This window comes from Eptesicus fuscus, chromosome 15, assembly GCF_027574615.1.
Source record: "Eptesicus fuscus isolate TK198812 chromosome 15, DD_ASM_mEF_20220401, whole genome shotgun sequence".
Classification (NCBI taxonomy): domain Eukaryota; kingdom Metazoa; phylum Chordata; class Mammalia; order Chiroptera; family Vespertilionidae; genus Eptesicus; species Eptesicus fuscus.
The window spans coordinates 2,732,968-2,804,022 of NC_072487.1; the positions used below are offsets into that span (position 1 = coordinate 2,732,968).

General features: G+C 50.4%; 1 protein-coding gene, 1 long non-coding RNA gene and 1 other non-coding gene across 9 annotated transcripts; 2 read left to right on the top strand and 1 right to left on the bottom strand.

The window, feature by feature from the left end:
• The first annotated feature begins 5,969 nt into the window (after positions 1-5,969).
• LOC114228165 (U6 spliceosomal RNA) lies at positions 5,970-6,076 on the top strand. The gene has a single exon (XR_003614274.2). It is a non-coding gene; the product is annotated as a U6 spliceosomal RNA (small nuclear RNA).
• An 11,590-nt stretch (positions 6,077-17,666) lies between these two features.
• Positions 17,667-51,945, bottom strand: LOC114228160 (uncharacterized). 7 transcript variants are annotated; one of them, XR_008558398.1, is made up of 7 exons: positions 51,881-51,945; positions 51,424-51,616; positions 48,084-48,140; positions 47,291-47,492; positions 27,117-27,252; positions 26,449-26,517; positions 17,667-17,988 (listed from the first exon to the last, which is right to left on the bottom strand). It is a non-coding gene; the product is annotated as an uncharacterized LOC114228160 (long non-coding RNA). The 7 variants fall into 7 exon arrangements; XR_008558396.1 differs by lacking the exon at positions 17,667-17,988 and adding an exon at positions 22,780-23,397 and having other exon boundaries at positions 47,291-47,398; XR_008558394.1 differs by lacking the exon at positions 17,667-17,988 and adding an exon at positions 22,780-23,397.
• Positions 51,946-57,330: 5,385 nt separating this feature from the next.
• On the top strand, positions 57,331-66,877 carry LOC103300023 (NUT family member 2G-like). Its single transcript, XM_054727331.1, has 6 exons — positions 57,331-57,986; positions 63,673-63,801; positions 64,260-64,407; positions 64,865-65,125; positions 65,508-65,624; positions 66,143-66,877. The coding sequence occupies exons 1-6, from the start codon at positions 57,331-57,333 to the stop codon at positions 66,875-66,877; spliced, it is 2,046 nt and encodes a 681-aa protein (XP_054583306.1).
• The last annotated feature ends 4,178 nt before the right edge of the window (positions 66,878-71,055 follow it).

Consider the following 71,055-nt stretch of genomic DNA (forward strand, 5'->3'; position numbering starts at 1 on the left):
TTTTCCAATGTAAAGTGGTTGCGCTAATTTGCATTCCCACCAACATAACACAAGGGCTCCCTTTTCTCCACATCCTCACCAGCATTTGTTCCCTCTTGTCTTTTTGATGATGGGCATTCTAACAGACGGAAATGATGTCTCACTGTGGTTTGGGTTTGCATTTTCCGGATGACAAGTGACTTGAGCACCTTTCCAGGCACCTGTTGGCCATTTTTACGTCTTCTTTGGGAAAATGTCTATTCAGATCCTTTGCCCATTTTTAATTGGGTTATTTATTTATTTAATTATTGCTATTGAGTCGTACAAGTTTCTTTTATATTTTGGATAAAAGAAGGGTAACCCTTCTTAGATATGTGATTTGCAAATATTTTCTCCAATTTCATAAGCTGTCTTTCCATTTTGTTGATGGTTTCCTTTGCAGAACAGATGATTTTAATTTAATGGAGTCCCACTTTTTTCTCTTTAATTTTTACCCGAGGATATGTTTTTATTGATTAGACAGAGACAGTGATGTGAGAGAGAAATATTGATTGGTTGTCTCCCATACGTACCCCAATCAGAAACCTAGGTATATGCAGTGACTGGAATTGAACCCACAATCTTTTGGTGTACAGGATGACACTCTAACCAACTGAGCCACCCAGCCAGGGCCCACTTTTTTATACTTCATTTTTATTTTTACTTAATTATTTGCTGGAGTCCCACTTATTGACTTTTTCCTTTTGTTGTCTTTGCTTTGGGTGTCAAATCCAAAACATCATTGCTAAGACCGATGTCAGAGAGGTTACCACCTATGTTTTCTTCTAGGAATTTTATAGTTTCAGGTCTTACATTCAAGTCTTTAGTTAATTTTGAGTTGTTTTTTGTGTATGGCTTAAGATAGGGTTCCAGTTTCATTATTTTGCATATAGGTGTCCAGTTTCCCAACACCATTTACTGAAGAACCTGTTTTCCCCCATTGTATATTCTTGGCTCCTTTGTCATAAAATAATTGACCATATATACACATGGGTTTATTTCTGGATTCTCTATTCAGTTTGATTGATCTATGTATCTGGTTTTATGCCAATACCTTCCTGTTTTGATTGGTATAGCTTCTAATGTTGCTTTAAATCAGGAATTGTGATGCCTCGGCTTTGTTTTTGTGAAGATTGCTTTGACTATTCAGGTTCTTTTGTGTTTCCACACAGATTTTAGGATTATTTATTCCACTTCTGTGAAAAATGCCATTGAAATTTTGATAGGGATTGCATTGACCCTGTAGATTGCTTTAGGAAGTGTTGATATTTTACCAATATCAATTCTTCCAATCCATAAGCACAGAATATCTTTCATTTATTTGTGTCAATGTTTTGTCTTTTGGATATTTTAAATAGGTGTAATGGTAACACATTGTTTTAATTTATAATTTCCTAATGATACTGAACATATTTTTATATGCTTATTTGTCATATATATATCTTCTTTGATGAGGTTATTTTTGGACTTTTACCCATTTTTCAATTGGGTTGTGTGTGTTGTTATTCTGGGGTTTTAAATCTTCTTAGACCATGCCCTAACCGGTTTGGCTCAGTGGATAGAGCATCGGTCTGCGGACTGAAGGGTCCCAGGTTCGATTCCGGTCAAGGGCATGTACCTTGGTTGCGGGCACATCCCCAGTAGGGGAGTGTGCAGGAGGCAGTTGATCGATGTTTCTCTCTCATGGATGTTTCTAACTCTCTATCCCTCTCCCTTCCTCTCTGTAAAAAAAAAAATCAATAAAATATATTTAAAAACTAACTAAATAAATCTTCTTTGTACATTTTGTATGACAGTCTTTTGCCAGATGTGTCTTTTGCAAGTATTTCCCTCAGTTTGTGGCTTGTGATCTCATTCTCTTGACAATGTCATTTGCAGAACAGAAGTTTTAATTTAGTGAAGTCCAGCTTACCATGTTTTTTCGTGAATTGTGCCTTTAGTGTTGTACCTAAAATGTCATCTCCATACCCAAAGACATCTACATTTTCTCCTGTTATCTTCTAGGAAGTTTATACTTTGGAATTTTGCATGTTAATTTTTATGAAAGGAGTAAGATTATGTCCACATTTATTTTTGTACATGTGGATGACCAGTTATTCCAGCACCATTTGTGGGAAAGACAATCTTTTCTCTATGGTATTGTCTTTGCTCCTTTGTGAATGATTAGTTAACTATATTTATGTGGGTCTATTTCTGGATTCTCCATTCTGCTCCATTGCTCTATTTGAAATTAAAAACACATTTCCATTTACTTTTCTACCCTTCCAAAATGAAATATTAGGGATTAATCTAACACAAATATGTATAAGATCTATATGAAGAAACTACAAAATTCTGATAAAAGAAATCAAAGAACTAAATAAATGAAGAGATATTCCATATTCATGGATAAGAGGACTCAATATTGTCAAGATGTTGGTTCTTCCCAACTTGATCTACAGATTCAATCCAATCTCAATGAAAATCCCAGTAAGTTATTTGTGGATATCAACAATCTGATTTTAAAGTTTATATGAAAATTTAAAGACACAGAATAGCTAATTCAGTATTGAAGGACAAAAACAAAGTTGTATAACCAACTCTACCTGACTTCAAAACTTGCTATAATGTTTACAGAAATTCAGAAGGTGTGTGCTGGTGAAGTGTGGCCCACACTTCCAGGCCAGTGTTTGGCACACTCTCATTTCCAAATCCTGTACAGTCTTTAGTTTCTAGGGACCAGAATTAAAATATTCTTTTTTTTTTTTTAATATATCTTACTGATTTTTTACAGAGAGGAAGGGAGAGGGATAGAGAGTCAGAAACATCGATGAGAGAGAAACACCGATCAGCTGCCCCCTGCCCACCCCCCACTGGGGATGTGCCCGCAACCAAGGCACATGCCCCTGAGCGGAATCGAACCTGGGACCCCTCAGTCCGCAGGCCGACGCTCTATCCACTGAGCCAAACCGGCCTCGGCTAAAATATTCTTTTATATAAAAATAATTTTATGTTATGTAAAAAATTTAGTAAGCTGGACTTACGTTATTTTATGCAGGTTTTATGTTATGTATATTTTACAACAATTTTAAAAAGCAATTTTTTAAAATTAAAGGGATAAATAATGCATAATTAAAACTATTAGCAGAAAACATTGCTATTCGTCTAATAAACTGGGAAGACATAGCTGAGAGGATCAGCCCCAGGCCCTGCCTCTGGCGTGGCTGCAGCCTGAAGCCCATCTGGGTGGCTGACAGGTCCAAGGGCTCAGCTCACGCACCAGGAGTTCCCATGGTCTGTGCATTCAGTTTGGAATCTGTCCAGGGGGCCTTTAGCGATGGCAGCGTGTGGGCTCACAACACCCAATACAAGACCAATTGCATTTAAACTGGCCTCAAGACACAGGCCAAGTGATGGAGCTGAGGGTGGGTTTCTGGTGTGTGTGTCATTTGAAAGTTCACATGCCCTGCCCTGCCCTCGTGCACGGCCCTGCAGCAATCAGCATTTTGTGAGCTCAGGGCCCAGGGAGGGACGCCCAGTGGCCTGCGGGCGCTGGCAGCTGGCAGAGGTCTGCCCATCTTGAGAGAGGCACGTGCTGGTTTCTCACCAGCTGCTCCTGGAGACACATCTCTGAATAAATGTGTGTGTAGCTTCTTTGTCCCGCAGCGTTAGCTGAATCCCAGTGGGACCCTGGCACTCACTGGGCTGCATGCTTCCTTCCACGTGTGCCACAGTGGCCCTCGGCAGGCTGTGCCCAGCGAGACGTGGCACCGCTGGGCACCTGCACACGCAGAAGGAAACACCAGTTGTGATTTGCAGGATATGGAAGATCCTGGGTCTCAAACTCCCTTCGGCACTGACAAACTGTTCAGTACATCCCGGACCCCAAACTGCCTCCTCCTGACGTCTGTTCACCAACGCGGGGCCGGAGCCCTGAGCAGGACACCTGCCTGGGCCTCTTGCAGGGTCGGTGGGGCTGCTCCTTTTCAAGTCTGTCCATTCCTCACTGAACCGCGTTGTCCTCCAAACGGTCGCTAAACCCAGGCGCAACATTTAGTGAGGAAAGATTGGGACCAGGTGCGATAAGGACCTCGTGGGTGATGAAGTCCGTGGATGTGTCCTGGACACAGGGAGGGGTAGGCGCACGTGCCGGGGACTCGCGGGATGGTGGGGGAGAGCAGGGGATCGACCCCTGGACATTTATAACTAAACTAGAGGCCCCATGCACAAAATTCATGCACGGGGTGGGCCGTGGCGGGCCTGCACCCTCTCGCAATCCGGGACCCCTTGAGGGATGTCCGACTGCGGGATTGGTCCTAAACCAGCAGTCGGACATCCCTCTCACAATCCGGGACGCTGCATGCACCAGTGACCATACTTTTCATACGGGTGAAAGGCATCTTGCTGTTGTATGGGCAGCTACATTTTTTTGCCCTGATTATAAAAAGTAGTACATAACACGATCCTTCTGAGGCAGTAGTACCATTTTCCCCACCTTATGGGTGGAAAAACGAAAGCAGAGAGAAGTAATTGGCTTTGTCACACAGTTATAAGTGTCAGAATCAGGGCTGACCACAAAATGTGCAAGCCAGAGTCCATGCATGTCATCGCTGCTTCATCCTGTTTTCTCAGTGTTAGAGCAGCCTTGCCAGGTTTTAATTTTTAAATCTAAGAGACTGTTCCCAATGTATAGGGTAGGGTCCCTAGGCCTGGCCGGGATAAGGGCCGATCTGTGGGGCGCCTGGCGGGGCGATGGGGGGGCCCCCGCTGGCACTGGCCTTGCCTGGCGGCCTGGTGCCACCTGTTCACCGGCCCCCACCACTGATGCCGGTCGCCTCCCTCTGCTGGGCAACCAGCGGGCAGGGCGATTGGGGCCCCCACTGGCACCCGCCTGGGCTAGCCTGGGGCCTGCGGGGTGGGGGCAGCTCCTGCGTTGGGCGTGTGCCCCCTGGTGGTCAGTGGGCGTCATAGTGACCCGTCATTCTGCCATTCGGTCAATTTGCATATTAGGCTTCTATTATATAGAACGCTCCTTCTCCACCTCCACTTCCCTTCACCCCGAGGTCTATAGGGAAAAAAGATTATCTAGGTTGATCTAGGTAATACCTTGAGGGAAGGACACAGGTTTTTACTAAAAAACATGTTCAGAGACGTCAGGCCGTCCTTCCCTCTCGCATTCCCCTTTGGGAAGCACCATGGGCGTTACTCTGGTGGACGGCAGCCTCGGGCTGGCCAGCTGGACACTTTGGACAAGTGGGTGACACTTTCTGTGCTTCGTTTCCCACTCACTAATGCAAGCTGATGCGGTTGTCTCTCAGGTGAACCTGAGATTTGGAACTAATCACTTTTCTGACTCAGCTAATTTTCGTTGGATTTATTTAATTTAGTATCTGCTTCAGACCTGCCTCTGTGCCTGACGCTTCCATATCATCTTTTGAGATGAGTGAGTGCCAAAGCGTTAAAGAAGGAGAGGGCGCTATGTTCGCAGGCCCATGTGTGGTGCTTTGTTCTCCATCAGATGACACCACCCAGTCGCCGCGAATGAACTAGACGCCCTGCGACTGAGGTGCGCAGGAGGGATCCGTTACGTTCTGCCCATGGCGGCTCTGCTCACCTTCCAGTTACTCAAAGGAGCAGAAGCATTCTGAGGGTTTGCTGGGTGCCAACCACCACCCCTTAGGTTCTGTGCTCTGACCACGCTGTTCGGCCCTCCTGTTGTTTTAGACCTTGAACTGCCTTCGGGGCTGGGTCACTCCCCGCCTAGACCAGATGGTCTCTCAGCTTCTCCCTCTGAGCTTCTCACCGCACTGATGCCCATCCTGGGCATGCTGGTGCCGGCCCCGAGGCCCCACGCTCACAGTGGCCCCCAAAGTTGGTGCCCTTCCAGGTGCAACCGTCCACGCCCTCCCAGGCAGCCTTCTGCGCGGCCCTACGGTCCCTGCACAGATTCCAGCGCGGTCTTTACCATAAGTGTGCTCGCTTCGGCAGCACATACACTACAACTGGAACGAGACAGAGAAGATTAGCATGGCCCCTACACAAGGACCACATGCAAATTCGTGAAGCGTTCCATATTTAAAAAAAATAAGTCAGGCCCTAACCGGTTTGGCTCAGGGATAGAGCGTCGGCCTGTGGACTGAAAGGTCCCAAGTTCTATTCCAGTCAAGGGCATGTACCTTGGTTGCGGGCACATCCCCCGTAGGGGGTGTGCAGGAGGCAGCTAATGGATGTTTCTCTCTCATCGATGTTTCTAACTCTCTATCCCTCTCCCTTCCTCTCTGTAAAAAATCAATAAAATATATAAAAAAATAAGTCAGGAATCAAACAGAGATTCACTGAGAAGACAAGGAGCTTGGTGAGGACAGAAACCATGAGTTCTCGTCTTTGTTTCTCTGAGACCTAGAATAATATTGGCATATATGACATATTTGGTGGAAGGCAGGAAGGCAGGAAAGCAGGAAGGAGGGAGGGAGGGAGGGAGGGAAGGAGGGAGGGAGGGAGGGAGGGAGGGAGGGAGGGATGGGGTGGATGAGGAGAGGAGAATAGGTATAAAAAGGAAAATGGCAGATGGCATAGGAATGGGAAAAAATGTTAGTTCAAACCTAAAGCTACAGTTGACAAATTTCCATTGTCCCTCATAGATTTTGGAGCCATTCTTTTGGCCTATGTTCTAGATCCAAGTTTGAGGCCTCCAGTTCTTACCTAGATGCCAACCAAAGCAAGAAAAGCTACCAGTTCCATTGTTGGCCCAATTTAACAACAAGTGAGTCACAGGTCCTAAAGAGGAGCACAGCTCTCCGTAGTCTGAGAGCCACTCCAGGCTGGTAGGATTGACTATTGAACTTGTTTTTTTTTAAATCAGACCATTTCTTTAAAAAATATATATTGATTTGAGAGAGAGAGACAGTGATGTGTTGTTCCCCTTACCCATGCATTCACTGGTTGATTCTTGTATGTGCCCTGACCGGGGTCGGACCCACAACTTTGGTGTATGGGGACGATGCTCTAACCAACTCGGCTACCTGGCCAGGACCTATTGAACTTGGCTTTTTAAGTGAAATGATGCTGACCTGCTCCAGTATCTTCCAGATAAGCACAACTCGCTGAGACTATGCTTAGGAAGGAAAGAGAATTAGTGGCTTGTGCTCAAAGATTAAGGGCTCATTCTTGCAAATTAACTCTACTCAGGGATCAGGCTACACTAGGAAAATGCCTGGCAGTGCTGGCGTTACCCAGGAGGGCAGCCTCCTAATGGGTCATGGTCTACCTCTGTGCAGAGATGTGAGTGAGACAGCAATGCTGCCCTGTCCCCATTAGTCCTAATGGGTCAGCTCATGGCAGTGTGACATGTCACCTATGACCACAGAGGGGTAAACATGGTTCAGCAAGATTGGCTTGGCAACTTTATCGAAAACACCTTATGGTGCAATGTGGAGGCTCTGTCTGCCTCGTCCACCCTCAGGACGGGCAGCCACATAAACGGCCTAAGAGTGTAACACAAGCATGTCAAACTCCCAGCCTGCTGGCCGCATGCGGCCCACAACAAATATTTTTGCGGCCCAGCCAATATAACGGTATGTAAGAAACATTTTAATAAAAATTTCAGAACTTAATTTTTACAATACCCTATTATACATAATCCTATATAATAAAAGCCTAATATGCTAAGTGTCTGACCATTCATTCGACCAGTTGCTATGACATGCACTGATCACCAGGGGGCAGACCCTCCAACCGGTAGGTTAGGTTGCTGCTGGGGTCCTGCCGACCAGGTCTGGGCTAGACAGGCCAGACACACCCTCCCGCCGTCCTTCCCTGGCCCTGATCGTGCACCTGTGGGGTCCCTCGGCCTGACCTGCACCCTCTCGCAATCCGGGACCCCTCGGGGGATGTCGGAGAGCCACTTTCAGCCCGATCCCCGCAGGCCAGGCCGAGGGACCCCACCGGTGCATAAACCCATGCACCGGGCCTCTAGTTATTAATAACGAACTGCATCGTTCACTAATGGCTGATCACTATAATCGTGATGCATTCATTTCCCTCACGCACAGGCGCACCATTTCTCTCCATTAATACTGGCAGTGAATATTTTGGTAGCCGATGGCCACGTCATTAGTCTTGGACTGACTTGTTTGGTGTGCACAGCAGGAAATATTTTGCTTTCGGAGAACAAGAAAAATAGGTTTATTTGCGTTACGCTTATTAATTTGTGAAGTTATTCAGTGTCTGGTAAGTTTATGTTCAAGAAAAAATATTAATTTTTATTAAAATGTCCTATTATTTTATGTTAACGATTACTGATTTATTTCAGCCCTTTGTATTCAGCATGTCTCTATCAAAATAAATCTACGTTTCTTTGAAAATGGAAGCTTTTGTTTTTTTGCGGCCCACATAAACTTAAACCTGATTTATCTGGCCCGTGTTAGCCTTTGAGTTTGACATGCGTGGTGTAATGGCTGAAATGAACTAGAGCAAGAGGGTGGTGAGAGAGGGGAGGTGGGGTTTGAAGCAGGGGAGAGCCCTGTGTGAGGGCCATTTGAAAAGTGGAGCAAAGGGCATTATCCAATCTGAATCTTGCTGTACGAGCCGATGAGGCAAGGCCCTGGCACTGCCACGTCTCCTCTCCTCAGCTCTGACCCAGTTCCCGGCACCCTCGTTTCTGTCTGGGCACCAGTCCCGTGGCCCACGTGGCACAACCTGTTCCTAGCTGCCATTCAGCTCCCCACTGGGATAGAGCAGGTAGTGAAAGAGTCAAGGGGTCACCTACTCAATGCAGAATCGTCTAGAATCTTCTAGGCTCAGATGAGTGAAGTGGTGAAAGAGGAAAATGTCATTGCGGCAGGAAAGATCTCCAGATGGGACTCTTTCCTTCTGTTCCCTCAACACCCATGGCGTAAGTGACCACATGACACCAGTCCCTCTGGGATGGCCTTGAACAAACACGACCTTAGACGCATGAACCCAGAACACTCATGTGATCAGCTTTTACCACAAGGGTTTCCACAAGTCCCAATACTAAAATAAAATAGAACCATAAGCTGTTAAATTTGTATAAATCTAACGGGAATGCAATATATAAAACTGAGGCTTCAGCCCAGGTTTCAGCCATGGGCATGTTGCCCTCATGACGACAAGCAAGACTCCCTTCCATTGTAACCAGGACGCACCAGAGCATGAAGGGAAAGGCAACGGCAACGAAAGGAGAAGTGATCATCAATGCCAGGTGCGTAACTAGTGATCACCAAATGGTAAGTCTGTTATCAGTGCTGTTATCATTATCAGTAGCACCCGGGCACCCAATAGGGAGGCGTGCTGGCTCGTGTGATGTATTAGTGAGCTCAGGACGCCAGAACGGAGCAGCACAGACTAGGCAGCTGAACAACAGGAACGCTCTTACCGCAGTTCTGGAGCTGGACTCCAAGGTCGAGGTCCAGTAACGCAGGTTCATTCCAAGGCCTCTTCTGTGGGCATGTAGAAGGCGGGCATCTCACGGAGCCTTTTTGTGCATGTGGAGCGGGTGGGGGGGGGGGGGGACTCCCTGGTGTGTCTCTTCTCATGAGGACCCCAGCAGTATTGTGCCCCTATGAGCTCATTTAACCTTACTTACATCTGTAAAGACCCGTCTTCACATACAGTCACATTGGGGTTGGGCTTCCGCATATGGATGGGGACACAAACATTCAGTCCACACACCTGGGCACAGCCCGTGAGCGCTGCTCAGAGGTTATCTGATGATGGACATCCGAGTGGTGACATCTCATTCACACCTTATCCCTGGGACTCAAGCCAACTAGCATGAATCATCAAAGGAAATCTGTCTTCTTTGGTAAAATCTTAGGATATGATAGGATTCTTGGAAGACAATGAACTAGAATTTGATCCCAAACCACTTTTGACAAGGCAGACTGAAGGAGATCTGCTCTGGCTCTTCCTATAAATTTACCTCAGGGGTTCAGGCCTGTCTGCTTGAAAACATTTCACCCTGCTTCTTGGTCATCAGGGTCACATTTTTCTGAAAGTAGATACCCAGAGAGAGACATTCTGTCCTTTAACTGCATTTTGTTTGTTTTTGTTTGTTTTGTTTTGTTGTGTAAGTACTGGGTCTGCCAGGCCTTCCAGCACTGAAACCCTGCGCTGGGCTCTGCCCATGTGGCAACCACTGTACACTCCCTGAACAGGGAAGGAGGCAGCTTGCTCAACTTCCCTCCCAACCTGGAAAAGAGTTTATTTTTTAAGAAATATGGGTTTTATTGATTTTAGATACAGAGGAGGGGAGAGGGAGAAAGAGAAAGAAACATGGATGTGAGAAACATCCATCAACTGTCTCCTTCTGGGGGTCAAACCCAGAACCAGGGCATGTGCCCTGACTGGGAATCAAACGGGCGACCTGTCAACGTGAGACAGCACTCAACTACTGAGCCACATGGCCAGGGCCCAGCCGGGAGACATTGAAATCAGCGCTCGCCCCCGCAGGGTGGAGAACTGGGAGCCTGTGGCACTCCGAGCCTGTCCTCCCAGCCCTGTTCTGAACAGAGAGTGACAAGGCTATTGACGATAGCCTTTCTAGAAATCATGTCCTGGGATGCGATCCAAGAAGGACCTGCAGTACACGCTTCAGCGCGGCGCATTCCTGGGCCTTGAGCCGTTTCGAAACCACCGTGTAACCTTGTGTGTTCTTCGGGCGATTTCCATGACCTGGTCAGGGGTGCAGTGAGCAGCTGCGATACGATACTGGATGTGTTCTTCCTCCAAGGAGGTTTTGTTTCCAGATTACTTTGCACGCCCACCGTGAAAGCCTGCTCTGCGGTCCTTCCTGGATCATCCTCACACCCCGCTGCTAGCTGGCACCTCTGATGTCCCCAACCACCTACACTGTTGAAACTTGCAAAAATTCACAAACACATAGAAAGAAACAAAATTACTGGGAGGTAATCAAAAGGTTCAAACTTTCATAAAGCTGCATAGCATAACTGCTTTTATTTCATTTATTATAAAAATGTCCACCGTTAAGCATGCATCATTTGGGTCAATGTATTGAAAAAACACATTGTCAGCAGATCTTTAGCAATTTGCAAAGAATCCTGCTGTTGATTTTCTTAAACACTCACCAGATTACTAGCAGTATTATGATCAAGTGTCGTGCCAGGAAACGGAAACAAGGCCCCCCTGACAGGGGACGGGCAGAGCGGGCTGCGCCGGTGCCGTGAGCCTGGTCTCAGAGCCACTGGAACAGCGGGCAGACGCCGAGGCCGGCGGCCCCTCCCCGTAGGGAGCACCACTGGACACGTCGTTTAACGGGAGATCTTTTCATTCTGACTCCTGACGAGGAGAGACAGACCCCGAGCTGCAGGCTGCGCCCGTGCAGGAAGCCGCCTGTCTGTGTGACACTGGGACCTACGAGGCACTCAGGCTGGAAAAGGCCAGTCCGGGCCTGCAGTAGGTGGGCTCAGACCCGCTGCGCATCTGCTGAGCAGCGCTTGCCTGTCAGGAGGGGCCGCAGCAGAAGGCGGGCGGGGTGTGCCCGGAGGACACAGCCTTCTCCCAGCTGCTGGTGAGGTGGGGGCGGCGCTCAGCTGCCGGGGCAGAGCAACCGATTTCTCCTTGTTATCAAACATATGGAACGCGTTTGGCTATAGAGTCTTTATTTTTTAAAACTCCCAGTACATCCTCTGAACTAGGGTCCCCAGCAGCACACGGTGACTTCCCGGCTGGTACCTGAAATCCTAACATGATAGTAAATCCTCAGTGAGCAGAAAAGCCCGAGACCTGAATTCATCTGTGGTATTTTTTTAACTTGTTAACTTTTTAAAATTAATTTTAGAAAGAGCAATGGAGAGAGAGAGAGAGAGAGAGAGAGAGAGAGAGAGAGAGAGAGAGACATCGACAGGTTGCCTCCTGTACATGCCCCCAACCAGGGACCAAACCCACAACCAGGGTATGTGCCCTGACCAGGAAGTGAAACCACCACCTTTTGGGGTGCAGGCGATGCTCCAACCAACGGAGCCACCCGGCCAGGCCAACTTGCTAAACGTTTAAAGGTGTAGAGGCACTAAACACTGGAGGCTTATTCTCATAGAGGGTGACTATAGCTCTTAGACATTTAAGTTGTTCACCCACATGTTCAGCGGACATGACAGAGGACCTCGCCGATATAAGCCTTGATGAGGCACTGGCCATGCCAGCAGCTGCTGGGCTCCGAGGGGCAGGTGCCAGGAAGGCAGCCGCCACCCGCGCAGCCCGGTGCCAGCACAGCGCCCGCGGCATCGGGAGGGCGATGTGCTGGTCACAGACGTCCCACAGCCCGCAGGGTGCTCATTTGCTTGGCTCCCTACATCCGTCCCATCCTCCAAACTGGTTTAATCCAACAGGGACACCCATTCTTCCCCTCATGCTCTGGCCGAGGAATAGGCACCTGACCCACTGCTTTACCATCCGATTGGGGAGATGTTCCCTGGGCGAATTTCTGGGTGAGAATCCAGAAGAATCCTAGATTCTCCTCACTCTGGACTAGCATCCTGAGTAGAATTAACTGAGTAAACTGGCACAGACCTTTGGGGAAAGATAGCACAGAAGTCAGCAAACTTCGTCTGTAAGGTCAAGAGTGACCCTGATGACCAAGAAGCAAGGGCAGAATGCTTCCGGGCGACAGGCCTGACCCCCTGGGCTGTGTTTATAGAATAAAGAGCCGGAGCAGCTCGCCTGCAGCCCGCTTCCTGGGAGGAGGGGAGAGCATGGACGGGTAAAGGTGTCTGGACACAGGTCCTGAGTTGATGCCAATAACCAACATCTGAAGCGTCACTGGCTATGGGAAGCCTCACAGCTGGATCCCAAGGACGGGCACAGCCGCGAGCAAGGCAGCCTCCTCCCGGCAGTGCAACCGGGAGGCGTGAGGGGCGTCAGCCACACTCCCGGCAGCTGGAGGGGGCGGGCTCCGTCCTGAAAGGCAGTGTCCGGTGGCAACTCGATGGTCCACTCCACTCCAGGTCCCTCGCTCGTCAGAGGAAGTTGTGGCAGGGAGGCGTGCCTCCCCCTGGAAAGGGCGTGTCTGGACGTGGGCAGAGCCACAGGACACGCTGCTGCGAGGGGAGCTGCTGCGGAGCCTGCGGACGAGGCCCTGCGCCCTGGGACCTCGCTGAGCTGCGCGTCAGCCTTGCCGTAGCCGCAGGCCTGCTCCAGTCACTTTGAACTGGTTTCCTATTTCTCGTAGAGGCTTGCATTGTCACCACTATATCCAGTTTCAAAGCGAATTTATGGCAAGTTCAAGTGATGGATAGAGGAAATAGAAGAGGGAATAAGTAAGATTGATTGATTTTTTCCTGAACATGTCTTGCTTTTCAAAAAAAATAAAGACTATAATGAAATGGAGAGCAATATTATTGAAATATATTAGTGTTCGTTTCTCTTTTGCATGTTTGTACTGACCTCGCTCTTACTCTGCCAAAGACATTCATTGCCTTCCGGGTCTTTAGGTTCTCTGCTAGTAAAAAGGAAGAAGGATGCAACATTACATTCTGACATCCAGAGAAAGATTTTCAAATCTGAAGCAAGACATTTGTTTCATAAGCCATGAATTTTCATTATTTTTTCTTAAGTTTCCATTAGGAGCCAGACCTGGGCAATGTGACATTCAAGGTTTGCAGTAGCCAAACTAAGGATAGGACACAAAACAAAATCCCCCGTCAGGCCTCAGTGGAGAGAGAGAGAGAGAGAGAGAGCAGCGAGCAGACAAACTGTCCGCCATTCCTCCGGAGGTACTCAGGGGTGTGAGGAGGGATGGTAAGTAGCTGAGAGAGAAAACTCAAATCAGAGACATCTGCCTTCGAAAGCCAGGGCCCTCGGTTAGCCAGGCACTGGTGCGGCGCGGAAGAGCACCGCAATGGTGGAGGGGTGTGGGTAGATGGATGAGCCCAAGGCAGTGTTTCTGTCTCCCTGTGTGTCCTCAAAGGGACCCGAGGTTCCCACATGCTCTGGCGAGGAGATACAGCTGGGCTCGGGGAGGCTGTGGGCCTCAGACCCAGAGCTCAGCCAGCCAAGGATACCTGTTCCTGGAACCGAGGACCCCATGGGCATGTGGATACAACACCTCAGGGAGCCAGACGCGGCCAGAGCCCATGGATGAGGAGAAGAAAGCAGATGGGAGTTCAAGGACACCAGGTCTAAAGTCCTGCCTCCCCTTCCACTCAGAGGCCTCAAAATGTATGTGCCTCATGTCATACCGGAGAGAAAAAGGGAGAGGAGGGAAAATATGGAAGGTGAAGCTCTCTTTCAAAAAAGACTCTACCATCAAAACAACACAGCTGAAATCTAAAGAGACAGTGATCGTTTATATTTGCATTGTAACAGGCAAGTACTCTACACAAGGTGCGCACCCCGCTCACCCCTCCTCACCCCTCAGGCCGTGCATGTCTGGACGTGGGCAGAGCCCTGCGGGCATGTCAGGGGGCACCGTGGGCACCAGGAGGCAGGCGGAAGGGCCAGGAACCCAGCAGCCCTCAGCAAGGGCAGTGGGAGTCAGTGTGTTACCAGCACAGCCCTCCCTCGGGTGGGTACTTCTCAGCAAGCGTCCGACATGGGGCCCTGAGCTCCCCGGTGGAGCTGAGCCCGGCACCCACTATGGTTCCTGTGTCTGGAACACGCGCTCGCTGGCAGCCCGGCCTCTCAAATAACTACTTGCTCTCACACTTCTCCTCCCAGGGGACCTAAACTGAGACCTCTCCGCTGCCTGTGCGACGGCGGCGTGAGGCCGGGGGCACGCTGCCAGATGAGGAGCTGTGTTGGCTGTGAGCACTCAAGGCGATGAGAGAGACTTCTCAGCGTTAGAATCGTGGCCACTGAAAGCCACTGTTCCATTCTGGAAGCACTAATCGTTGAGGCAGCAAATGCGGGTTCAGTTAAGATGTGGTACCAGGAATCCTCTCGGCCAGCGTGGGCTGCTCTGTGGAACCAGGAGCGGCCTACACAGAAGCCTCTGGAGCGCGCTGGGACGGGAGCCGGTCCTCTTCCCCACCACTGTCTGAACCGACCGCGTGAGTCATCGCCTCTTCCTCGCCCTCTCACCTCTGGTAAGATGCCAACAAGATGTCCATCTCAAACGCCAAAACTAAGGAGAGAAGGAAAGTACGAGTACTGAAGGTCTTCGACTCATAACAGAACCACGCAGCACACAGCCAGTCATCAAAGACCTGCCTGGCAGCAAACTCTCTCCCCGAGGCAGCTGCGAGCGCCAACGATGAACTGGGTGCAACTCAGCAGGCGCTCTGATGGGCGCTCCCAGCAGAGCGAGGCCTGCCATCGGGACTTAAAACAGCCGCGGAAGCGAGCCGCAGGCGCTGTGTCCGGTGACGCTGCAGGTCAGCATCCAGACTCCGTGGCAGCGACAGCGTCTCTCCTGGCTGGGTGAGCAGGCTGAGGCTTGCCTGCAGGGCATACTCCTTGGGGGAGTGGCTCGATGAGGCACTGTCACTATGGGACACAGCCAGCACCCAAGGGCGTGCAGAAACCAGCGGTGACTCCCCACGTGGCTCAGAACCGGCACACCGGCACTCCCTCTGCCCACAGTTCATGGCCAAAGCCCAGGCCTGCCAACGCTCAAGTCCCCGAGATAGGATTGTGAACTCCACACCCAGTGTGCCGGAAGGGCAGGGGTCGGTGTGCAACAAGCCAGCCACTCCAGGAGTGAAGGGGGAAGCGCACTCCAGACAGAGGCAGCAGTGACACGCTCCTACCCTCAGTGCCCAGGTCAGGTCCTCAGGAAAAGCACAGGACGCACGCGCCAGCAACACAGCCATCCTGTAGCCTCCTGCACGCCTGCGGCCACATCAGGAGACCCAAGACGGCTTCTAACGATTAGCTTCAAAGGCTGCCCGGGTCCACAGAGGCAGGAGCATGCGCCCACCCTGCCCGCCTGGTGACGGGAGGAGGGGATTTCCAGCTCAGGGGCCTTGAGGAATCCAGCATTTCCAAGGTGGCCACTGCGACACCGTAAGAATGTGTGTTTGGTTGTTGTCCTCAGTTCCTGGCTCCTAAACCCTCGGGACCTGCCTCGTCCTAACAGTGTCTTCTCTTGGTGAATGAGATAACTGGGTTCAGGGGCCCATAGGTAGTTTCAGCTTGGGGAGTGGCTGCCAGAAAGATCCAGACAAGATTAGAAGGTTGGAACTTCCAGCCCCACCCCCTGACCTCCCACCGGGAGGGACATGAGGGCGGAGATTGAGTTAATCACCAATGGCCGATTATAGTACTTAATCAATCATGCCTACATGATGAAGCTCCATAAAAAAGTTTAAAAAACCCTAAAGGACAGGATTTGTCCAGCTGCCAGGCTGGTGACCGCAGGGAGCACTGGGCGGTGGTGCCCTGGGGGGCGGGGGGCAGTGAGTGTCCCCATCGCCCTGCAGCTCCCTTCCCTCTGGCTCTCTGTGGTGTGTGTCCTTTACAAAGAACCACTAACAGCAAGTAAAGCACTTTCCTGAGTCTGCAAGCCATTCCAGCGAATCACCAAGCCTGAGGGGGCCTACAGGAAGCCCAGTGCAGGTGACGGCCTGGGACTGGTGGCTGGCATCTGAAGGGGCAGTCTGGGGGGCTGAGCCCTTAACTGTGGGGTCTATACCAACTCTTGCCAGTGAGTGTCAGAATGGAATGGAGTCCTTGGTACCAGCTGCATCTGCAGACAAGTGGAGAATTGCGTGTGTGGTGTGGGGCAAACCCCACAGCTGTGAGAGCGCGGGGAGAGAAGCTCAGAGCCTCTTCATGAGGGGGAAGGCTCGTGTGATGGGGCAGCGAGGCAGGGGCCCTGCGATGAGGGGCTCGTGGTGGCCGGCCTTCTTGTTTTCCACCCAAGGGAATGGCAGCAGCGGAACAGAAGGTGGGACATGGCCACGGGGGCATGTAGCCGGGCTGTGACCTGAACACTTCAGTGGAAGGAGGTTTTGCTGGAATCTTAGGGTCTGAAATTTCAGTGTCGAGTCCCCTCCCCCTGTGTACCTACAGCCGCCTCCCTGGAGGCAGAGGCTCAGATCGCAGGACTGAAGGGGAGAGTCAGCGCCTCAGGGGGCAGGATCGCGCCCTCCTTCTCTGATGGCAGAATGGCCGCTCTGGCAGGGCCATGCCTTTGGCACCTGTGACTCTGAAGACCAGACCACTCAACTCCTAGCTGGTGCTCTCACAGCAGAACCCGATTTCCCAAAGGAATTTCATGCCGGACCTTCAAACAGACAGCATTCCGCATTTCCATTTGGAGAGCGTTGGACAGGCTGAAGCCCTGGCTGCCCCTCCCAGGAGGCGATGGTGCGGACCCCACAGAGCCCCAGGCGGGGCCTGCAGTGGGCGGGTGGCTGACGCCTGCTGACCCGGTCCTGCGGGGCTCGGACGACAAAGGGAGAGACGCTGGGCTGAGGGGACGCTCTCAGTTCGGGATCTCCCTGCGCCTGTGCCAGGTGGCTGGTTAACTAACCTCATGTCCAAACACCGTGGTCCGTGCTGATTCTGCCCAGAGCTCTCAAATTCTAGGGCGTCTAATTAGCATACAATCTGATTAACATAGTTTAATTTCCCCCAGCTAGCAAGGGTTTCATGAGGAGGAGGAGCAATCTTGCTAGTTACGTATTACAAATCTTAGTTTACAACATAAAATGAGTTTATGTAAAATATTCGTTATTACGGAACAGGAAAACTGAACACAGTTCTTTTGATTCACAGGCGTGAATTCCCTCAACATGCACAGAACCAAACAACATAAAACAGGACAAACGCAGGGCTGGCAGGTGCCGAGGGTCCGCCCACCCCGGTGAAGAGACAGGGAGGAGTGGACATAGTCACGAAGGCTAAGGGGACATTGCTCACGGCAGTGGACACAGGAGCAGGTTCTAAGACTGGGCTCCAGGTGGCTTTGAATATCCGACTGGGCTTGTGTTACTTCAACGTGTTCCTCTGTTGTCCAAGGCGAATCAGTAAGATTTGGAACATGGCGGACCCAAGTGAGGCTTCTAGAATCTGGGAGGAGAGAATTTGTAAGGAGGGATGATTGCCCCTAGGGTTCTCCAGGCCAGAAAACACCCCGTCCCGTGGGGCTCTCCTCCCTGGTCTGGCCAGTGAATGCCGACGCCAGGAGTCCTGTCATCTGCCCTGGGTGTGCCCCTGGGTGTGCCCCATCCGGGACGAGTGGTAGAAGCAGCAGCACAGAAGCCAGTGTGGGGCCAGCAGGGCCAGGCCTGGGAAGGGACCGGAGCACAGGTCCCGTGAGCCTGCTCTGTCCGCTGCCGTGTGATGTCAGCAGCAACGAAGCCACCTGCGAGCAGGCAGCCTCATGCTCGAGGCCACAGCTGCAGGTCAACGGGGCCTGTCGCCCTATCTATACTGGGCCTGGAGGTGCTCCCTACCCCCAAAAGGGATGTGAGGTGGCTTACCAACAGGACAGCATTCCAGGGACAAGAAAGTAGAATAATCATCATAAATGCAGCCGGAGGTGAGCAGGCAGGGGTGCGAGGGGAGGAGGCAGGTTTGAAGCCTCAGAAGAGCTGAGCACAGGCGAGGAACTCAGGGTCCCGTGGATCCCCCGCCGCCATCCAACACCCGGGAACCACTCGCCGGGTGTGTGGGGCGGGAGCCACAAGTTACTCAGCTGTGGCGTCTTCCTGTAGAATTTGAACTTCTGAAGTGCATTCGGAAGTGTGTGTTCACATGCACTTTTGTTTTCTAACCAGAGATTTGAAAGCTCATCCGATGCGCTATTAAAGCCTGCTCACCTGTAGCACCATTGCTGATGGTCTGGGAAGCCGTGGGCAAACGGAACCGCGGCCAGGTGCCATCAGACCTGGAGTTGGTGCAGCTGCCAAACACCTCTGCGGCTCCGTGTCTGGGCTGAGTGTGCCGAGGGCGCTCTCGTGTTGGGCCTGGAGGCAGACACTGTGCCCGCTGCCACTGCACAGATGAGGGAGCGGAGGTGAGTTTCCCAGCAATGCAATGGGCAGTGGCCATGCTCATTCCCAGCGGCCAGGCTCGAACGCAGCGGTGTCACTACCGAACCATCCAGCCCACCCACTGTGCACAGGGACCACGTCCAGATGTGCACACAGGGGTCTCGGGAGGTCCTACTGTTTCTTACTCGGAAACCGAAAGGCAAGATGGGCTACTTACTGCCGGGGACACTGTCTTCCGCATGCTGGTGTGTGCGGGATCTGCCCAATACTGTGAGCGAAATGGGCTTTATGCGGTAATTTTATAGCAGCTGGACTATCTTTGACATTTCTTAAAAATCATGATCAAGGAAAGCCGCATTCCCAGCACAGCTCGTTAAAGGAAATAGCCATGCCATAGCTCTGCCACTTCCTTGCAGCCTGACTCTGGGCCCGCTACGTGGGTTTTCTGTTCTTTTTCCTAATATCGTATTATTATTACTTCACTGCTGGGTGCATATAATTTCCACTGTCAAACAAAAAAACCTACTCACTTCATTTTTTAAAATATATTTTTTATTGATTTCAGAGAGAAAGGGAGAGGGAGACAGAGGCAGAAACATCAATGGTGAGAGAATATCATTGATTGGCTGCCTCATGCATGTGTCCTGACTGGGAATTGAACTGTGACCTCCTGGTTCATAGGTCAATGCTCAACCACTTAGCCTCACCGTCACACACTACTCACTTCATTTTATTAAACATATAAAACTCAGAAACCAAGCTAGTTGTTAAAAATGGAAAGATAGTCCTAGCCGGTTTGGCTCAGAGTGTTGGCCTATGGACTGAAGGGTCCCAAGTTCAACTCCGGTCAAGGGCACATGCCTGGGTTTCGGGCTCCATCCCCAGTGCGGGGGCGTGCAGGAGGCAGCCAATCAATGATTCTCTCTCATCATTGATGTTTCTATCTCTCCCTCTCCTTCCTCTCTAAAATCAATAAAAAATATTTTTAAAAGATGTAAAGATAAATGTAAACCCCTTTTCATAGAAAAATAACTTGTGTGTAAAATCCTACACTAAAAGCAGGAAGGCAAAGTATGCAGCTCATCATCAGAGTCCCCCTCATACTCAGTGAGGTCTAGTCCAGCCATACAAGATTGGAGACTGCATTCTATACCCTCAGTGAGCGCCAAGAAGCACACGGCATATCAATATCATGATAAATTCTGAAAAAATAATGAAAGTCAACACCCAATCTCACTTTTTAAAAACACGCATGAATTATGCTCATCGGGACCCTCCCTAAACAGCAAGATGAAGCTGTTGAGCTTTGGGTGCGGTCGAGGCGCTGGGACGTCAGGGAGAAGGAAGCCGCTGCGGGAGGTCCAGGCCGGCTCCGGAGGAGGCGAGAAACAATCAACGTCCTGTACTGGCAAATTACACAGTATTTCCATGCATGCACCCTACTGACTTACAAACACCCCAAACCCGGTGGCTTGGAAAGGCACCGCTGTACCTACCGCTCCTGCTTCAGTGGCCGCCTGGGCCCCGGGTCTTGTCCCGCGTGTGGCCACTGGCGCCCGGTGCCCGGCTCCCTGGGATTGGCTGGCGGCAGGCGAGCTACGCTGGTATTGTCCCCCCAGTTGCTCATGGGGTGATTAGAAGTAGTCCCATCCCACAGACCCTCCTGCCTTACTGTCCCTACCCACAGACTGCGGAAGGATGCTGAGCGCGTCCCTGTTCCCGCTGGCCTCTGGAAGCTTCTGAGCTCCAAGTGCCTAGAGCAGCCTCTGGGGGAGGGAGGCGCTGCGGCCCAGTCCAGTGCCCCCGGGGTGTCCTCCTCAGTCCCTGGGCCTCCACTCCTTCCCAGGCAGGGCAAGCAGTGAGTGACCGGTCCAGTCTGCTAAGCGGGCTCTTCAGCACTCACCACGCAGCACGCAGCTAAGCCGCCCTCTATGCGCTCCCCACAGCCCAGCCAGGGTGCTCTTAGTGACCCTAGCCTCTGCCCTGAGAGGAGTTAACACCCCAAAATGTATAGAATCGTTATCTGTAGGTTGGGAGATTATATGTCAATTATGCATATTCTTAATTACTCTTCTGTGTTTGCCTGGTTTTCTACGAGTCGGTGGCGTTTTTAGATTTGAAAAAGAAAAACATATTTCGACATTGCCCAAGTGCATGAAGCCACAAGCAGGCACGGGCGCCTGGTCACGGGCACCTGCGACAGTGGGAGAATCGGGCTCCGCGTGGGTAGCCGTTCACCAGGCGCTGCCCTTCCGCTCCTAGGACCCCCGGGCCTGCGGACTGACTGGGGTGAGCAGCGGTGCCGTCCTTCCCCAGAGGCTCTCGCAGAGGGGAAGCTGCCTGTTTTCCTGGGGCGCATTGGTGAGGCGATGCTCCCTGTTGGTGTTAAGCCAGCACCCGCTGTACAAAGCTCAGCAGAAAAGCACGTTTCTGTTGCCACTCACGTTCTGTTTTCCAAACGCTGCCAACGGCGAGTAAACACACGTACTCACCCAGAGCCTCAGACCGCGGCTGTGCGCTTCCGGGACGCCGCCGCTGGCGCACGGCCTGGCTGCTCTGACGTTTGGGTCTCCAGGCTGAGGCAAGGGGCGCAAATCCTTTTGATCCTTCTCGTTGGCACGTGAGGCCCTCAGCAAAGACAGATTCTGCTGCCCTCCAGGCGAGGATAAGGTTTCAAACGCTCCAAGCCCTTCATAGATGGAAACAGCCGCCGAAAACGAAGCAGCTGGCCCGATAAATCCGGGCTTCGGTTTGGGTCTTAAGCACAGCACCTGTTGCCAGCAGGCAGGTGCCCGGGCCTGCAGCTGAGGGTGCTCTTATGTAGCCGGCTGGTATCACAGGCACAAGGGATACAGCCTGACACGTGAGGACAGAGGGATAAATGAATTTGTTTCAGCTCTGCCGCTGCAGCAGGAGACCCGCACAATGTAACAGGACCGAGCAGTAAGTAACGAGAGATGTAAGAGAAGAACACGCATCTGCCTGGGTCAGCCAGACTCCGGGCATCTCTCCACGGGGTTTCTATGGTAACAATGTTCACCGTGCGTGCCCACCAGTTAGTGATTCAGTCTCCAGACCGCACCCTCACAGGCTGCAGGCCCGCCCCTGCTCCCCACTTCCCTGGGGCATTGGGACCACAGCAGAAGGGGCCCAGAGTGAAACAGCTGAGCCTCAGGGCACTTGGCAGCGGCACCCCTCGCAGCCAGGAGCCCGCGGAGTGGAAGGGACAGGCAGCAGGGGCGCCGGGCGCGGGCAGGGCTTGTGGGGGACCCATTCACAAGACGTTCAGCTTGCCCGGATCTGGGTGGTATTTTTACCCTCCCCCACTGCTGGGATGTTAGTTAGGTTCCTCTCCTAATGAAAACGTTTTACTAAAGACTTGCTTTCGAAACAGAGCCTTGGGGCCACTCGGAGCCTGCAGCAGGCAAGCCCAGGCAGCGCGGAAGGGAGGGAGCCTCTGTGCGGGGCGCGGGCTCCATCAGCGTCGCCGGCTGCCTGCTACGCGAGGGCAGAGCGCTGGGCTCAGGGAGCAGGGGGGCCCTGCAGGCCATGGCCCCGCAGCCACCCCAGCGGCTCTGGAACGCCAACAGGAAGGACAGCATGCAGCATGGCAGGGCGTGGCTCTGCTGCCGCCCCCACCCCCGCCCTGGGCCCACTCCTCTGGAGTCTGTGTGGTCAGAGAAGGGTGCCCTGACAGGGAGGGCAGCCTGGCCCTTCGTACAGCCCTATTCTTGTTACTGTTACTGTTTTTTCACTAAAGGTAACAATGTAAGGGCCCTGTCCTTCATGAAAAGTCGCTCCCTATTCCCTGTGTATCTTAAGTCCCATATAGAAAAATGAGATCTTTCATTATGTCTTTGAGCCTTGATTTTTAGTTTACTTTGGCAATGTCAAACTCAAGCCAGACCCAGCAGGCCACCCGCCAGAACACTGGGGGCTCCATTCTGGTGCTGCAACGGAGTAGCAGGGGTCACCCCCCCCCGCCCCCCGCCATAGCGGGCGGCGCTAACGGGAGCGGGCACACGGGAGGAGGTGTGCCTGGCACTGTTTGCTCTCTGAAGGTCAGGCTGTGCGGGGAGGAGGCAGGCCAGCTGGCATCGCTGGGCTCTCCTTGCTGGTCTGAGCACACGAGTTCCAGGAAGCGGCTTCGAGCTTTGGCCGGTGACTGTTCATTATGTCACTTGGGGGTCAAGGGTTTCTGTTGCAGGGAGTCCTACCAGTTCCTGATATTTACAGAAATAGGCCTTCAAATATTGACTGAAGGAGTAACGTGGGAAAGTGATGTCAACCCGGTGGGACTGAAAGACAACACATAATATCGATGGGATCAAAGGCTGCGGAGGGCGCAGTCTGTTTCCCATGAGGATTCTTAGACTCGGCTAGGAATCTGCTGTCGGCTTTTCCCTTCCACACAGAACACCTCACGTTCCGGAAGTCAGCGTAGGCGACAGCTACTGTGCTTCGAGAGTGCGACCTATAAATCCTAACACACGTTAACGGCTGTGGCATATAAAAAGTAAGAAATGACTTTTTCTGGGAAAGAAAATTAAGAACCATTATTTATTTATTCTTCATCATTTTACAGAGATTTTTATGTAAAGTTACTAGAGAAGGTAATGTAGGCACAACATGTAGGGACATAGGAGGCACTTGATAAAAAACAGCTTCCTGATCGCACTTTTAAAACCAAACCAATAGCTGGCTGGTGTGGCTCAGTGGTTGAGCGTCAACCCATGAACCAGGTGGTCATGGTTCGATTTCTGGTCAACACACATTTTCTCTCATCATTGATGTTTCTCTCTCTCTCTCTCTCTCTCTCTCTCTCTCTCTCTCTCTTTTCCTTCCTTTCTGAAATCAATAAAAATATATTTTAAATAAATAAATAAAATACCAAACCAATCCAAACAAAAATCTGGCCAAAATGATGATGAAACAGCAGAAAAAAATTTACCTTCAGAATTACAGATGAACTAAACCATCCAAAAGAAAAAAAAGCAAAGAAATGAACTTGTAAATACTAGTAGTGTGGCCTTATTGGAACAAGGATGTGAGTCACTCAGCCTCAGTCAGAGCAGCACTTACTGCCCCTGGCAAGTCCCCTGAGGAGCCGGTGCCACACCTGCCAGCCTCTGTAAGGAACAAGCAGCAGGAGGTACACGTGCTGACACAGGTGGTGGACCCGAGGCCCCGGTGCGCAGCACAGCTCTGCCTTTGCCACCGCCACCGCCATCGCCATTGACACTGCCATCGCCACCGCCACCGCCACCGCCACCACCATCGCCACCGCCATCACCATCGCCACCGCCATCACCATCGCCACCGCAACCGCCATCGCCACCACCACGCCATTGCCATCGCCACCGCCACCGCAACCGCCATTGCCACCACCATCGCCACCGCCATCGCCACCACAACCGCCATCGCCACTGCCACCGCCATTGCCACCACCACCGCCATTGCCACCGCCATCACCACGGCCAGGGCCAAGCAGCACTGGGACCTGGGAGGACGGCCAGGCCCTGGGCAGCGCCTCCTGGGAGTGAGCACCGGCTGCTCGGCCTGCTCCCACCTTCTCCTCTGGGGACCTAACACGACCCCTGGATCGGTCCTCACTGAGTCCCCAGTGACTCTCAGCCTGTTCTCAACCATTTCCACTTTCTGGGCAAGAAAGCAGCACTGTTTTCTCAGCCCCCAGCTCGGCTGGCCCCAGGCCTAGAAAGGGAGCACGCTCCTGAGGAGGGCCTGCTGCAGGCGGAGTCTGGTGTGCACTTCCTCGGGAGGACGGGTGGGGGGACCAGGGACCTCAGCCCCCGTGAGGAGTTCTGTGGGGCCCAGCTTGCTCCCCTGCACACTCAGGACCCGAGACCCACTGTCAGGAGGGAAGTCCCCACCCGATTGTGGGCTGGGCTCTGCCGGGCAGCACCGCTCCCTTCGGAGGGGGCGGGGGAGCACTGGGATCAGTCCTGGCCTGGGAAGCACTGCCAGGCCTCGCAGCCTCCGTCACAGAGGGCAGCTGGGCACAGCCTGGCAAGGCCCAGCCACAAAGCCTGGGACAAACCGTTTGCCAATGCAGATGGTTATATTTATGTGTATACATAAACAATGTGCACGCACAGATAAATATACACACATGTACACACACACCAGTATTCCTATCTAATAATAGAGTAATATGCAAATTAGGCGTCACTCCGTGACAAAATGGCGGCCCCCATACCCACAAGATGGCGGTGCCCAGTCCCCTCAGCCGCGCTGCTGGAGTGTCTGGCCTGTCCCACCAGCAAACAGAGCACTGAGAGCAGGGCATGGCGGCTTCCTTAGTGCTGCGGCAGCGGGAAGCCGCCAGGCCCTGCACGCTCGGAGCCAGTGGAGGAGCAGGGCCTGGGGTCTTCCCGATGGTCGCCGCGGCGATCAGGCGATCGGGAGGACGCCAGGCCCTGCGCACACGGAGCCAGCGGAGGAGCAGGGCCTGGGGTCTTCCCGATGGTCGCCGCGGCGATCAGGCGATCGGGAGGACGCCAGGCCCTGCGCACACGGAGCTGGCGGAGGAGCAGGGCCTGGGGTCTTCCTGATGGTCACCACAGCAATCGGGAGGATGCCAGGCCCTGTGCACATGGAGCCGGTGGGCGATAGGGAAGACTCCAGTGCCAGCAGAGCAGGGCATGGTGGCTTCCTGATCTCTGCAGCCGGGAAGCCGCCAGGCCCTGCATGCCGGGCATGGCGGCTTCCTTAGTGGGGCAGTGGCAGGGAAGTCCCCAGACATGGCAGACAGAGCCCAGACAGCAGGGCTTGGGGGCTTCCTTAGTGGGCAGTGGGGGTGGGAACACCCCCAGGCCCCGCAGACAGAGCCTGGACAACAGGGCATGGGGGCTTCCTTAGTGTGTCCGTGTCTGGGAAGCCCCTAGGCCCAGCAGACAGAGCACAATGCAGGGCATTGGAGCTTCCTTCACATGGCACATGGCGGCAGCAGGCAGAGAGCGACAGCAGGGCATGGGGGCTTCATCTCCATGGCTGCAGGGAAACCTCCAGACCCCGCAGAGAGCAGAGAACCATGGGGAGTGGGCCTAAGCCATCAGTAGGATATCCTCTGAGAGCTCCTGGATTGTAGAGGGTGCAGGTTGGGCTGAGGGACCCCCCGTGCACGAATTTCATGCACCAGGCCTCTAGTATACATATATTTATGTATGTAAGCGTATATTTAATGTTTCTTTGTTAAACATACCTCATACCACAAGTACAGAAAGTGCACAAAGCAAACACGAAACTTAATGAGACAAACTTGCTGCTCCCCCACGGCCTTCCCAGACACCGGCCTGCCCCCAACCACCCTCTCCAGAGGAGCCCAGGCTGGCTGGCTGGTCACTACTTCTTCACTTCTCCGTGTCGGATCATTACCCTGGCCCGGGGGCGTTCCTACACAGTGGAATTTAGTGTTACCCTTTTTTCCAGTTATGCCTTAAAAGTCCGAAAGCTCCCACCCAGATATGGATATATATATGTAAACATGCATGTGTACACACAAGGGTATACTTACAAATGCCTTAACATGTTCAGAAAAATATCCAGGTGTTCCCTCTGCCTATCACGTCAGTGCACTGCACCCCTGGATGCCGTTAATGGGAGAAGCAATGGACAAGTATAAATTAATACCATCGTGTACAAAAATGAAACTGCCATGAAGGCTCAAGTCGGAGCCCCCGAGAAGAGTTCCTGGAATGAGCATGAGGCCACCCCCAAGCCACTGGCCACCCACTGCTGCTGGCTCTGGTGCAGTTTACCCAGGGACCCAGGAAATGGCCATGCGCCCGGCAGCTCGAGCTGGCATGGGCCAGGGGCTGGAGCCATTGCCAAATGCTCATGGATTTGGGGACGAGCTGTTAGGCATGGCCATTATTAAAAATTAAAATGTAGCCCTAGCCGGTTTGGCTCAGTGGATAGAGCGTCAGCCTGCGGACTCAAGGGTCCCAGGTTCAATTCTGGTCAAGGGCACATGCCCAGGTTGCGGGCTCAATCCCCAGTGGGGGGCGTGCCGGAGGCAGCCAATCAATGATTCCCTTTCATCATTGATGTTTCTCTCTCTCTCTTCCTCTCTAAAATCAATAAAAATATATTTTAAAAAATCAAAATGTATACACCTGCAATTAAATACATTATATTAAAATCCAAGGTAATAAGTGCTCACCCGTCATCGCCCCACCTCACCTGCTGGGCTGCTGTGTGTGTCTGTCCGCGGCATTGTCCGGGGGCACACTTTACGACGGTGGGCACTGCAGGCCTCTGCCAACTTCTTGCTTGGACACATCAGGCTGGGAGCGAGAACTCAGCCACGATGGATCATCTACAGCATGGAAACTGGTAAACGCCACAAACTAGGTGCCCACCCCCACACACATGCCCACTGGTCTGCCTCCCAACCCCTAAATATTGAGAACTGGAACCCAAGTATCTTTCAAGGCAGCCTTCCCAGCTTGAGACCACAGGTGGCCCCCACTTTAGTGTGTCTCCCCTGTAGGGAGGGGAGGTGGTGGGCAGGCCCAAAGCTGGACATGAGATGTGGCCAGACCTATCGAGGGCCGCTGGGGGCCGAGGTGGCCACTGAGCGGGCCAGAGAGGCAGCTGCTCACCCCCAGGCTCCTGCACACTCTCTGCCCTTCAAAATAGCTACTCCCTCTGGAATCAAGGGTGGGTCTGCCCAGCCCCAGGGCTCTCAACCAGTATGTGTCTGCTGTGGCCACACGTGGTCTAAGCATCATTCAGGTGGGGTGCCCGGTGCCAGGATTATATCAGGCAACTGCCTCCTGCTTATTGGTCTTCTGGTCTCTCCTGGATGTAATATTGTGGTGGAATAAGAAATAAGAGTAAGAGTGCCTGGGTATCGAGCTATGCAACAATGGCCGATGATTTAAGCCACCATGTCTACATGATAGAACCTCCAGAAGACCCCACTGCAGGGCTCAGAGCTGTGGTGGTGAGCACTGCCGTGTGCTGGGAGGGGTGCGCCCAGACCGAACCTGGAGCCCCACCCAGGACCTTCCCCTAGGGTCTCTTCTTCCATCCGCAGCTCCAAGTTGTATCCTACGTAATAAACCAGTGGTAGTAGGAAAGCACATTTCTGAGTTTGGTGCGTAGTTCTTGTGAATTACTGAGCCAGGGTGCCGGTCTTGGGAGCCTCTGAAAGTATGGCTGGTTGATCAGAGGTGGCGGCCCTGATCCGTGCCTGGCATCTGAAGAAAGCAGTCTCAGGCCCTGATCCCTGGGCTGCAGAGCCTGTGCCAACTTGTTAGTGTCAGGATGGAATCGAATCACGGGACACACCGCGGGGTTGGAGAATTGAGAGCTGTTGTCCAGAATGGCACCAAAAGAGCACAAAGGCAGGGGAGCGCTGTGTCCTAAGAATGCCGTGTTCACTGTTATGCTTTAGCCCTGCACTCATGGGACCCACATGTCCTCTGCGAGACTCTGCAAGGCAGCCCCCACCCAGGCCCCGAAACGTTCCCTCCCCTCCATCACTGCCGAGGGCCTCTGAAGGCCCAGAGAGCTGCAGCCCACCTTCTGTGCCCCCCACCTGTGTCCCACCACATCTCCAGGTCCCCAGGCCCCTGTCCTCATGGTACCCAGGCCCCAGGCTTAGCACATTTTCTGCAGCTTCTACCCAGCAGCCTTCCCTTCCATCTCTGCCCCGGGTCAACGCCCACCAAGTTTGTCCTGACCACAGGCGGGTCCAGGCAGAAAGGAAAACCCAAGCCTGAATTTGACCTGGGGGAGAGCCAGGGGCACCCCTGCAGACAGCTCCCCTGGAGGGAGAGGCTCTGCCCCACCCCGCAGATCGGCTCAGCAGCTTCTGCAGTCGCAGCCAGTGCTTCTGGACACACTGTGCCGCCCTCACCCACCCTGGGCAGGGACCTGGGTTTGTGGGAGAAGCGGGAAGTCTCCTGGAGAGAAGAACACAGCGGAGCGGTGGGGGAAGGAGATGGGCAGCAGGGCAGGACCGCCCTGGATTCCCGCCGGAGGATGCCGTCAGGACCAAGGCTGAGCTCAGGCTCCTGGGCGGCCTGTGATCCCCGATTCTCATTAGAGAAACAGAGCGACCCTTCTCATGATGAGAGAGGAGAACCCCAGAGACAACTTTGTAGATGTGTGAGCACAGATTACAGAGGAAGGCTGAGGGCTTCCCACGACCCCACCGGGGGCCCCGCCCCGCCCTGCCCTGTGTGGGGGACCCTGGGGAGCTGGGAGAGGACACTGGGAATGAAAAGAAAAAAACAACTAAGAAGGAAACCCAGGCTGGGAGAGGAGGGTGTGCGCAGAGGAGGACCTGGCCTCGTGGAGGGAGGAGCGGGGAAGGGCTGCGCCTGCAGGTGAGACGTCTCTGAAGAGGGGGAAAGATTTCAAATGAGTCCTCCCCGGCGGTCTCCTCTTACCCAGGGAGAAGGCATGAAGACATGTTTTCAACCCAGAAAAGGGGACTTTTACAGACAGAAATAGAGCAAAGTAATCCCTGGAAGGCCCAGTCACCTCCTCAGAACGTCTCAGAAACAGCTTGTTTTTGTCTGCCACGCAGAGCTGCCCTGCAGGCCTGTCCCCTGCATGTTCTGTTCCTTTCACTTTGGAACAAACAAATGGCGTACCCGTGGCTGGCTGTGTTTGTGAGCGCTGTTGCCAGGTCCAAATGGAGTGGCTGCCACAGCTCCCGGGTGCTCGGCACTGACTCTGGACACTGATTACGTGCTCAAGGGCATGCTGACCCCTCCAGGCTCCCACCCCTCAGCCTGGGAGGCAAATGCTCTGCTCGGGCGGCCCAGGGAAGGCTGAAGAGGGCCAGGCTCCTCGGGAAGGGTGAGGCCCGGGCCGGGTGGGCAGGATTCGGGCAGGCTGCACACCTGGAGCCAGATGCAGGCAGCAGGCCTTGCCCCCGGGAGAGGGAGTCTGCCTCCCCACACCCCATGCCTCCTCCCCAAGCCAGCAGCCCTTGTCCTGGGACTCTTCCCTGCAGAGCCCCAGGCGAGACTCCCAGGCAGCGAGGAGGTGCCCTGCTCAAGTCACCTGTTCCCACAGGGCACCTACAGAGGCTGGCCACCCGTCCCAGCCCTGTGTCCCTTCTCTGCCCATGGGAAGCCCAGCACCTCTACCCACAGCTCTACAGGGACCATGTGGGGTGCAGGGTGGCACCCCCGTGAATAAGAGGGTATTGCTGCTAGAGGAAGGGGAGAGGTGCTGAGACCACACACACATTCATACACACGCATTCACACACACAACACACACTCACATTTATGCACACATTCACTCACAATACTCATGTTTCCACACACACTAACACTCATACACATACATTCACACACACTCACATACAATACTCATGCTTATATACACACTCACATACAATATGCACAGACTCATTCATGCACATGCATTCACACACACAACACACACTCATACACACATAATACACAGCACACATTTATACACAATACTCACATTTATACACACGCTCACATACAATACACACCACCATTTATATACCCTCATTCTCACATAGTACACACTCATACATTCATACACACACATTCACACTCACATACTTACAGTACATACACTCACATTCATACACACTCACATACAATATATACACTCACACATTCACTGGTACCCTCACACACACACACGTACCCTCACTCACACACACATGTACACACACCTATACACTCACACACACACGCCTACACATACATATATGCGCACGCGCACACACACACGCGTGTACACACACGCTCGCACGCGCGCGCGTACACACACACACTCTGACACGGCCCAGGTGCAGGCTCGTGAGGGGAAGCGTGCCCCTCACGGAGGCTGTGTGCAGCTGGCTCAGCGGCCCTAGAGGGGTGCTGCCTACTCGCAGTCTTGAGGACAGAGGAGCTGCTTGTTCCTAGCACAGGAGAGCAGACGAGAGCAGGATGGTACTGCTTTGTCTCAGGAGACGGGAGGGGCCACACAGATGGCTACCTTGGCCTACGGATGGGTGAAGTAGCCTTGAGCAGCCCTGTTTTCTGAATGGGGATTGTCTCAGGCCTGCTTCCCCTTGAAGCAAACCCTGGGACAGGGTGTGAACGTGAGTCCTTAATGGAGGAGGCCCGGGGATGCAGGCTAGTGACGAGGACGGACAGAGGCTGGGATGGGGAGAAGTGGGAGCGGCTTGTTCAATTGTCCTGGTTTTGTGAACTGGTGGATAGGCCAGCTCTTATTAAAATTAAATTTTACCCACACGCAATTAGGTCAATTACATGAAAGCAAAGGCACTGCTATCGCACCGGCTCCTGGCTCTGTGGTGTGTCTCCACCAGCCACGCTGAAGGTCACAGCCTCCCCACAGTGCTGGCGAGCAGCAGGGCCACGGAAGTGGAAGACCGGCCCTGCCATGTGGAATCAGCCAGAGGGGGCGCACTGCATCCTGAAAACATGCAAATGTTGTAAGGCAGGCCTTGGAGCTATTGGAGAGCTGGTTGGAGAGCTGGCCGTCAGCACCTGCCTGGTGGGAAGGCATGCTGTTGAGCAGGTAACTGTGAGGATCCCTGGGTTGCAATCCCACTGGGGAACCCTCTAGAACATTTGCTGAGTCAGGGCATTTGTCCACCAGCTCCCACCAGTCATTGGCTAAAACTGGTGCCCAGGACAGTGTGGGTGCTAACTTCCTGGTACCTCCACCTTCCCCACACACAGGCCAAACTGGCTCCATCATTGGAGAAACTCGGGGGAGACAGGCTGTGGACACTGGCAGTCCCCTGCGACCTTGTATGGCAGATGCACAGTGTGCCCACAGCAGCATCACCATGGCACGCTTAGCTCTGACCACACCTCGCCAACCGCTGGCCACAGCGCCGCCCTTTTCCTGAGGGAACGTGTTAGATTTTTATCAGGACTGACAAGACACGTTACATCAGACTCCACTTCATCCCTGATTTCACTTCGCAAGAGGTCCTTTAACTGTTTGTGTACAATGTCTATCTATAATAATAAAAGCGAATAAATTCAGAAGGAATCCAGATGTCCTTCCTTCTGAATTTTATGCATCGGGCCTCTAATGTTTTATATAAACACTATTGGCTCGGTGCACGAAATTCGTGCACTTGGAGGGGGTCCCTCAGCCTGGCCTGTGCCCTCTCACAGTCTGGGAGCTCTCAGGGGATGTCTGACTGACGGCTTAGGCTCATCTAAGCCGTCATTCGGACATCCTTAGCGCTGCTGTGGAGGCAGGAGAGGCTCCCACCACCACCACTGCGCTCGCCAGCCGTAAGCCCAGCTTCTGGCTGAGTGGCACTCCCCTTGTGGGGTGCACTGACCACCAGGGGGCAGCTCCTGCATTGAGTGTCTGCCCTCTGATGGTCAGTGTGTGTCATAGCGACTGGTCATTCCACCGTTTGGTCGATTTGCATATTAGCCTTTTATTATATAAGATGCTGGCACACAATAATAATTTCAACCTATTGAAGTGAAAGGCAATGTGTGCCCTGTGGTCCCAGGAAAGGCTGGCTCATGCTGTGCAGGTGGGATGCAAGGAACTGAGCTCAGAATTCACCAAGTGGTTTCAGATCACAGTAGACCTGAGCCCAGAAAAGCCTCTTCTTCATGACTTTTAACATGGCCTAACACAGCACATGCCCAGGCCAGAGGCAGCAGGCAGCACAGGAGCTGTGGGACCAGCACTCTCCCGGCGGCTCCTGCCCCTTCCCGGCCTGCCTCACGTCTTCTCAGGACGTCTCCAGACACAGGAGCCCAGCCTCCAGCCCTGCACCTGAATGAGAACTCAGACTGTTTGTGAGATCGAGTGTGCTCTCTGAATGTACATTTTCATCCAAAAGCACAAGATTAAGATAATGTAGAGACTCTCCATTTTCTGGCAGCTCCACCGTGAATTGTGTTAGCAAGCTTATTCCACTGACTAATTTTTTTTGTAAAGAAATAGCCCTGACCCTGGCCCATGTAGCTCAGTGGTAGAGTGTCACCCATGCACAGAGGGTCTTGGGTTTGATTCCCAATCAAGGGCACATACCTGGGCTGCAGGTTCATTCCCTGACCCCAGTTGGAGCACGTGCAGAAGGCAACCAATGAATGTGTCTCTCTCACATCTGTGTTCCTCTCTCTCTGTTTCTCTCTCTCTCTCTATGCTCCCCTTTCTATTCCCCCCCTCCCTTCCACTCTCCCTAAAAATCACCGGAAAATAATCCTCAGGTGGAGTGAAGAAATAGCCCTGGCTGGTGTGCCTCAGTTGCTTGTGCATTGTCCCATGTACCAAAAGGTTGCAGGTTCAATTCCTGGTGAGTGCACATGCCCAGGTTGCAGGCTAGGTCCCCAGTAGGGGGCATGCAGGAGGCAGCGGATATGTGTTTCAATCTCACAGGAATGTTTCTCTCTCTCTCCCCCCCGCTTTCTCTCTAAAAATCAATAAAAAGGAGTCTTACCAAAAGAAATAAATACAGTAGCCTGGGAAGAAATGAAAGAATGAGGCTGACTCAGGGTTGCAGGTTCAATTCCTGGTGAGTGCACATGCCCAGGTTGCAGGCTAGGTCCCCAGTAGGGGGCATGCAGGAGGCAGCAGATACGTATTTCAATCTCACAGGAATGTTTCTCTCTCTCTCCCCCCCGCTTTCTCTCTAAAAATCAATAAAAAGGAGTCTTACCAAAATAAATAAATACAGTAGCCTGGGAAGAAATGAAAGAATGAGGCTGACTCAGGGGATCCCCACTTGGGTTTTCTTTCGATGTAACTGTAGGTAGCACATCTATATATATAAAAGCCCAGCAACCCTTATGGCAGAACTACCAGAATGACTGGTTGCTATGATGTGCACTGACCACCAGGGGGCAGAAGCTCAATGCACCGAGTTCATAGGTGGCGAGTGCAGTGGCTGTGGCGGGAGCCTCTCCTGCCTCCGTGGCCGCACTAAGGAGTGGTGAGCCAGGCAGTAAGGAGTGAACAGGCAGGCAGTAATGAGCAGTGAGCCAAGTGGCAAGGAGCAAGGGGTCCCAGATTGCGAGAGGGTGCAGGCTGGGCTGAGGGACCCCCGCCCCACACATGAATTTTATGCATCAGGCCTCTAGTCTATATATATAAAAAGTCCAGCACTGGAACAGCGGAACGACCAAACAGCTGGAACGACCGGTGGCTATGACGTGCACCATGGCAGCCAACCGACCTGATCCGGGCCCTGATAGCACCCCCCACCCAGCCAGCCTGGCCCCCAACATCCCAATCAGGGGCGGGGCCAGCCGGCCAACCTCCCACAGCCCCTTCCCCCTACCAGCCCAGCCCAACAGACTCCCATTGAGGTATGCCAGCCAGACCCCACCCGTGCATGAATTCGTGCACCACGCCTCTAGTAGAGAATTAAGGCCTTTGGATAGACTTGCCTGGGGAAATATGTGGTTCAAGTTTCTTGTTTTCCAGACTTAGTGCTGGCTCTCTGGGCAGGCGAGGAGTCAGAAGGGTGCAGAGCAGTTGGTGAATGCCTGGAGCCCAGCTCCCAACTCAGTAACAGGCTGCCCTGAAACTATCACCAGAGGCTGCAAACCCAAACAGACCTGACCTCCCTGACCCGCTCCAGGCCAGTGCAGTGCTGGGCGAGAGTGCCGGGAGCAGGCGGCCTGTGTGATGGTCACTTCCACGAGGTCACACACTCCCAGATAGTCACCATTCCCATCCCGGCAACAGCAAGCCAGCCACGTGGCTCCCCCCACAAGCATGGCCTCAGTCTGCCTGGGACCTTGACTTTGCAGATGGGAAGGCAGGGCAGCTTTCTCTGCTGGGATGATTCGAAGCTGGGGCTGATGCACCGCATGCTTAGACTCCACAGAGGAAAACAGTATTTGGGGAGAAAAAATCATTCTTAATTTCAAAGGAGAAGCCGTTGTTAGATTTTTATCAGGGCTGACAGACACGTGTTACATCAGACTCCACTTCATCCCCGATTTCAGTTCGCAAGAGGTCCTACAAGCGTTTATGTATGATGTCTATGTTTTATATAAATATGCTGGCGTGCAATCAATGATAATTTCAACCTATTGATGTGAAAGGCAAACAGTCACTAGCACAGGCCATTTGCTCCGAACCCTGGCCGTGAGCCAGGCTCTGGTGCCCAGCAGAGAAGGCACCTGCCCCGTGGGTGCTGATTCCGTTTCTTCCCACAGTGAGATCAAATCCCTTCCAGTTCAAACCTCTTTGGTTTTCTACTTCACCTTCATTCTGTCTTTTGTTTTTCCATGTTCTAAGCTTTTAGCCCTTATCACTGTATTTTGTTGCTACAAGAACAGGTTGACTCATGGGATGTTGATGTGGAAATACATGGAAATCTGAAGGAGGTCTCGGAGCCTAATCCACATGCTGTACTTCTCCGTTTCTGAATCCAGGGGAAGTGCTGCCTCTCCCAGGAAAGGCTCACGCATCGCAACAGGACAGTCAGAAATCCCTCCGAGGGTGAGCAGCGCCCGCCCCCAGACCCCCCAGCCAGGGAAGAACCCCTGCCCCTCAAGGGTGCTAATGGGGGCCTTCCAGGAGGAAGGGAAAGGGAGAACTTGAAGGCATGGAGCTGCCCTGAGAGGAAATCCCCAGAATTTAGGGGGGCTGTGTGACAGGGGGCTCTCAGGAGCTGTGGAGGTCAGTGCTACAGTCCTTTGGAACCCAAGGGGACTGGTAGGAGAAGACAGGCACCCATGCGGACTGGATTGGGCTGCTGGACTACAAACCGGGCTCATGGCCTCAGTGCCAGTCCAGGCCTGGAGCTCTGGGGTCATTTCTGCCTCCCTCCAGATGGGCATCCAAGTGAGCCAACTATCAGAAGCATTCACCGTATTTTCTGGGCAGAACAAGAAGCCGGAGACGTGCAAGAGCCCCTGAACACTGCTGACATCATATTCGTCCCAGTCAGCTTGGTGGCACTTGAAATGCATTTTCATTGGCTTAGAAAAATAACGTGACATTTCTTGTACTTGAACGTGGTGCCATGTATCAGCTAGCATCAGATCAAGTGCACAAAACAGAAGTCGTATGTCAGCAGTTAAGGAAGACAGGGATTATTTTTAACTTGCATAAACAAATCCAAAGAAGACAGCCACAGGCTCCTTCTAGTTCCATTTCACTGCTCGGTGAGTGACTTCCCACTGCAAGGCCACCTACTGGCCCAACACGACTGCTGGAGCACACCCATCGGGCAGTGTTCCAGGCAGGGAGAAGGACAAAGGCGAAAGGCGAAAAGAGGGAGTCTGCTCTCCTTCCTTCTCTTGAGGTGCTTTCCTGGAAGTCCCAGAAACATCTGCTGCTTCAATCAGGAGCCAGAATTCAGGCAGGATCCCACTGCAGGCTAAGAAATGTGGGTTTTAGAGCTATGGCCCACTCATCTCACTAGCAATCAAGGCCCTCATCACTTGGGATATCCCCAGGCTTCAGGAGCTGAATGCTAAGATCCAGGACAGAGGTCAATTAAATATTTATTACTATGCCTCAAGCGCCTAAACCCCAAAACTGTTTTTTTTCCCCCCAGAAAAACTGGAAAATGTGAATATTTATGCTTAATAAGCTATTTTAGCTAACTTTTCTTTCTCTTTGTGTTGATTTTATTTAAAATGTCCCCCATCATTGTCTTCATGTTCAGTCAACTTCAGAAAGCCACTAAGATTTATCTAGCCCATGAGTGAGGACCTGCAATACATTTAAAAAATTTAAGTTATAATAGCGATTTTCAACTGGTGTGCCACAAAAAAATTTTAAAACAAGTAATACCTATTTAGTCAGGGGCACTGACCTATTTTCTCTTAGACTCAAAAGTATAAAAATGACAATAATCGACACAATAGCCATCTGGTGTGAATGAATCAAAATTATACTATTTTTTGTCAGATCGTCAAAAATTCATCAAGTAATTGATGCAAACAAATGTAAAGCTGCAAAGAGGACAAGTGGCAGGAACTGGAGAAATATTCTTCGTTACCAACCTGGAGTGGGTTGTGAGGGCTGACCTCAGTCAAGAGTGGGAGAAGGCAGCTCCAGCATAGCGTGGGGCGCCATTCAAACTGTGCTTCTTGAAGGGCACCTGGGGCGACTTAAAATGAATCCACCCCTGGCCCCACCCCAGGGATCCTGACAGCATAGGTGTGAGGTGAGGCATGGGCTCCCCTGACAATTTCAACATGCAGCCCAGTTTGGTCAACTGCACTGGCTGAAGGAAGGGAGTAATCACCAGGGTAGATGGAGCAAGGATGATGCAGGGTCCTGGCGACCAAGAACAGAGGCCGCCTGTTTTCCCACTCAGGACAGGAAAAGCGGACATGATCATAAGCATTTTCCAAGATCCAGAGTCTTCTGAGGTCAGGACTGCAGGTGGGAGGCTGCAGCAAGAGTTGCTGGAGTTTACACTCTCCTAACAATGTGAGCAGCCAACGACTTAGCCAATGTGAGCTAAGGAGGGTCTCCCTCTGAGCTTGTGCCCTTTCTCACTCCAGATCTGTGCATTCAGGAAAGTGCAGGGTACACAGGAAAATCTTGGCATTCCTTGTGGGGGGGGGGGGTTACTTTGCAAAGGAGGGCAGCCTGGTTCAGGGGGTCTGCGGGGTGGGCGCTATTTTAAGTCCAGCAGGCATTAGAAACAGGTTACCAGAGAGCACTCATGGAGCCCTCCGGGCAGCTGCTGTCTTGGTTATCATCCACTAGTCTCACTGGCCTGTTCTAACTGCTCCTAAATTGTCACCTGGCTCCTCTTTACACACATACACTGGCGTCTACTGCCACAGTCACACTACCGGCTCCTCCTAGAACATCTGGTTTCTGCAACCCACTCTTAGAAACATCTGCATCCTTGTTGTCAAAGAAGATCCTGCCCCATGACCTGCAGGACATTCTGCACAACAGTCCAGCTGCTGAGCTTGGGAGAGGCTGGTGGGCCTGCCTGCCACACCCTCCTCCTTGACTCCTCTCTCTAAGGCCAGCCCCACAGCTCGCTTGGCTCTCAGACTGCCTGCCCCATCCTGCAGATCCCTGCCACTTCCCAACCATGTGCTGTCCTCCCTTCCTTTCCTGCTCTCCCCCTTCAGTGCCCCCCCCCCACCCCCCGCCACTCTGCATCACTCAATCACTCACTTCTGGGTATCTGTGTACAATGGCTTGGCTTTTACTGTCTTCCCTCCAAGGAGTTCGAGGATTTCCTTCACAACCAGGCGTATCCCGCTTGGTGTTATCTCTAACTCTTCAGTCATTTCAGCATCTGCTTCCTGCTTTCTCTGGGGCCAAATACCTTTATTTTTCTTTTATTTTGAAGTGTCTGGCTCCTGACCCTTGGTTTGCTAGAAAGCTGACTTCCAGGCGACTGGGGAAATGATAATAATAACTCCACTGTATCTGGCCTCTTGCTCTTAGAAGCTCATATGCATTCCATACGTGTGAGCTCATTAACCTCCCAGCATCTCGGCAAACCAAGGGAGTGACAGGTGTTTACAGGCAGGGAGCGCACTGGCCTTGAGTAACCTCTGCACAATCACGGGGTGAGTCACAAGGACTTAAATAGAAGCTGCCTAAGTTGCAATTCAGTTCTTTTTCCACTCGGTCCATCGGCAAAGAGTTTCTGCTTTATTGTTTCACTGACAAGTGATATGTACACCACCCAGACAGGCATGTTTCAAAATCCCCAGCGCTCGCTCACTGGCACCAGGATAAAATCAGCACTGTTTTGCCTGATATACGGGGTTCCCCTTGTGGTAGCTGCTTCAGCCATGGCAGACCTGCCCACTTCCATCAGCCCTTCGCCCCTCCTTTGAACTCTACTCCTGCTGAACTGCTTGGCATTCTGGGGGCTGCTGCTGCCCCTGTGAGGGCCACCCCTGGCTGGGAAGCACAGAGCTTCGCCCTTTCTTCCAACATCAGCTCAAATGCTGAGTAGAGCCATTCTCTTCCAGGCTCATTCTCCTTTTCTCCTTAGATCTTCACGCGTGATCCCCAGGAAGGCGAGATCCTTTTATTATTTTATTATAACCCTTTCTTTCCATGGTTTTATTGTTTGATTCTAATTTTTTCTTTCCATGTTTTATTACTTGATTGTAACTCTTCCCATCAGGCAGAGGGCAGGGGACATGCATTCCGGCTGGAGCAGTGTTCAGCCGTAGCTGTGCTCCCCAGTACCCAATCTCGCTGCTGCAAACCACGTTTGATTTTACTCCTGATGTGAGTCAGGGATTTGGGAAGAGAGGGCCTCTTATAGAGCCAAAGTAAGATGTGCCCTCAGAGCTGTCTGGGCTGGCCCTTAGTGATGGCTCACTCACATGGCCAGCAGGTGACGCTGGCTGCTCAGTGACAGCTGAGTGGGCTGTCAACTATACTGTGTACTCATGGCCCCTGGCACAGTGGTCGCGAAATAATCAAACCTCCCATATGGAGACTGGCTCCTATAGACCTAGGATCCTGAAGAACCAGGCAAGAGGCCTGGCTTTGCCAACTCGCCACAGAAGTCACTCAGTCTCGCTCCCACCGCACTCTGCTGGTCACAGTGAGTCATGGGCCAGCCCAGGTCCCAGGTCGGGAATCTGCCTGGACCTCTGCGTGAGGGAGCGTCAGGCTTGCCCTGCAGAAGAGTACGTGATCAGGAGCTGTCCTTGCATCTTGTTGAATAACACAGCAGGTGGCACCACTTAAGAGAAACGGAAGGGCCATAAGTGAAGCCGGCCTCTCCCCTTGGCACTCTGCGACAGTGACTTCTCCAGTGGTTACAGAGGCCCCAGGCGTTTGTACAGCATTCCCAATGCTTGCGGCCTGAACCACCAGCAGTAGCTCCAGAGCACTTGTTTAGAAAGGGATCTCAGTGCCCCATTCTAGACTCAACAACTGGAGTCGGAAGGTAGCACCGATGTGTATATTTCAAACCAGTCCCCACCTAGGACAACTGCAATGTGCTTACGGAGAGTGGAGAACAGTGCAGCGCAGGGTATTATTAGTTATGTCGGGTACAAGTTCCTCCGGAACTGAGTGATTTAAAGCAACCGCCACTGATGATCTCCTGGTGCCCATGGGGCAGGAATCAGGCATGGCTCCGCTGGTGTCTCTGAGGTGCTGGCCAGGGCTGTCGGCATCCCAAGGCTTGCTTTGGAAAGGCTCACTCCTGTGGCTGCTGGCAGGCCCTTAGGGTCTTTCTGGCTGGTGACAAGAGATGTTAGCTCCTTGCCACATGGGCTTCTCACAGCATGGCCGTTTGCTTCGGTGCAGCCAGCAGGCTGTGAAGCTGAGAGAGCGAGCAAAAGGAATGAACTGTGTCTCTACAGCCTCATCTCGGAAGTGACATCCATCCCATCACTTTCGCCAATTCTATTTGCTTGAAGCAAGCCGCAGTTCCCACCACACTCAAGGGGAGGGGATTACCCAGGAGAGTGAATACCAGGAGGTGAGGATTACTGGGCAAACAATTTGAGAAATAACTTTCCCTTGCCCTGCCCGTGTCCTTGATGCACACACACTCCATGTCTCTGCCCAGAATTCCTCTTCCGAGTCTTCCTGCTGACCACTGTGGAAGACTATTCCGCTGGACTCCCCTACCCTGATTAATGTGTCCCCCCCACATAAAACTCACTTAATCTCTTCACCCGTCTGGGCCCGGTCTGCTGTGATGGCAGGGCCTATAGATTTCCCCCTCTGTGTGCCCTGAGTGCCTAATGTGCTAAGAGCAGTAAAGGAAAAGGAGATAACAAGGAGGGTAAATAGGTCTCTTTTTGCATAACCCACTGGGTAGACACCACTTGCTGAAGCAGAGAATGGAGGAGAATTTTAGGTTTTAGGGGACAGATCAGAACTTGGCCTTTTAGCATATTGTGTTAAAGGAATCTTTGAGATAACTATGTAGTGATCCCAAGTCAGCCCTGACCTTTCTGAATTTGAAACTCTGAGGATCAGTCCAGCATGGTGATATCGATGTGTGTATAGTTAGTAAATCAATGCTAACTGAAGCCAAGACAGCATACAAATACCTACAAGTAACCAAAACCTCAACCAAAATGATGCTGACAATAAAAATATCTATGGCCTCACATAACAAGAAAAGTAGAGAAATGCCCATATTCAATGGTAGGACTGGGAGGATGAACCTGCAAAGGTATTAAGGTGCAGCTGATGAGTGGAAGGAACCAGGAGAAGGTGTGACTGAAGCTGAGGTAGACAGGATCCACAGATGACGCTGCGCATCTGTGCAGAATGCCGCTGAAAAGCACAGCAGGCGGAGATGGGAGGCCATTAGCTAGCTACCTGAGCCAGAGATGCCTGGATGGTGAGGGAAGGGCAGAAGCTGGATGAGAAAGGCGAGAGGTGACTGGGAGGTAAAAAAATGAAGACAAAATATCAGCAGCTCCTGTGAGAAATGCCTATAAATGCAAAGTAGGAAAAAGTAGCTGTAGCGTGTTACGTTTTGCTCATGTTTTTGTTTTGTAACAGAAACTTAAAAGCTTTTGATCAAGATGGCGGAGTCAGTGAATGCTGTGTTCGCCTCCTCCCACCACCACATCAAAATGACAACCAACTTACAGAATCACCCCCTGGAGACCTGCCTGAAGTCTAGTGAACAGAAGCCCTGGAACTAAGGGAGAAGAAAGAAGCCATGTCAGGACTGGGAGGAGGGGTGGAGAAACGAAGCCGGCTGGCCTACTCCCATGAGTGCTAGTGAAGAATTGGGGGATACCTCTACTGCAGAGGCCCGCCGGCCCCACACCAGGTCCCTCCGCCAGGAGCATCCGGGCCAGGAAGAAGAGTCCCCACCCCACCTGGCTGTGAACATCAGTCAGAATTCCGTCCTGGGGAGACGCAGGGCTGCTGGAATACCAGGTGTTTCTGTAGGGTCACACACAGACTTACAAACGCTCGCCCTCCGCTCCAGAGGAGGGACAGCAGACCAAAAGGCAAAGGGAACCCAGCGGGGGGAACTACATTGTGTGGCTTCAGGGCAACAGCTAGAGGGACAGCCACCACAGTTCCAGTGTTGTGCCCTCCCCCCACACAGCCTATAGGCACAGGTGGCACAAACGTGAATCTGTACAAACTGGCAAACACTGCTCGCCGTACACTGGCCACTCCTTGAAGCCCTGCCACACCCAAGTTATGCACTGCCACCAGCTGCTCCTCACAGGCAGCCAGCCTTGGCCTGTGCTGCAGACTTTCCTAAAAACTCTCAAAAAGTCCCCCAGACCCAGGCAGGCAGTGACTGGCCTTGGTGTGCCTGTGCCTCTTGCAGAGAGGCCCCAAGCCCAGCGTGATGGCAGCCGGCATCAATTCCAGCATGGCCTCTACCATGGGCCTCTGGGCTCAGCATGGGCAGCCACCAACCATAGATCACTTCATAGCTCCTACCACGAGCCAGGCACAGACAGCAGCTGGCCTTGGTCATCACCAGAGCCTGTCCTAAGAGGCCCCAGAACCAACACACCCAGTGGCTGGCTTCGGACCACACCAAAGCATCACCCAATTACTTCCACCAATGACACACCCACAGGAGTTCATCACCACGCCACCAGTATTATGAGAAGTTTTAAAGACACTTCCTTGAGAAGGGGGGGGGGGGGGGGAGAGAACATAAATATGAATAATAAAATGACAATAACTACATACCTATCAATAATTACTTTAAATGTAAGTGTATTAAATGTTCCAATTAAAAAACATAGGGTAGCCGAAACCGGTTTGGCTCAGTGGATAAAGCGTCGGTCTGCGGACTGAAAGGTCCCAGGTTCGATTCCGGTCAAGGGCATGTACCTTGGTTGTGGGCACATCCCCAGTAGGAGGTGTGCAAGAGGCAGCTGGTCGATGTTTCTCTCTCATCGATGTTTCTGGCTCTCTATCCCTCTCCCTTCCTCTCTGTAAAAAAAAAATCAATAAAATATATTTGAAAAAATAAATAAATAAAAATAAATAAATAAAAAACATAGGGTAGTTAAATGGATAAGAAAACAAGAAACATATATATGCTGCCTATAAGAGACCCACTTCAGATCAAAAGACACACAGATTGAAAATAAAGGGATGGGAAGAGTTATTTCCTGCAAATACAATGAAAAAAAAAAAAATCTAGGGTAGCAATACTTATATCCGACAAAATAGACTTTAACCTTTTGCACTCGGATGTCGAGTGTGACTCGACACAGTTAGCATCGGTAGCAGCTCGTATGTTGAGCCACACTCGCCATGTAGTTTCACCGTGGCGGGGAAGGAGGATTTTTGTCTATTTTTCCAGTATCTTTTCTTGTTTTCATTAGCATAAAAGGACAAGTAAAATGTAAATGCCGTCTCAACTGCTGCCACCACCTAAGCTTATCTTTTGCATAGGCAGCGATCTTGAGTAGGAGGGTCCAAGGCATGAGTCGTTGCATCATGCCTTTTTGAGCTTGCATCATCTTCCCTCGGTAAAGAACCTTATCTTTTCGTCTCCTAGGTTTGTTTAGGTTTCTATCAGCATATCACAGATGTTGTCATGACACAGGGTTTAGTTGGATGATTGGTTTGCCCCCTAGCAGTCGCACGTTCTGAGTGAATTTCCCCTCCTCAGGATGGATAAGTTTTCCAAAGACATAGAAAGCAGCGATGATGAATTTTACTTTGAAAACGAAGAAAAAAGTGAAAAATGTAATAGTGACGAAAGTGAGTTCTCCGAGGATGCGAGTGGAGATGATGAACAAATTGCTGGTCCTAGTGGAACTATAGAAAGGAAAAAGTCCCTTATTTTGCCCAAAGATCTGGCTGAAAGTACTGACAGTGACAGTGACACTGAATTCATAAAGGCAAAACGAAGACGCACAATTGTTTATTCGAGTGAGAGTGATGGAGATATAGGTGATATCATTGAGAAATCGGGTATAAGACCCAGTGAAAGTTACGTTTCTAGAGGAAAACAGGAAAAAGGAAAGTGGACATCTACATCTGTGAATGACAAAGAGCCTAGCAGAATCCCTTTCTCCACTGGTCAGTTACATGTTGGACCTCAAGTTCCTTCTGGATGTACCACACCAATATACTTTTTTCAGTTGTTTTTTACTAAGATGTTGATAAAAAATATAACGGATGAGACAAACGAGTATGCTAGGCATAAAATTAGCCAGAAAGAACTATTCCAGCGATTCACTTGAAATAATTGGAAAGATGTGACAATAGAGGAAATGAAGGCTTTTCTTGGTGTAATACTAAATATGGGTGTATTGAATCACCCCAACTTGCAGAGTTATTGGCCCATGGATTTTGAGTCTCATATACCATTTTTTTATCTGTTTTCAAAAGAGAAAGGTTCTTGCAATTATTTTGGATGTTACACTTGAAAAACGACCAAAAGTCAAGTAAAGATTTGAGAACAAGAACCGAGAAGGTAAACTGCTTCTTGTCATACCTTGAAATGAAATTTAGGGAGAGATTCTGTCCTGGAAGAGAGATTGCTGTTGATGAGGCTGTTGTTGGTTTCAAGGGAAAGATACACTTCATCACATATAATCCTAAAAAGCCAACAAACTGGGGTATTCGTTTATCTGTCCTCTCAGATTCAAAATGTGGTTACGTACATTCATTTGTCCCTTATTATGGAGGAATAGCATCTAAAATGTTGGTGAGACTTGATCCCCTTTTACTAGCAGAAGAGTTTTAGAGCTTCATGAAAGATTGAAGAACTCAGTACCTGGTTCTCAAGGTTATCATTTCTTCACTGACAGGTATTACACTAGTGTCACTCTTGCAAAGGAATTGTTCAAGGTAAAAACACACTTGACAGGGACAATAATGCCCAATAGGAAAGATAATCCACCTGTTATCAAACATCCAAAGCTAATGAAAGGAGAGATAGTGGCTTTCAGGGATGAAAATGTAATGCTTCTTGTGTGGAAAGACAAGAGGATAGTCACAATGCTCAGTACATGGGACACTTCAGAGACTGAGTCTGTGGAAAGGAGAGTGAGTGGTGGTGGGAAGGAAATAGTTCTCAAACCCAAGGTCGTGACCAACTATACAAAGTTTATGGGGGCTGTTGATATAGCTGATCACTACACAGGCACATACTGTTTTATGAGGAAGACTCTAAAATGGTGGCGTAAATTGTTTTTCTGGGGGCTTGAGGTCAGTGTTGTAAATTCCTATATATTGTACAAATAATGCCAAAAAAGAAAAGTGAAAAACCGATAACGCATGTGAAATTTATTAGGAAACTAGTACATGATCTTGTTGGAGAATTCAGAGATGGTACACTAACTTCCAGGGGTAGATTATTATCCACTAACTTAGAGCAACGTTTAGATGGAAAGCTCCATATAATCACACCTCACCCTAACAAAAAACACAAAGATTGTGTTGTTTGTTCTAACAAAAAATCCAAGGAGGAAGAAGAGAGACGATTTATATTTGAGAAACATGTGAATGTAAACCAGGTCTTCATGTGGGTGAATGTTTCAAAAAAAATCACACCATGAAAAATTATAGAGATTAAAATTACTCTTTGAATGTATCAATAACTTGAAATATAAAAAAATCCAAATAAATAAGTTTGTATGAAAAGAAACTCCAGTTTTTTATTCTACTGCCACGCTTTGTAAAATCTGGGGTATTTAAAAAATTAAATCCCGAGTAGAATAAAGGAATCGAGAAAAAAGCAAGCGAGTGCAAAGGGTTAAAATAAAGGCCACCACAGACAAAGAAGCACTGGAAACTCCACTTCCGGGTATTTATCCAAAGAAACCCAAAACACCAACTCAAAAAGGCATGCGCATCCCTAAGTTCACTGCAGCATTGTTTACAATAGCCAAGACATGGAGGCAACCTCAGGGTCCATCAATAGACAAATGGGTAAAGAAAATGTGGTAACTACAGACAGTGAAATATCAACATCACTGAGCCGGAAAAAAAAGGGACAACATAAATGGGCATGATGTTAAGTGAAATAAGTCAGACAGAGAACAATACCTTATGATTTCACTTATACGTGGAATTTAAAAAGCAAAGGAAACAAACAAAAGAAACAAACTGCTAGATGAGAGAACATTTTGGTGGCTGCCAGGTTGCGGGATGAGTGAAACGGGGGAAGGGATTAAAAGTTCAAATTGCCAGTTATAGAAACAGTCACAGGATTGTAGAGAACAGCGTAGGGAATATGGGCAATAATATTGTAAGAACTATAAATAGTGTCAGATTATATAAACGTCTAATCACCATGTTGTACACCTGAAACTAATATAACATTGAATGTCAACTGTGACTGAAAAAAATTTTAATTATTTAGATTTAAAAAAAGCAGAGGATTCCTTCTGTCCATGAAGTGAAGGGGGAATGCAGGGTACATTCTAAAAAAATATCAGCCTAAGAATAAGCGGCTCTGTCCAACCTCAGCCATTCCAGCAATTTCCATTCATTTCACCTGGTAGGATATTTTCTTTTCTTTGTTTTAATATGTTTTTGTTGATTTTAGAGAGAGAGGAATAGAGAGGGAGAGATAAAAACACCAATGAGAGAGAAATTGGCTGCCTCCTACATGCCTCCTACTGAGGATCTAGCCTGCAACCCGGGCATGTGCCCTGACCAGGAATCATCAAATCGATGACCACTTTTCATGGTTGATGCTCAACCACTGAGCAATGTTGGTCAGGCCTGGTGGGATATTTCAGTGCTGATTCAAGATACTAAAATATTCCTGTTCTTCCCCACTAAAATTTGGGGTCCGTGACTTCCTGTTTCAAAAGCAAAAAAAGCAAATAAAAAAATAAGCCCCAAACAACTTTACCTTGTATACATACTACTAGAAGCCCGATGCACGAAGATTCGTGCTAGAATGGGCTTTCCTTTCCCTGGCTGCGGCACCGCCTTTCCACTCCGGCCCATCCCCTTTCCGCTCAGGCCCCAGAGCCGCCTCTTTCCGCTCTGGGAGCTGCCTCCTTCCACTCTGGCCCCTCCTTCCCACGCTGCCAGAGGCCCTGAAAGACCCGGAGTGGGACAGAACGCCTGCACCCCGCCCCCTTTTCACTCAGCGGCTGAGTATGCAAATTAACCACCATCTTTGTTGTGTTAATTTGCATATCACTCCTGATTGGCTGGTGGCATAGTGGAGGTACAGTCAATTTACATGTTTGTCTATTATTAGGTAAGATACATTTTTATTGTTATTTAAAATATAAAGCTTTTTAAAATATAAAAGCAGGCACAGCCCATTCCACCAACAACACACAATATGATCAGTGCAACACACTGTCATTTTATTGGGGCAGTTAGTTAGAAAGGGGCAGTGACAGCCACTAGGAATCTGCTTGTACTAAGAGAAGCAGTTGTTGGGGCATTCAAGCAAGTGAGGCTGGCACGTTCTGTTGGAGGATTCACCATGAGCAAGAAAAGGCCAGGAAGAGACTCACCATAAGGAAGGCCCAGAAATCCGCGGTGGAACTAAGGGAGCCAGGAGGCAGCTGTGGGGTCAGCTGGTAGCTATGTTGATCACGTGGTTCCTTCTGGTGAGTGTGCAGCTAAACATGGAATAGAGCAAAGAGAGTCATGCCATCCTCTCAGTAAAATGTGAGGCGGAGATGAGCTTCATGTCAGTGCCAGAAGCATCTGAGCCTACAGAAAACAAAGGAGAGCATGTCTAAAGGGTTTGGGAATGTCAGAGCCATATCTCATCAGAGTCACACCCCCCAGTCTCTCCAGGTCTTAACCCCCAGTCCTTCACAGGCCCAATGCCTCCCCACCTCCATCCCTGCCACTTCACTGACCCCTAAAGTACTTCCAATACCTAAGGATTGAGGTTTCCATGGAGGTAGGTGGGTTGAGAACTAGTGACACACCTAGTTGAGATACCACCATGGGGCAGATGGACGCAGGGACACAAGGCTCTGTAGACTTTCACCACTTGGACCTCAGGTGAAGGGTGTCCTTCACAACAAGCCATACCCCAGAAGGGCCACGATGCCTGTAGCTGGCCAGCTGATTCTTAAGGAGTCTGCCTGGGGTACACTGGCCATCTGACCTCCTGTCTAGGAGGCCCCAAGACTTCCTGACTGCTCCGTGTCACACCAATAACACACCTCGGAAGGTTCTGCTCTGCCTGACTATCTGTCTACCAGGCCCACTCATCTGGGTCCCCGATGTCAGGACCATTCAAATGCTAAAGAAGTGTCTACCTGCCTAAAGGACAGACACCCCTGAACCCACCTGCATGAAGAGGCAATTCATTTGTGGCAATTCTTTGGCCGTAAGGAATGGACCAACCTGATTAAGAGCAATGCAACGATTCAGAATAACCAGGGTCCATGCACACATACAAGGCCCACAGCCCCAGATGCCTCACTTACAATTCACAAAGAGCCTCCCATTCATATGCCCACTGTTGCCTGAATAGTCATGCTTCACACACACACACACACACACACACACACACACACACGTAGGGTGCTGGTGAATGCTGATCACTCAGGGGGTGCAGGAAAGACTGCATTTGTGGTGAATATCTGGTACAAATATTCCCAGCATGACTAATTTCAAGCTACCTACCTGATGAACAAAGAGCCCAGGAGAGACATGCACATCAACTATCTCAAGCTAGCATGAGCCAGTTCCAGCGCACTCCATCCTTTTTCATACCTACTTACACACTGAGTAGGACCCTCAACTCCCACCCCAGACGTATAAACAAAAACTAACTTACATATAGGTACATTTCTACCCCCACCTTCACTGAATATACAGATAGTCCACCTCTTACTACCTAAATTGTTAAAAACCCTAATCCCCTGAATATTCATATTCTAGTCCCACAACTATATATATACAACATGGGCCTGAATAAAAACATGGGCAATCAACATACCACCCAGATGTACACTGAATACCTACACACGCAGACTCTCATGTACCACACCAAAAAAAATCTATATGCAATCTCACAGTCTTAAAATACACTCCATGATTCCTGAACACACACACACACACACACACATACACACTCACACAACCTACACAGTCTCTTTGTTTTCAAACACGCAAAGTGAACTCTCACATTCCCTAGAATATACAGCCCATCCATAAACTCCAGGAACTCAAATACATACACAGTCACAAACAACCTCTACATATCAAATACATATAAGTCCACCTCACACACACTGAAAGGACACATACAAGCAACACCACCAAATTCTGCAAGCATTACATTCTGGAACAGATGTAAGAGGACCCTAAGCCTCCTGACACACTCACAAATCCCAAATACAGAGACTTCAAACCACTCATGAATATCCACCCCACACACTCAGATAGATACATGCAAAACACAAAAGCACTGACAATCCCTTAACTCTCACTAATGTGCATACACAACTCTCACACACCTATGGAAACACACACACATGCAAATATTCCCAATCCCTGAATATACAGACCCCTCAAACACTATACATTATGCCACCTCTCCAGGAAACAACCTCGTCACCTTCCTCTTCAATATATAAAAGGACACCATAGATATGTATGGTCTGTGACTATTTTCAGGCCTGGTGCGTGTTGTGTATGCTGGTGTCAGGCAGTGTTTGTACAATTTGATGTGGTGTTTGTATGACTTTGTATTCTGCGAGGTGGAAGAGTTCATTCTGTGTGGGAATTTGGGAGTGTGGGGTTATGTATATGTAGGTAGTGTGGCATTACATGTGTATCTGGGACATAAGATATAGGGACATATGTTGGCATATTTGTAGTGTACTGGGTATTTGTGAAGAAACACCAGCACTTTTCCCTCACCTTGACTATACAAACAGACCACTGCTTACTACCTACAACCAAACCCATGTAGAAACACTCTAGAATTCTCCAAAGAAATATACTTTAAAAACACCTAACAACCCCATAACCTATGAGCAAACTGACAATTTATACACCTGGTGACAGATATACACACACACCAGTATACATGTGCAAGACACAGAAATATCTCCAGAAAACCATATAAGAACTCCCAAATACCAAATTACCCCTAGCTAATGAGTCAGCTCTCACATCCACAAATACTACAAATAACCATATTACACACCTCTGATATATAGACACAATCCTCCCACTCCACTGTATAAGCACAGAAACCCCACTCTCCGTCAAATGCACACATACTCGGTACCCAAAATATGTAAGCCTTAGAGCCCCTACTGAAAAATACAAACACGTAGCTCCAGCAAATATCCTTCCCAACGGCCATGGCCCTGGAATACACACGTAAACTCCACACACACATTCTCCACAAGCCCCAAATAGACCGACGAACACCCAGTACACTGCAAATATGCAAACCCATCTCCCTATACGTATGTCCCAAGTACACTTCATGCCACACTACCTGCGTATACATAACCCCACACTCCCAAATTCCCACGCAGAATTAACTCTTCCATCCTACAGAATACAGCCCCACACACACCATACCAAATGATATAAACACTACTGCACACCCGCATATACAACACCCACCAGTCCTAAAAATAGTCACAGACCTGCCCTCTGCACACTGAAACAGGCGTAGATCACAAAAAGAAATACACATAACATTACAACATGCCCCGAATACACAATGATCCGTCTACATTCTCCAAATACAAAACACAGATCATACACCCAAGCAAATGAACGCCTGCACTTGTCCTAACATTGCCCTATGTGTATGCAGATAATCCTTCCAAATCGGCCTTTAGAAAAAACCCGGAATTCCAAGGGAGAAAAACAAAACGAGTAAATTTCAGCAAACCCCAAATTACAAACACATTACTACCAACTGCTTGAGTATCATGCACTACATCTCAACACCGTCCAAATACAGCACTCAACCCTACACACCCACAAAAACAGGCATGACCTCCCCGTGATCACAGACATCCGCAGACAAAGCGAGCGCACACATTTGAATCCACACCTCAGATTCCCGCCACCGAGTGCACAGGCAGAGACCCCAGGACTGCCAACCACCCCAGGCTTCACTGACCCCAGCCTGCCCGCCACCCCAGGCTTCACACACCCCAGGCCTGCCCGTCACCCCAGGCCTCACACACCCCAGGCCTGCCCGCCACCCCAGGCCTCACACACCCCAGGCCTGCCCGCCACCCCAGGCCTCACACACCCCAGGCCTGCCCGCCACCCCAGGCCTCACACACCCCAGGCCTGCCCGCCACCCCAGGCCTCACACACCCCAGGCCTCACACACCCCAGGCTTCACACACCCCAGGCTTCACACACCCCAGGCCTCACACACCCCAGCCCTCACACACCCCAAGCCTCACACACCCCAGGCCTGCCCGCCACCCCAGGCCTCACACACCCCAGGCCTGCCCGCCACCCCAGGCTTCACACACCCCAGGCCTGCCCGCCACCCCAGGCTTCACACACCCCAGGCCTGCCCGCCACCCCAGGCCTCACACACCCCAGGCCTGCCCGCCACCCCAGGCCTGCCCGCCACCCCAGGCCTCACACACCCCAGGCCTGCCCGCCACCCCAGGCTTCGGGGCAGAGGCATTACAGTCGGTCAGCAAGGCCGCTCCCTCAGTGGCGGGTGCGGGTGAAGGAAACCGCGGGCTGAGAGGCTCCATGGGGAAGGCAGGCCTGTGAACTGTGCGGAGGGGGGAGGCTTCGCCCTGTCCTCTCATTTCAATGAGGCGGCGGCTTCCTGCTGAACCGGAGGACGCTTTCCAATTCGGAAGAACTGCCGGGAGCTGCGTGTTCAGAAAGCGGGGGACACGGAAGGGGCCCCGAGGGGACAGCTCACAGGCATGACTGGACCCAGTGGAGGCCCCGCATCACTGACCGCCCCGCCCAACACAGCCAGTTAGAACCCATTCCCAGGGGAAACACCACCGGAAGTGAGCGGTGTGGGGGTGAACACAGACTTGGGGCAAACAGCCCACATGGTGAACAGCGGAGAAGAGGGGGACCCCTGAGGGGTGAGGAGGCCGCGCGCCCCTTACCTCCCTGTTTACCTAACGGACTCCGGAGGCCGCCATGCCAGGCCCCACACGCAGCCTGGGCGGCAGTTGGGGACCCTCCCTGCCGTTAGCGCATGCGCGCCTCTGGGAGCCAACCGCCCCAACGGATGCTGGGAGCAGTTGCAGGACAGAGCCCCGCCCCCAGTGGGCGTGCTCCTGCGTCCTGGCGCGAGGCCCCCTGGGAAGAGGCCCAGGCTGTCCCTGCAGCAGAGGAAGGAGGTGGAGGGAGGGGGCCCCTGGGAAGCCTCCTGCAGGTCCTCCTCCTCAGAACCTCCCAGCGCGTGTGCAGGGAGCACTGGGGTTTTAAAGCTGCAAACGTGCAGGCCATGCACTTAGCTGCCCCTGGGACAGAGGCTGGGAGAGGCGGGCCTGAAACATGTTGTATATGCTGGTGTCAGCGTAATAAAACATCTATAGTAGCAGAATCAACTTACTGACTTGAGTTTGTCGTGCTTTCCAAAGGAACTGAAATCATCCGATCCTCCTCCTGGTCATTTCCAAGAGTAGGGCATTTCCACCCCACAGGGTCTCTCTGAAGAGCACGCACATCTAACAACACTACTTGTCTCCAAGTGCACAGACTGAAAACTGCACAAAACACAAACGTGGCATCTCGCCATTCCTCCAATGTTACATGACGGGGGAGAGAGCTTTCTTCTGAAGCTTTGATCCATACCCGGAAGATGTCTTCGTCGGCACTAAATGCCCTCCCTTGGCCTTTCTGCAGGAACACTCCGAGAGCCGGCCCCAAGCACCTTTCACTACCCCTTCCATGGCCAGTCCGCCCGGATTGCCTTTGAGCTCATTTGATTATATCTGCTTCTTGCGCCTAAGACTTTGATGTAGTACAAAGTGATTGCAGTATTGGAACCAGGTAATTTTTCCCCAATGCAATTTTTATATCACTGGCCCTGAGCAGAGTCATTAAAAGCCTATCAAAGCCATGAGTGAGACTCTTGTACATAACCGGTTCCCTGACTGGACACGGGGGAGAAGCAACAAGCCTCCTTTTCTGAGTAACTGGCTACAATATTCCCTCACCTCCCTCTAATACAAAGTTATTGGTTGAAAGTCATTTAAGGTTACCTCCGAGATAAAAGCTCAAATCCTGATAAATGTCTTCAAGTTGTTCATTTTTTTCAATCCCCAGTAGTTTTTTGAAATAAAGTCCACCATCATTTTGCTTGAATTGCTCTCATCTCATCTCAGCTTCTTTTGAGTCAGCTTCTTAAGAGCCAACAGGAGGCTTCTTTTTAAATGAATGCTCACAGTGTGGAACGACCTTCTAACCCTCTCTTCTCTTCCCCAGCACCCTACCATCAGGAGGAATTCTGCTGCTATAGGGGGATTGAAGACTGACTCCCAAGAGATAAGGTTGAAATCCTCCAAAGTTGTGACCTCTCATCTCCTTTTATCAATTTCCTAACAATCCCCTCCTGTCACAAAACACAAATGCTTGTTCCTATCATTTGGATAGTGATAAACTGACATTTATGCACAATATGGAAATGAGAATCAAACAAGTTTCTTACGGGGTGTGACCATGATTCACATGCAGATGGGACCACATGGCATGCTGAGCCTAGATTCCAAAGAGCAAGGGTATATGATGCAGAGAGAACATTTGGAGACCAATGAGCAGGGCGTCTCGGCTCACACTGGCAAGCTAGGACTTAGGTGGGTGCAGGTTTTTATGAATGGGGGTTGGACATGGTGAATAGAATCCTGGCTTCCTCTCAAAATGCACATCCCCCTCATGTGTAGTGCATTTTAACACCTAGGAAAACCAGGACCTTAGGATGTTAACCCCGTTAACTTGTAAAAGCAGAATTTTTGTCTTCCTGTCTCTTATTTCTGTCCTAAACCCCACTGAGCCTAGATGGCTTTCACAAATTCCATATCCTCCAAAGAGTGTGCGTATGTCACGTGCATGTGCAATTGTGCTTTGTGGTGAACCCAAGGTGCACGCTTGAGTCTCTTTACTCACCTCTTACAGAGGTGAGTAACTAATAATAGCATAATAAGTTACTTGTTTGATAGAGTTGCCAGATAAACACAGGATACCAGTTAAATTTAAATTTCAGAAAACAGCAAACAGATTTACAGTAGAGGTATGTCCCAAATATTGCATGGGACACAATTATCCTAAAAACTAATTCATCGTGTATCTTAAAATCAAACTCAAGTGTGCATCCATTATTTGCTAAATCTGGCCACCTATTCTTTCATGTATTTTAAATTTTAAGGTACTCTAGGACTTCTTGTTCTAAGAATCTAGCCTCCAGAAATAGAGGAACCATGTTACCAGTACAAAGACAATCATTGTAGTATGTATAAATAATATTATATATAAAATAAATATATTGGAACATGTATTAAGTTTTAACCAGAGGAAAAAGCTGAGAGCATTTTGTAAAAATGAAAATAGCATGCATTTGCTTTTGGTTGCATAACACATCTCTGGAAAGACTGAAAGGAAACAGATAACATGGGCATCCTGGGGGGCAGAAGACTGTGCTCCCAGGGGAAGGAGGCGGGAGAGACTCCTCACTGCATTTTCCATTTTGCACAATTTGACTGTGAATGATACAGAGGCATTACTTGTTTAAAACATTATAGTAAAATCAAAGGTTAACAATTAAACACTGAACAACCTAATACTCTGAGAGACAAAGAGTGGTGATTTCTGGCCTTGCCCTGTAGGCTGCAGGGCCTTGCCCTGATGGACTCGGGCAAAGGGGATGGGTTGTAAGGCTGGGCCGGCTGCATCTGCAGGGCTCCCAGCACTGGGCGGGACTTGGGGCCACAGGACTGCTTCCTAAGGAATGAGGTGCACACAGCCACCGAGCATGCCGCTTCGGCGGGGCCAATCCTAATTTCAAACACTGGGATCCGTGAGCCATAAGTTCCCATTATTTCTTCAGGCCGCATGTTCTGAATTTTGTTCAGAAAGTGTAGCCTGCGTTGAAGTAAACCAAGACCAGATAGGAAACAGGTGAGGGACCCAGAAGTAGGGTGATGGATCAAGAACTGAAATACAGGGCACATCAGGTAAAGACTTTGTGCTGTGAATCTAAAATCACCAATGTATAAAGTGCCCGAAGAGCCACACACCAATTGTGTTGCCTCTTAAATTCAAAAGGAACTGCTGGTTCTTGCCTACCTGCCAGAGCCCTCCTTGGAATGTCCCCCACCCTGACCCACCCCAGCCCAGGTCCTCTGCCCCTCCCCCGCTGCAGAATGTCAGGAGTCCTACATTCTACCGTTCAAATCCAAACCTTCCCTCCACTGGATGCTGAGCAGCTGTTGGAGCAGGTCACTCTCTGGATCCTCGACTTGACTTTTCTGGTTGTGGAGGCTACTAGGCAGCGGTGGTCAGTGAATGAGCCTGCGGGGATGGCTTCAGTAGGAGGTAAGCCTATAGATTGGAGGGGGGATGGTTTAAACACTGAGCTGTCCCTCAAAACTTGGGGTTGAAATGTGACACTGGGGAAACTCGGTTTGAGTGAAGTAGGGGGGGGGAGAGAGCACTGGACCTCCAAGGACCTGTCCCCCGGGGCGGCTGGGAGCCAGTGGGAACCTGTGACGGCACTGGCCAGGAGGGCTCCTCAGAGGGGGGTCAGGGTGGCTCAGGGACATGCCTGGGTGTGGAGAAAGGACGGCAGCAGGCACGTGGGTTCTTCCCAGAGGGGAGACGAGCCACTTCCACGTGTGTGGGGGGAGTAGTGGGCGATGTCGTGGGGGTGGCACAGGGTGGTCACGGGAAAGCCCAGTCCTGTGGGCTGTTTGTCGGGCACCTGGAGCTGGCCCCGCAGCATCTTTCTAAGGGATTGAGCTGAGTGCACTAGAGCGAAGGGGGGCAGTGGGAGGGTGGTCTCAGCCAGAAAGCTGTCCAGTGGGGCTGTGTGTGGCCACGTCCACAATGAAATGTCCTCCCGAGGGCTGGGCTGGAAGGTCCTCCGCCTGCTGCAGCCCAGAGCTTCTCCCCTGCTGCCAGCCCAGAGCTCACTGCTCCTCAGCCCAGGGAGCTGCTTGTTGGCTTGGGATCCACACGGGCAGGGCGGCCCGGAAACTTCCACCAAGATCGGGCCCGGTTCCCTGAGCTGTCCCGAATTGTCCCCCCGTGCCACCCAGGTCTTCAGACCGACTCCCTCTTGTCCTGCATCTCATGGCGCACCCTCTGCCCCGCCCTTTACCTTTGAGATGAGGGTTTTGCTGAGAGTCCACGTCCCTGCTTCAGGGACAGAAAACAGACGTGGAGCGTGGGTGGTGTTCCGTGGAACGTGTGCGAAGGCGGGTTCCTTTTTAAGGGGGAGGGAGCACAGGGGCAGGAAGACCATGGTCGGTGTCAGTAGTAAACGGCCAAGGCCGCCTGTCCTGGGTGATGAGGGGCGCGGTGTGCAGCGTGCTCTCCTGGACGAGGTCTGCTCCAGCTCCTCTGAGCGGGGATGTGTTCAGACAACTGTGTCCCACTGTCACCGCTCACACCTGCTTCCTACTGTGCCTTCACTTCCCCCTGTTGGGAGCTGGAGGGGGAAGGACCTCACCCAGTCTGCAGTCCCACGACACATCTAACAGGACAGCAGCTCTGGAAGTTTCTGGAAGCCCCTACTGCCAGCCCCACTTTGCCCCATTCCGTGGCCCTCCTCTAACTCCCTGCAGCCATTGCTGGCTGTGAAATGACAGAGCTCCTGAGGGTGGCCATCAGTCTGAGCGCTGGGGCCGAGTGGCAGGACCTGGCCCGTGTTAAGTGTTCACTGTTGGTTCCGACACACATGTGCATGCTGGGCGGTGTGTTGAAGGGTTAGATCAGGGCTCCTGTGCCTTCTTGTGGAGAGACATTACTCCAGTGTTTCTGTGTTGTTGTGCAAGCCCGGGACAGAAAGGGGGTGACTTGTACTGAGGAGGAGGAAGACTGAGGAGCAGAGGGGCCCTAATATGTTAGACACGGCCTGTTCTCAGAGGCCCTTTGGTGCCTAGAACTTACCTCGGAGATGTAAGTTCCAAGGTCACTACCGCTAGTGGGTCTGCCTAGGGTCGTTGCCCCAGAGCAGACTTCTGCCCAGGGCCATGCCTCTGAGGCTGGCAGGGTCGGTGCCGGGGAATCCTTAGGGAGGCTCTCAGGGTCAGCGCTGGCTGGGGCTGTTGCTTCTCGCAGACAGTGGTCAGGGAGCCTTGGTGAACGGGGAGCAAGCTCTCCAGTGGAATAATTCCCAACTGGAGGTCAGAGCGTGACAATGACCTGAGGACATTTGCCACCTCCGCAGTTTGCCCATCCAAATGGCCCTCCCTGGTGAGACTCACGGCCCTGGTTCCCCAGTGGCTGAAGGGGCCAGAGCGCCTCAGTGCTGTGTGCTGGTTCCCCTCCTCCATCCCCCCTTTCCTTTGTCTCAACAGCATCTGCAGCGCGGGGAGCGGATGTGAGCCTGAAGCCCGGTGCCTCCATGACTCCTTTCATGGCCCAGCCCTGTCCCCCGCCCTCTACTGGCCCCGCACACCGGCCCCCTGGGGAGCAGCACCTGCCGCCCCCCAGGACCCCGTCCTTCCCCCCTGGCCGCCCCCTGGTGCTGCCGGCTTGGCCCAGGACACCTCTGGTGGCAGGAGATGCTGGTCAAGGCCCCGTTGGGACTGGGGCTGAGAACATCATGGACCAGGTCAGGTCAGAAGGGGGACGACCACAGCCCTCCCTGACTCAGACCATTGTCCTGACTCAGGCCCCCCTCTACGGGAGTGCTCCAGGTGCCATCTGTGGGGGTGCTGTGTGTCCTGCACCCCTCTTCTTGGAAGCCTCTGCAGTGGAGACGATTATGCCCACCTCGGCTTTTGGGGGCGCCCAGGCCGGCGATGGAGGCTGGTGTCCTGGCCTTCCTCCTCAAGCTCCACCGCCAGCTGCCCAGCTAGCCCCCATTGTCCCCTCTGTGAATGCTGGGGCTTTGAGGAAGGGTGGCCTGGCCGCCTCCCAGTCCAGGGCCTCGCTGGAGGACTCCTGTAACCCCAACAGTGTGTACAAAAATTTCCGACGTTGGCAGCGCTTCAAGGCCCTGGCCCGGCAGCACCTTCCCCAGAGTCCTGATGCGGAAGCTCTTTCCTGCTTCCTCATGTGAGTGCACTGAGCAGGGCAGGGGGCGCCCCCGGAGCTCTCCCATCACAGAGGAGGTGGGAGGGCCTGCAGGCTGGCTGATCCTGGGACGCTGGCGGGAAGGTTGAGGGTGGGGTCCATGCTCTCAGAAGGCACATTCTTCCCAACGTGCATCACCGGCCCCATGTATGGCATCCTCACTTGTACTTTCCCTCAGCTGAGCTCACCACCCTATGTCCAGATTCTCCTACTCCACATGTAACCATGAGAGGCAGCTCCTCGCGCCCTCAGGCCCCTCAGGACCGGACAATCCTATGTGATCCTACCTAGTTCTGAGGACTTGGAGAAGACTCCTTGGCCTAATGTCTGTGCTAACCTGTGACGTGCGGGCAGGCTGCCTGGCGCAGGCCGTGTCTCCCTAAGGACAATGGTTATTGTTGTGAAAGGGCAATCTTTTTTTAAATTTCTTTATGGATTAAGGTGTTACATATGTGTCCTCATCCACTCATTACCCACCCCCAACCTCCCCACTCACCCCGCTGTTGTCTGTGTCCATTGGTTAGGCTTATATGCATGCATACAAGTCCTTTGGTTGGTCTCTCCCGCTTACCCCCACCCTCCCCTACCTTCCCTCTGAGGTTTGACAGTCTGATCGATGCTTCTCTATCTCTGGATTTGTTTTCATCAGTTTCTGTTGTTCATTATATTCCATAAATGAGTGAGATCATGTGATATTTATCTTTCTCTGACTGACTTATTTCGCTTAGCATAATGCTCTCCAGCTCCATCCATGCTGTTGCAAATGATAGGAGTTCCTTCCTTTTTACAGCAGCGTAGTGTTCCATTGTGTAGATGTATCAGTTTTTTTTAATCCACTCATCTGCTGATGGGCATTTAGGCTGTTTCCAAATCTTAGCTATTGTGAATTGTGCTGCTATGAGCATAGGGGTGTATATATCCTTTCTAATTGGTATTTCTAGTTTCTTGGGATATATTCTTAGAAGTGGGATCACTGGGTCAAAGGGGAGTTCCATTTTCAGTTTTTTGTGGAAACTCCATACTGTTCTCCACAGTGGCTGCACCAGTCTGCATTCCCACCAGCAGTGCACAAGGGTTCCCTTTTCTCCACATCCTTGCCAGCATTTGTCATCTGTTGATTTGTTGATGATTGCCATTCTGATAGGTATGAGATGGTACCGCATTGTCGTTTTGATTTGCATCTCTCAGATGATTAGTGACTTTGAGCATGTTTTTATATGTCTCTTGGTCTTCCTATGTCCTCTTTCGAAAATTATCTATTTAGGTCCATTGCCCATTTTTTCATTGGGTTGTTTATCTTCCTTTTGTTAAGTTGTATGAGTTCCCTGTAAATGCTGGAGATTAAACCCTTAGCCGAGATAACATTGGCAAATATGTTCTCCCATGCAGTGGACTTTCTTATTGTTTTGCTGATGGTTTCTTTTGCTGTGCAGAATCTTTTTATTTTGATGTAGTCCCATTTGTTTATTTTCTTCTTAGTTTCAATTGCCCTAGGAGCTGTATTGGTGAAGATATTGCTTCAGCATATGTCTGAGATTTTGCTGCCTATCGATTCCTCTATTTTTATGGTTTCCCCTCTTACATTTAAGTCCTTTATCCATTTTGAGTTTATTTTTATGTATGGTGTAAGTTGGTGGTTTAGTTTCATTTTTTTGCATGTATCTGTCCAATTTTCCCAACACCATCTGTTGAAGAGACTGTGTTGACTCCATTGTATGCTCTTGCCTCCTTTGTTATATATTAATTGAGCATAGTGGTTTGCGTCGATTTCTGGGTTCTCTATTCTATTCCATTGAGCTATATGTCTGTTCTTGTGCCAGTACCAGGCAGTTTTGAGAACAGTGGCTTTGTAATACAGCTTGATATCTGGTATTGAGATCCCTCCTACTTTGTTCTTGTTTCTCAGGATTGCTGCAGTTATTTTGGTGTCTTTTTTATGCCAGATTAAATTTTGGAGAGTTTGTTCTAGGTCTGGGAAATATGCCGTTGGTATTTTAATGGGGATTGCACTGAATCTATAGATTGCTTTGGGTAGTATGGACATTTTAATGATGTTGATTCTACCAACCCATGAACATGGTATTTTTTTCATCTGTTTATGTCTTCCTTGATCTCTTTTTTTCAGTGTCCTGTAGTTTTCTAAGTACAGGTCTTTTACCTCCTTAGATAAGTTTATTCCTAGGTATCTTAATTTTTTTGGTGCGATGATAAATGGGATTGCTTTTTTAGTCTCTCTTTATGTAAGTTCACTATTGGTGTATAGAAATGCCATAGATTTCTTGGCATTAATTTTGTATCCTGCTGCATTGCCAAATTCATTTATTAAGTCTAATAATTTTTTGATAGAGTCTTTAGGGTTTTCTATGTACAGTATCATATCATCTGCGAATAAGAACAGTTTTACTTCTTCTTTTCCAATTTGGATGCCTTTTATTTCTTCTTGTCTGATAGCAATGGCTAGTACTTCCAGTACTATGTTGAACAGGAGTGGTGAGAGTGGGCATCCCTGCCTTGTTCCTGTTCTTAGGGGAAATAGTTTTAGTTTTTGTCCATTGAGTGTGATGTTGGCTGTGGGTTTGTCATATATGACTTTTATTATGTTGAGGTATGATCCTTCTCTTCCCACCTTGTTGAGAGTATTTATCAAGAAAGGCTGTTGGATTTTGTCAAATGCTTTTTCTGCATTAATTAATATGACTATGTGATTTTTATCCCTCAATTTGTTTATGTGATTTATCACGTTTATTGATTTGTGGATATTGTACCATCCTTGCATTCCTGGGATAAATCCTGCTTGGTCATGGTGTATGATCTTTCTGATGTATTGTTGGATCCGATTTGCTAGAATTTTGTTGAGGATTTTGGCATCTATGTTCATGAGGGATATTGGTCTGTAATTCTCTTTCATTGTGTTGTCTTTATCTGGTTTTGGTATTAGGGTGATGCTGGCTTCATAAAATGAGCTTGGAAGTGTTCTTCCTCTTGAATTTTTTGGAATAGTCTGAGGAGGATAGGTTTTAGTTCTTCCTTGAATGTTTGATATAACTCCCCTGTGAAGCCGTCTGGCCCTGGGTTTTGTTTGCTGGAAACTTTTTGATGACTGCTTCAATTTCTTCCATAGTTATCGGCCTATTGAGATTTTTAGAATCTTCCTGATTGAGTTTTGGAAGGTGGTATTTTTCTTGGAATATGTCCATTTCCTCCAGGTTGTCTAGTTTGTTGGAATAGAGTTGTTCATAGTATTTTTTAACAATCCTTTTTATTTCTGTGGTGTCTGTTGTTATTTCGCCTCTTTCATTTCTGATTTTGTTTATTTGGGTCCTCTCTCCTTGCTTCTTGGTGAGCCTGGCTAGAGGCTCATCAATGTTGTTTATCCTTTCAAAGAACTAGCTCTTGGTTTCATTGATCTTTTGTATTGGCTTTTTTGTTTGTTTGTTTTGTTTTGTTGTTTTTTTGTCTCTATGTCATTTATTTCTGCTCTGATCTTTATTATCTCCTTCCTTCTGCTCACTCTGGGCTTTTCTTGTTGCTCTCTTTCTAATTCTTTGAGTCATAGAGTTAGATGATTTACTACCATTTTTTTTCTTGTTTTTTGAGGTAGGCATGTAGAGCTATAAACTTCCCCCTCTTCATAGATTTTGAATTGTTGTGTTTTTATTGTCATTAGTTTCCAGGATTTTTTAATTTCTTCTTTGATCTCATTGGTAACCCAATCATTATTTAATAGCATGCTATTCAGCTTCCAAGTGTTTGAGTGTTTTGGATTGTTTTTATTGTAGTTTATTTCTAATAGTATGCCATTGTGGTCTGAGAAGATGCTTTGTATGATTTCAATCTACTTGAATTTGGGGAGACTTTGCTTGTGACCCAATATTGGTCTATTTTTGAAAATGTCCCATGTGCACTTGAGAAGAATGTATATTCTGTGGCTTTGGGGTGAAATGTTCTCAATATGTCAATGAAGTCCATCTGATCTAGTGAATCATTTAGGATTGCTGTTTCTTAGCTGATTTTTTGTCTAGAGGATTTATCCAGTGATGTCAGTGGTCTATTAAAGTCCCTTACTAGGATTGTATTGTTGTCGATCTCTCCCTTGATATCTTCCAGGAGTTTTTGTATGTATTTGGGTGCTCCTGCATTGGATGCATATATGTTTATCAGGGTTATATCCTCTTGTATAGATTCCTTTATTATTATGAAGTGGCCTTCCTTATCTCTTGTTATGGCCTTCACTTTGAGGTCTATTTTGTCAGATATAAGTATTGCTACCCCAGCTTTTTTTTTTTTTTTTTCATTTCCATTTGCCTGAAAGATATTTTTCCATCCCTTTGTTTTCAGTCTGTGTGAGTCCCTTGTTCTGAGGTGGGTCTCTTATAGACAGCATATATATGGGTCATGATTTTTATCCATTCAGCTACTCAATATCTTTTGATTGGAACATTTAGTCAATTTACATTTAAAGTTATTACTGAAAGGTATTTGTTTGTAGCCATTTCTATTTTTTTGAGCCTGTGTTCCTTCTTACCTTTTTATTTCTTCTTTTTACAGCATTCCCTTTAGCATTTCTTGCATTGCTGGCTTGGTAATGATAAACTCCCTTAGCCTTTTTTTGTCTGTGAAGCTCCTGATTTTCCCTTCAATTTTGATTGATAGTCTTGCTGGATAGAGTATTCTTGGATTCAGTCTCTTGCTTTGCATCACTTTGTATACCTCCTTCCATTCCCTTCTAGCTTGATGTGTTTCTGTTGATAAACCATTTGATAATCTGATGGGAATTCCTTTGTAGATAACTCTCTGTCTCTCTCTTGCAGCCTTTAAGATTCTCTATTTGTTGTTAACGTTTGCCCTTGTAATTATGACGTGTCTTGGTGTGAGTCTTTTGGAATTCATCTTGCTTGGGACTCTCTGTATTTTTGTAACTTTTTTCTTCCCCATATCAGTGAAGTTTTCTGTCATTATTTCTTCAAATAAATGTTCTAATCCTTGCTGCTCTTCTTGTCCTTCTGGAAGCCCTATTATACGTATGTTACTTCTTTTTGCATTGTCCCAAAGCTCCCTTAGGCTCTCCTCCTGCTTTTTAATTTTTTTCTCCAGTTGCTGTTCAGATTGGGCGTGTTTCTGTACTTTATCTTCTAACTCACTAATTCGGCCCTCTGCTTCTTCTATTCCACTATTGAAACCTTCCATGGTGTTTTTGATTGTATCTATATCGCTTTTCATTTCTTCCTGATTTTTGCATAGGTTGCTGATTTTCTGGTCCATCAGGTGTATGAACTGTACGACTATTACTCTGAATTCATTTTCTGTCATGTTGCATGCTTCTGTTTCAGTTATTTCCTTTCTTGGTGATTCCTCCTTTTCTTTCCTCTGGGGATTGTTTTGTTGTCTCTGAAAGGGCAATCTTGATGAGGAAGCACTCCCAAAGCCCGACTGTCCCAGCGATGGGCGTGAGTGTGGGGTCACCTCCAGTCCCAGTTCACGGGCTGGTGTGAATGTGAGGCCATGACAGCAGCAGCAGGAAGGATTGTCTTTGCGCACAGATGCCTTTTCCTTCACCTGCCAGTACCCAGTCCTGCTGGGTGGGGGTGGGAACCTGGCTCCATTGAGCTGGGGTGACCTGGTGGGTGGAGGCCAGGCTGCAGCTGTGACCGACCCTGAGGCATTACAGCCCAGTGCTCCGGTCCCTGTCCCGTCTGAAGCCAACCATGACGTTGGAGGAGGGAATGTGGCGGGCCATGCAGGAATGGCAGCACAAGAGCAACTTTGACCGGATGATCTATTACGAGATGGCAGAAAAGTAAGTCAGGGTCCTTGGTCCCCACAGCTGGGGGGGAGGGGAGGGGGTGACTGTGGGACAGGGTTCAGCTGTGAGAACTCATCAGAGAGGAGGGTGGTGGGAGGGTGTCAGCACAGGGTCCCTGTAGCCCAGCGGTACTTCTCTCCTTGGAAAGCCTCTCCCTCAGCTTCAGAGCATGGGTATGTCTGTCCCACCTCCCTGGGAGCTCCCCCATCCTCTGATGCTGACCCGTCCTGATATGAAGGCTTAGGACAGCCTGGAGAGAAGGTGCCCAGCCCAGTGGGCCAGACTCCAGCCAGAGGGGCTGTGCAGCAATGTGCTCAGCCAGCCTCCTGCATCCCCAGTGTCCGGGCCCTGGCAGCCCCAAGGCCCTTGCTCTCCATCCCTCCATCCACTGCTGCCTTTGTGGGGCTCCGAGTGGCCTCCTTCTCAGCACAGCCTGTGCCCCTCACCCCCAGGTTCATGGAGTTTGAGGCAGAGGAGCAGATGCAGATTCAGAAGTTGCAGTTGAAGAAGGGTGTGCAGATCCAGCCTCCTCCTGCCGCACAGAGACCTGATCCTCAGGGGCCCCCAGCCCCAGTGGTGGGCGCGCAGCCAGGTACGCTAGCACATTCCCATGGAACCCATGGCCAAAGGCAACAGGGCTTAGCGCAGGTCACTGTGCCACTCACATCGGCCCTTCTCCTTCGGGGGGGCGGAGGGGGGGGTTATCTTTCAAGGGAAACAGCCCTGAGAGCCGGGCCTCAGCAGCCCTTTGTCCCCATGGGGTCTGGACCTGGTCCACCCTCTCATCCCCTCTCCCTGATCCCTATCAAGGGCCCACATGAAGCGGGCTGGCTGAGGGACCCCTTGGAGAGTCGGTGGCTCCACACGTCCTCACACATGACTTTCTTGGATACTCTCCCTGTCCTCTCTCCTCACATACTAATAGTCACAAGGCTTCAGGTGGCCCCAACCCAGCCGCACCCGTATTAATGCCCCCCACACTGCCCTCAGCATCTTATGCTCTGGATGTGGGAGCTTTATCCCCTCACGCTCCCTCCTCTTTCCTTTCTGCCCAGAGTGCACCCCCAGGAAGGCTATACCCAGCGCCCAGAACATCCAAAGATACCAACGACCTCAGGAGACCAAGTCACCTAATGAGATCCCCCCGGAGGCTGTGAGAGAATACATGGACATCATGGACAATCTGCTGGGACTGCCCCACTCAGCCACAGAGGCACCAGGTGAAGGATGGGAAGATGAAGTAAAGGAGTGGCTGCAGGATGAGGGTCTCCTGAGCTACCTGGACCAGCTGTGCTCCCAGGAAGACTTTGTCACCCAGGTGGGCTGGCTCACAGCTCGGGGCCTACAAGGTCCCAGAGGGTGGTGCTGCTGCACCCAGACCCGGGTTCCCCCAGGCTGATGGGATTGGGCTCTGCTCTTTGCTGCTGAGCTGGGTGCGTGAGAGTATGTGTCTGTGTGTGCATGTGTGCGCTTTGTGTGGGTGTGGTGTATGCTGTGTTCATGTGGGTGTGCCCTTTGTGTGTATATGTATGTGTTTCTGTGTGTTGTGTGTGTGTGTACCTAATGACCATGATGGAGTAAAACGCCCACCTGTGCAGGAGGACGGGGTGGATCTTGGCTTTCCCACCTGCCCTCCAGGCCCCACTGACTCCCAGTTTGCTCCCAGCCAAGGGGCTCATGGCTACTTCCTTCTGTCCCAGGTGGAGGCAGTCATCCACCCCCAATTCATGGAACAAATAATTTCCCCAGATGCACAGCAGGATCCCTTGGCCCTGGCTGAGGAGTTGGAGCAGGAAGAAGGGCTCACTGCTGCCCAGGTGAGCCAGGGGAGGGTGGTACCTTAGGGAGATGGGAGGGGGACCCCAAGTGAGCCATAGGACCCAGGGACCTCAGGGGAGTTAGAGGAGGGACTGGCCCTGGTGAGTCAAGGAGGGAGGAACTCCAGGTAGATCAGGGGTTCAGGGAGCCATGAGAGGGAGCACCCAGGTAAACCAGGGCAGGGAGCAACCCAGAACCAGGACACACATGTCTCTGTCCACGCCACCCCTGCCTGTAGGCAGTGCATGCCGAGGGGCCAGCTCTGGTTGAGAGCAGTGCAGGACGACAAGAAGGACAGTACAACAGAGAGAAGGAGGGAATGGGAGCCCAGAAGGGGAGGGGCATAAAGCTGGGAATATGGCACAGGGGATGGAGGAGAGCCTCATGACTGTCGTGGATTCGAGGCATGGTGTCCCCTCCTCCCCTTCTCCCCCCAGTGCCATTGTCCCATTGCCCATGTTCTTCCTCCTCTCACACACATGTGCAGCGCCAGTCACTGTCCCCTTCTTTCTCCCAGCTGGTAGAGAAGCGACTCCTGGCCTCCAAGGAGGGGGGTGTGCAGGCACCCCCGAGTCACGGTGCTCCCCTGTGGGACTCAAGTCCTTCTGAGTCTGAGACAGGCCAAGATGCCCAGAGGTGTGACCATGGCCCTCAGCTGGGGGTCAGTGACAAAGCCTGTCCACCAGAGACTGACTTCCAGGATCATCAAAGGCCCCAGGCTTTTTCTGTCTCTTCGGGGCGTGAGGAGCACCCACCATTCCAGGCTCAATGCTCCTCTGCTCCTCCCCAGGGCCACGTACCTGCTTACTCTGCACTGGGACCCAGGGATGCCTGTGTTCCCAGAGAGGCCTCTCTTGTCAGGGAGACTCTCGGGACAGACAGGTTCAGTGAGGACGAGGAGGACCTCCCCAGCCTGGCCTTCCTCTTGGGCTCTCCTAATAGCCTGCTGCCGTGTGGGCTCTCTCTGAGTCCTGTTCCTGCCTCGGGCCTTGCCTGCCCTGGAGGTCGGGGTCCCCGGGGCGCTGCCCAGTCCCAGTTCTTTCAGACACTAGGCCTCAGCCGAGCTTCACCTGCAGCTTCCAAATCTCGGAAGCGTGCTCTGGGAGGAGGCCCCACCCATGCGGAGAAGACCCCCCGCACAGGGGCCGACCTGGGGGTCTGTGGGAGGCCAGCACTGGCTCTGGAGCTGGTTTGCTCCTCACAGCCTCACAAGAAAAAGTGTGACCTGGTCACAGGGAGGAGTAATAAGTGACACTGCAGCCAGTAGGGAGCAGTGGGTATCCCTCCCACTGCCAGCCAGCTGTGGGGGGGGGAGGGGGGGGACATGCTTCATGTGACCTGGCTGTCCCCCAGGGCTGATCCTGGTTGTTCTACTGACATGGGAAATAGAGATGGAAGGCAGGACCATTAGGGTGGGGGTGGGCCTGGGGTTGGGGGTAGGAGCAGCCCCTTTGGGGCATTGTGTGTCAATTATAAATAAAGATGGTTTTGTTGAGACATTCTAGTGGCCGCTACCTCCATACTTGGGTCTGCACTGCTCCATGGAGAGGGGACCTGACAGGAAGAAAGGTTGTGGTAGGTCACAAGTTCTGTGGGTTCACAGGTGAACCTCCAGTTCCTCTGTCCACATTGGCAGCAACACCTTCCAATTGCTCCTGGGAGCACACAGCTCTCTATCCCCAAGGACCCATTCCATCATGCCTACTCCCAAGGCCCAACTGGGTGAGGGGCCAACTGGGGCCTCCTATTGTCATCTGTATTCTGAACCCTCTGGAGATGAGGAGCTTCTTTTGAGGCTTTCAGCTTTCTGGACCATTAACCAGTTTTATAGAAAAAATCAGCTTTTGTCTTTGGAAAGCTTCTATCTGAGTCCCAGAAGCAGTCAGATAACAATGCTTAGAAATCCTACAATCTTCTCTAATCACTAGAAATCCAATACAAGAAGAAAACTGAAAAACAGACAAGCACATGGAGGCTAAATAACATGCTACTAGACAATAAATAGATTAACAACCAGATCAAGGGGGCGGGGGGGGGGGGGCGGGGAGGGGTAGGGAGAGTAACCAGCAAAGCTAACATTTAGAATCAAAAGGGAGATAAAGAACTTCCCAGAGAAGAAAAACCTTAAAAAGTTCATGACTACCAAACCAGTATTACGAGAAATGTTAAGGGAATTTCTTTAAGAATAAGAGGGGGAAATCATAAATATGAATAATACAATGGCAATAACCACATATATATTTTGGATATTAACCATTTATCAGATGTATCATTGCTAAATATGTTCTCTCATACAGTGGGCTGCCTTTTCATTTTGCTGATAGTTTCTTTTGCTGTGCAGAAGCTTTTGATTTTCATGTAGTTCCATTTGTTTATTTTCTTCTTAATTTCCTTTGCCCTAGATGTATCTATCCATAATCATATTGCTATGAGAGATACCTGAGATTATTGCTGTCTATGGTTTCTTCTAGGGTTTTTGTGGTTTCCCAACTTACATTTAAGTCTTTAATCCATTTTGAGTTTACTCTTGTGTATGGTGTAAGTTGGTGGTCTAGTTTCATTTTTTAGCATGTATCTGTCCAATTTTCCCAACACTATGTATTGAAGAGACTGTCTTGACTCCATTGCATGCTCTTGCATCCTTTGTCAAATATTAATTGAGTGTAATGGCTTGGGTCGATTTTTGGAGTCTGTTCTGTTCCATTGATCTATATGCCTGTTCTTGGGCCAGTACCAGGCTGTTTTTATTACAGTGGCATTGTAGTATAACTTGATATCTGGTATTGTGATTCCTCTGACTTTAATCTTTTTTCTCAAGATTGTGGCAGCTATTCGGGGATTTTTTGGTTCCATGTAACTTTTTGGAGTGTTTATTCTCAATGTGAAATATGCTGTTGGTATTTTAATAGGGATTGCATTGAATCCGTAGATTGACTTGGGTAGTATGGACATTTTAATGTTAATTCTACCAATCCATGGACACAGTATATTCTTCCACTTGATTATATCTTCCTCTATCTTTTTTCAACATCCTGTAGTTTTCAAAGAACAAATCTTTTACCTCCTCTATTTAGTTTATTCCTATCTTATTTTTGTTGTTGCTGCAATGGTAAATGGGATTGTTTGTTTAGTTTCTCTTTCTGAGAATTCATTATTGGTGTATAAAAAAGCCATAGATTTCTGGATGTTGATTTTGTATCCTGCTACATTTCCAAATTCATTTTTTAAATCTAACTAGAGGCCCAGTGCACAAAATTCGTGCACTGGGGAGGGTGTCCCTCAGCCCAGCCTGCACCCTCCCCAATATGGGACCCTTCAGGGATGTCCAACTGCAGGTTTAGGCCCGATCCCTGTGGAATCGGGCTTAAACCTGCAGTTGGACATCCCTCTCACAATCCAGGACCGCTGGCTCCTAACCGCTCACCTGCCTGCCTGATTGCCCCCTAACTGCTCCCTTGCTAGCCTGATTGACACCTAACTGCTCCTCTGCGGGCCTAATTGCCCCCAAATACCTTCCCCTGCTGGCCTGATCACCCCCAAGGCTTTTATTAGTATAGATATGACCCTTCACAGAAAATTTTACTAACCCTGCTTTACAATAAGGGCTTGACGATTGAATCATTAGGACCAGACACCAAGATTTCCTTTCTTTGAATAGTGGAGGGAATAATTATCTTGTCTTTAAGTTGCCCAGAAATTAAAATGAGATAATGACTTAGAAAAGTATAAAAGCACCATATAAAGATAACTCTTTAAAATGAAAAACACTATTTTTATTCTCCCCTTCCTTCCTTTACAGCTTTTATTTAAACTTTGAAATTTATAAAAATTTCACTCCAATTTTCATTTCTTTACATTCAATATTATTTTGTATTGGTTTCAGGTTTTATATTAGTTACAGAATAGTGGTTAGACAATCATATACTTTACAAAGTGTTCCCCGATATTTCTAGTACCCACCTGGCATCATACCATCATTACAACACTATTGACTATATTCCTTATTTAAGTGACAATGGGTTTACAAGTTCCTTTCAGTCTTTCTTTTGTGTTGCTCATCCTTCCTTTTCTTTCTCAATTCTTCTCTCATTTTCTTTATATAGTATCTCAATTGGCCATCAAAACTCAGTGAAGGCATGGGACACGCTTCATCCATTTTACAAACCAGGAAACTGAGGCCAATTCCAGTTGGCTGTGGAACTTGACTCAGCACACAGGAAGCCCTCAGAGCCATGCTCTTTGCACTTCCTAAAGGGCAGCCGCCCAGCAAACAGAACAAACCTTCCAGTCAGGCTTCCGAGCCTCTTTCTCGAGCACTTCTTCATTGCAGATGCTCCACATTTTTTCCTCTCCCCGTCCCCTGCCCCCCATTCTTTACTGCCCCAGCTTCTCCGGAGCAGGTGGAAGGCTTCACACTCACTGCCTAGGCATGCTCTGCCATGGGGCAGGGCACCGTGGGCTTGCTTTTGGGTCAAGGCAGGAGCAGGAGTCACTGCCTCTGAAGTGTGAAGGCCGCCTGAGCGAGGCCCATTAGCACTGGGAGCTTCTCTGAATCACATCAGTCAGTCCAGTACCCTGCAGTGCAGCACCCCTCCACTGAGGTGGCACCACCCCTCAACCCCGCCTCAGGGGTGAGGGTCCTTGCCCCTCTGCCTGGGAGTCCTTCCATGCCCCTTGATCCCTGGCTGGGCCCACCCGCGTCTTGGGGCCACTGCAGAACCTCTGTCTCTCTGCAGATGAAACTATGAATTCTCAGTGAAACTATGAATCTGTGGCCAGAGGCCAGGTCTGGGTCTCAGCAACCCCATGCCTGCAATGTTCCCAGGAACCCCCAGGAGCGCTAGGCGGGTCTAGCCTCACCTCCCCAGGGCGGCGATGCTCCCAGGGACCCCCGGGAGTGGCTAGGTGGGTCCGGCCTCGCCTCCCCAGGGCGGCAATGCTCCCAAAGCCCCATGGGAGCAGCTAGGCAGTTTGGCCTTGCCTCTCCGGGGCAGATGCTCCTAGGGACCCCCGGGAGTGGCTAGGCATGCCGCTGCCCCTCCTGGGGCCTGCGATGAACCCAGACCCCTCCTGTGCCATTTGGCACTGCCCACCCCACTGCCTCCCTTGCTGATGGATTGGTACCTTGTGGGTGGTGTCTGGCACTGCCCGCAGGGCCTCCTCCACTCCCGATGGACCCGTACCCCTGGAAGCAGGCCATGGTGCTGCCCGCCTGCCTTCATATGCAAATTAACCGCCATCTTTGGTGGGTTAATTTGCATACTCACTCACTCTGATTGGCTGTGGGCATAGCAAAGGTGCGGTCAATTTACATATTTGTCTACTATTAGGTAAGATAGTTTTTGGTGGAGTCTTTAGGGCTTTCTATGTACAATATTCTGTCATTTGTGAATATTGAGAGTTTTACTTCCTCCTTTCAAATTTAGATGC

Coding starts and splice junctions, on each gene's coding strand:
- LOC103300023 (XM_054727331.1), top strand. CDS start 57,331: ATGACTCCTTTCATGGCCCAGCCCTGTCCCCCGCCCTCTACTGGCCCC. Junction 64,408..64,864: donor GCGCGCAGCCAGGTACGCTA/GCACATTCCCAT, acceptor TTCTGCCCAGAG/TGCACCCCCAGGAAGGCTAT. Junction 65,625..66,142: donor AAGGGCTCACTGCTGCCCAG/GTGAGCCAGGGG, acceptor TCTTTCTCCCAG/CTGGTAGAGAAGCGACTCCT.